Source organism: Sander lucioperca, chromosome 19, assembly GCF_008315115.2.
Source record: "Sander lucioperca isolate FBNREF2018 chromosome 19, SLUC_FBN_1.2, whole genome shotgun sequence".
Taxonomy (NCBI): domain Eukaryota; kingdom Metazoa; phylum Chordata; class Actinopteri; order Perciformes; family Percidae; genus Sander; species Sander lucioperca.
This window is the reverse complement of record NC_050191.1, coordinates 25,554,797-25,614,346: the sequence shown is the minus strand read 5'-3', so window position 1 is coordinate 25,614,346 and position 59,550 is coordinate 25,554,797. Positions and strand designations below refer to the sequence as shown.

Sequence of the window (59,550 nt, the reverse complement as noted above, 5' to 3'; positions counted from 1 at the left end):
AGTAGCAACCCTCAAATAGGTTTATAAGGTAGGTCAGTGACTACGTTTACATGCACATAATATTCCGGTTTTTGCTTAATTTTGATAATCCGACTAAGATGTTTACTTGGCTAATGAAAGTGAATATTCCTCTAATATTCCCGTTTTAAATGCAGCCATGCAAAATATGATTATTTCAAAGTGTTCCAGCGGTGGAGGACTTGTCGGAGCGTGTGAACACAGCCTCCCTCGTTCATTCCTTCAACCAGCTTCTAGAAAAGGTCGGCTCATATCCATAAACCTGTTGATTTCCGAGTCTTTGATAATGTTTAAAAGTAGCTGTGTTTCTCCTTCTTATCGGGTCTGCAGCCCTGCAAACTGTTGGCTGGTTGGTTTGTGTAGAGTAATCATAGCAACACACAGAGCTGACCAAAAGCCTGCAGTAAAAACCATTGAGACACATATCCTGAATGCATTGTATACATGTCCAGAGAATGCCTCTAAAACCTGAATAATACCAGAATATCACACGTCTTAATCGTAAAATGCTAAATTCGGAAAAATGCCTTTGTTGTGAATATCCAAACAGAATATGCTGTTTACATGACCTGTATTAAATTCAGAATATTGTCAAATTCGGAATAATAGTGGAATATTAGTGTGCATGTAAACGTACTCATTGTCATCATTAAGAACTAACCCCCAAAAAGTTAGTTTAAAATACTTTTCACTTATACATCCATGCTGAAAAGGCTGATATTAAAAGATCCATTTCTGGATTTTATTAATCAATACCAGATCACTCAAAGATGTATTTTAATTGGAGAATTGATTAGTTTAACCCAGCCCTAGAATACAGTATTGAGGTGATTTACAGAGTTTTGGACAGATAGCTTTACTTGTTGCTCAAGTAACTGCTAACTACTGCTAACTGTAGTCACAAATGTAAAATGCACTTTATTTTCCGGTACATTAAAAAGACGTAAAAAGCCGTACTTTGTATCAAATTAGACCATTAGTAGAAATGTTGTCTTTATTAGACAGAAAACAAACAGTTATACCCTAATTAAAGGCCAAATGCCTAAATGATCCTGTAATTAGTACATAAATAAGATATAATAAGCCTTACTCTGTATCAAATTAGACCAAAACAAGAAATTATTTGGTGTTTATTAGACAGAAAACGAACAAAGTTAGACGCTAATAAGAGCCCATACACCTAAATTATGCTGTAACTAGAAATGCATATATTGCCTTATTAAACTCAAAATACACTGTATTTAGACAATATAATAATCTGCATGACATCAAAAACTGGATGTCAACCAACCAACTTAAACTGTACAGCAATAAAACAGAGCTCCTGGTTGTGGCCCCCAAGGCGCTGCTCCAGAAGGTTGGAGATCTCATCCTGGATGTTGATGGGTGCACCATCTGCCCATCCTCTGAGGTCCACGACCTTGCTGTAATCCTGGACTCCACCCTCTCTTTCCATACTCACATCAAATCCATCACCAAATCAGCCTTTTTTCATCTCAAAAACATCTCCAGACTCCGGCCATCACTCTCTGACTCTGTGGCAGAAACCCTCATTCATGCTTTCATAACCTCCCGTTTGTCTGGGGTCCCCCGCAAAACCCTAGACAGGCTCCAGTATGTCCTAAACCCTTCCACCAGGGTCCTCACCCACACCAAGACCTGGCAGCACATCACCCCAACCCTCATCCACCTTCACTGGCTCCCAATTAAGTCCTGCATCACATATAAAATCCTCCTTCTCACCTACAAATCCTTCCATGCCCTGGCCCCACTGTACCTCTCCGACCTCCTCCATTCATACACCCCACCCCGAAACCTGCGGTCCTCGGGTGCTGGCCTGCTCTCCATTCACCAGATTCTGTACCTTCGGAGATAGAGCCTTTAGTGTTGTAGCCCCATCCCTCTGGAACACCCTCCCTGCAGATATCCACAATGCTACATCCCTGGACATATTTAAAAAACTCCTGAAACACCACCTGTTCACCACAGCCTACAACCTCCCTTAGCTTAGCCACAGTAATTCTGTAAAGTGTCCTTGGGTTTCTTTATTATTATTATTAATAATAATAATAATAATATACCAAATTACACTCTGTTTAGAAACAAAATACCTTATTAGAAGAAAAGTACTGGAGCTGTCAAACCACATCGTCACATCTGCCACAACTTCATTCCTGTCGTGTTTGTAGGTGTGTGTATGTATATATATATATATGCTATACATACACATGCTTTATCAACGCTCTACTTCCACAGTTAAGACATTAGAACATGTAATGTTACGATCCGACCACATATAGGCTGTACAAGCTGCATAAGCATCGTTATTTCCCAGTCACATCCTTATTAGTGGCTAATTAGCAACAAATAAGAACAGAACTGTACTGTAAAATGAAGTAGGATATCAGTCTTATTTATTATATCTTATTAGGAGATCATTTGTAGACATTGTCACTGTTAGATCATAATTAGAAAGTAATTTGTACACCTTACAACGAAAATGGCGAAATGATGCACATATTTCCCATATTAATGTACAGGATAAATAAACACGTGATATTTCAAAATTGCATTGATTGATTGATTGTGTAGGCTTTGTAGTCCGCTTGTGTTTGATCTTTTAACGTTTCAGCTGCTCGCTGCTTCGGTCCTCGTTTGCCTGTGAAGACAGAAGAGGGAATTGTTACTGGCAGATTGGACGTGTTACAAGGGCCACAACAGTGGTGAATAGTTAGATTTCTGAAATAAAACAGAAACATGAATCAAAATCATTTACGACCGTAAATGGGATCGGCATTCAGCAACAATAAATAGGCTACACAGCAAGATAGCTAACGTTAGGCTATAGCTAGCTGTCATAGACTAAACATTGCAACGTCAACTAATACAAATACGTAAAGGTTTAGCTGTAGTATAACCAGTGACCATGATGAGTATAACTTAACTTACCGTGAGTGTCACCAAGATTCTCTATTACTAGCTATATCCATATCAAAGTCAAAGTATCTTTATTAGTCTCCCCAAGGAGAAATTCGTTTTGGAGAACAGAGAAATTGCTGCAAGAGTTACAACACACAACAAGCACAGGGTTAAAACAGTTAGAAGACGTGTACATTGAACATTTGGGCTACTCAAAGAGCTATGCAAATTGCAAATTACCATTTTCTATATATAGGCTACTTGTGCAAAAAAAGCAATCCTTCCTACATTCTTCTGTTCTACCATACATGCCTTACAAACAATCGTTCCTACTTCTATCATCCATGCATTCAGTCCTAAAAATAAACATTCATTTATCCATTCATAAATATCCATACAATCCATTATAAATATGCATTAATTCCTCCATTCATATCCATACATACATTCAGTCACAGATACATTAATGAATTCATGGTCATACGTTCGTCGCTGCTCATTAATGAGCTTAACTGAGAGAGGAACAAATGAGTGCTTATACCTGTTGTATTTGCACAGAGGAATTTGCACCTGTACCTCTTTCCTGAGTTCAATAGCTCAAACTCTGAAAACAACACATGAGTTATCAGATAGAATGATCTTAGCCTGCCTGATTGTTGCCTGATCAAAAAGCTCCTGCAGGTTGAGGGGTGTTCCCATAATTTTGCCTGCCGTCTTGACCAGATTGAAAGTCAGAGTTTTGGTTTTGACTGTCAAATTCCCAAACCAGCTGGTAATACCATAGCGAAGAATTGACTCTATTGTTGCTCTATAGAAGATTAACATGATATCTTTACAGACCCCAAACACTAGGTCTGCGCAAAGAGTAGAAACGCTGATGAGTTTTGGCACAGATATTTGTTACTAATCGCTCTGTTACGACTTCTTATTCTTCTCTTGATTAGTTGCGGATTGCAAACAACTTTTTTTTTATCAATCTTTATTGACAGACATGGATTTACAGCAGGTAAACGACATCTTCTGTATATCTGAAACTATACAATCACAGACTAAAAAGCCAAGGAGTTACCAAAAAGGTGAACCCCTGGCTTGTTTGTGATTGTATAGACTATACCTGCTGTAAATCCATGTGTGTCAATAAAGATTGATAAAAAAGTTTTTTGCAATCTACCATTAACAAGAAGAAGTCGTAACAGAGCGATTAGCCGTGGATATGGAGTAAGTGAAAATAGTAAATGGATTTCCTGCAGAAAATGCATGTGAATGCTGAAAGCTGAAAAGCTAAACTGGGTTGCTGTCTGAAATGTAAAAGAAGGAGGTGAAGTAGTTAGAATACTTGGAAAAGTGGGTGGGTCAAAGTAGAAAAAAATGCAATCAGCTGTATTAGCTATTTAAAAAAAGTAAAGTTAGAATCAGTAGACAAAACTTAAAAATGCATGAAAAGCAGCTGAAGCAGTATAAACAGTCGGGACGGTGGAAAAGGAATGACGATAAGCAAATAAAGAAGTTCAAATGAGAGTTTTAGAGCAAGGACTTAAATGGCATTACGTGTAGGAGTCAGGGCCCCTGTGGGCCTCATTTTCAGCCCTGGAGTTTCATGTCTTACACCGGCCCACTTTAACTCATGACTATAATAAAATATTTAAAACCTTAGTATACAGTATAACACTGCAATAGCGCACTGTTCTCTACAGCCTTGTTATTCAGTGTATTTTTGCAAAATATCATTTCCAGTAACATTTGGGCATATGAAGTGATTCTATTGCTTGTTCACACACTGTGGTATAACAGCCTGCAGTAGCCTTCCACACTGACAGCAGCTATGAACACTAGTGGCTCTGCTTCTAACACTCAGGGCCCTATCTTGGACCCGGCAGCAGCGCAAAGCTACACGCAAGTGTCTTTGCTAGTTTAAGACCGACGCAGTTGTCAATTTCCCGTCCAGCGCCCACATCGTTTAAATATCAAATGCACCTGTGCCCATCTGTGCGCCCATGGGCGTGCTGGTCTTACAGGGAGGTGTATTCAGGTGCATTCTGGGCGTATTGCTATCTTGAGGCAGCTTACATGTCATTTAGCTGACGCTTTTATCCAAAGTGACTTACAATTGCTATAAATGTCAGAGGCCACACCCCTCTGGAGCAACTATGGGTTAAGTGTCTTGCTCAGGGACACATTGGTTGATGTATCGCAGTGGGAATTGAACCCAGATCTCCTACACAGGGGCAGATCTACAGGGGGGCAAGAGGAGCAACTGACCCCCCACTGTAGGGCGTTGCCCCCCCCCCCTAACTTTGGTGTTCAAAAAACTGTGCTTGTAAAAACAAACTGCCACTATGTCCACAAGCTTCTTAAAACATTGAAACAATTAATATATATATATATATATATATATATATATATATATATATATATATATATATATATATATATATATATATTGGGGGTTTAGGATGCAAATTAGCATTTGTCCCCTGATTTATACATCAACCTATATCTTAACATTTAAACAATAGACTAGCTCAACTTAACCAAATTGCCTCAACAGCAACTAACTAGGATTAATTAAAGAAAACCACAAACAAGGTCCTGGTTTTATACTCACGGCAAACGAGCCCCCAACTTGTTACGACCGGCTCACAGGCCACAACAAAAGAGGGAGATGCACAGCAACGTAACAATAATAAAGTGACATTTATTAAAATCATGATGCAAACAAGAGAATGATGAGGTGTGGTTGTCAGTATCAGTGATGAATGAAGGTGTATGGATGTAATGGAGAATGTGAGCTGCATGTTGTCAGTAGTTAACAAAGGGAAAACTCAGACAGAGAGAAAACATGTTGGTGCGCAGTCGGGAGAATGCAGCCGCCTGGTCTCGGGGCAGGCGGGGTTAAATAGTCTGGGAGGACCGGCCAGGTGATCACAGTCATCTCATTATCTCCTCCGCTACACCTGCAAGTTAACAAGACAAACCACAGTACTCATGTACGACAGGCCCAGGGCCATCACACCAACAAACAGGACATCATTTTTATGCATTTATTTTAAAGATAGATTAGATTAGATTGTTTGTGTAGCTAGTGTTTGAGTGTATGCAGAACTTATTATATAGTTGTGAGGACTAGTTTCAGGTTTCTCACATTGCCACAGGACTTTTTTGGGGGGTGGCGGCAAGAAGCTTGCGCATAGGTGAGGATGAAGGTGAGGGTGTGGGTGCACAGACCTTACTCCCACCATCTTCACTCCTACCAGATGGACCTCCAGTGGCATGAGGGAACCCATGACGACCTTCGTCTGGCAGGAGTTGCAGGGGGCTGCCGGTGGTCCGGTCAGTTGGACTCCGCCTGTGCCTGTCCCCAGGTGCAGGTTTGTCTTCAGGGTTTGCTCCCCCAGCCACTGTACCCTCCCGAGTTAACCCACGTGGCTGTGGGGTTGCCTTCTTCCATCTTCCCAGCCGTTGTGGTGGTTCTCACACCAACATCTTCCACCTGCGCCGCCGTTGGGGTCTTCACTATTTACCCATAGCTGGGGCTATTTACCCATAACTGGGACAGTGGTTGACGGGCATCAGGGCGTTTCCACTCACCGATGGGCCTGCATGCCACGTCTCTGGGGCCCACTGCTGCTCCGAGATCCTGTACAACTTAGCCTGGAACCACAAGGGACCAGTTACCATGTGTGCCACGGGGAGGCGTGTACGAGATCTTGGCAGTGGAGAGGCTATGTACCGGCGGAGGAGGCTTACACACTCAGCTCCTCTTTTCGCCCCTGAAAACAACACACACACACACACACACACACACACACACACACACACAAACACAAACAGACCCACACACACACACACACACAAACAGACCCACACACACACACACACACACACAGACAGACCCACACACACACAGACCCCCCCCCACACACACAGACCCACAAACACACACAGACAGACAGACCCACACAGACAGACAGACAGACAGACAGACACTATACAAGTACAAATGCATTTTCTTTTCCTCAGCCAGGCAGAAGCTTTCTGTAACACTTCTTCTTTGGCTTTTGCATAATCTGGCTCTGAAGATCTACCAGCTGGGACCTCATGGTGCTCTCTGTCCTCTCCCACCCACGCTCTTTTTCCTGGTGAGTCAGCTTCAGGCTTTCTGTGGCCTGAAGGAGGGATGCCTTGTCCTCCTTCCACTGGTTGAGATTACTCTCCAGCTGCTGCTCAGTCTTCTTCAGAGCAGCCAGGAGGCAGTCACTCGCAAAGCTTTGCTCGTCATTCTGATCCACATAGGAGGCTCTTGATTTCTCGCTCTCCTCTAGCAGGGAGGTTTTCTCCTGCTGCCATAGGACACGCTCACTCTCTAGCTGATGTTCACACTTTTTCTCAAGAGCAGCCATGAGGTTCTTGTTGCTTTTGTCCTGCATCTCCAGCTGGGCTCTATGGGAAGCCTGGGATCTTTCCAGTATCTCCTTTGCCTCCTTGTCCTGTTTTTGGAGAGCTTCCTCCATCTTGCTCAATGTATTCTTCAGCTCCTGAGCTTGAGCCCTCTCAATCTCCAGATAGCTCTCCAACGTGACGTTGGTGGTCTTACCTACCGCGAGCATCTGTCTCTCTTTATGAAGCTCGATCTTCTGAGTCTCCACATTGTTTTTAAGGGCCTCCTTCTCTCCCTTCATCTGCTCCAATTCAACTTTCAGGTCTTCAGTAATGAAGTACTGCAGGTCGAGATCTTTTAGGGCTTTTCGCAGTCTGTTGCTGATTTTTCCCAGCTGGGATTTCAGATACTCTGTTTCCCTGGGTGGGGAGTGGACACGTTCAGCCAGAGCCTCATCCAGCTGGGCTCTATGGGAAGCCTGGGATCTTTCCAGTATCTCCTTTGCCTCCTCTGCCTGTTTTCGGAGAGCTTCCTCCATCTTGCTCAATTTATCCTTCAGCTCCTGAGCTTGAGCCCTCTCAATCTCCAGATAGCTCTCCAACGTCACGTTGGTGGTCTTACCTACCGCAAGCATCTGTCTCTCTTTACGAAGCTCGATCTTCTGAGTCTCCACATTATTTTTAAGGGCCTCCTTCTCTCCCTTCATCTGCTCCAATTTGACTTTCAGGTCTTCAGTAATGAAGTACTGCAGGTCGAGATCTTTCTGGGCTTTTCGCAGCCTGTTGCTGATTTTTCCCAGCTGGGATTTCAGATACTCTGTTTCCCTGGGTGGGGAGGGGACACGTTCAGCCAGCTGAACTTTAAAGTCACACATCTCCCTCTGCATCAGCTTTTTGTCATGGCTCAAAGTGCTGCCCTTTCTCTGTTGTTGGAGCTGATCGAGGAGATTGGCCAGCAAGTCCTCTCGGATTATCAGGTGAACTCTTCCCTCAGATTCACATTGGGTGAGCCTCGCCTCGCTGTCCTTCAGTTCACACCGTACTTGTTCTTCAAGTGAACTCAGATAGAAATTCATTTGCGGTTCAATCTCTCTGGAGTGGAATTCCATGTTTTCCAACTTTGTATTCTGCTGACCAGTGTCTTTTCTCTTGTTGCAGTTGTTATTGAATCTATTCCATTCTATCTTTGATTCTATTGTTGCTATCATATACCAGTTTATTTATGTTTGAATATACAGTATGAATGTAATGATTTCTGATGATTCCTAAAATATGCCAAAGAAAGAACACTTTACGAAATATGGAAAGGAAAAAGATGGATGTCTTTGCACAAGAGCAGTACACCCAAGTATGCGCCAGTTGGGACGCCATTTTCTCTAACTCCAATAACCATGTGCGCTCAGCAACTACCTATTATTTAAGATGTGCATTTACCATAATAAAACATTTTTTTTCTTTTACTTTTATTCAAACTGTCCAATACTTTTTATGTTGGATTTGAAAAGCTGTTTAGCCCTTGCTCATGTTTATCTTGTACATGTTAAAAGTTGTTGTTATCCCTATCCCTTGCTGCTTCAACAGTGAGAATTTCCCAATTGTGGGAGTAACCAATTATGATCAATCAAAAGGTCAAACAAATAATAGAATTATGTTATGCAGTTTTACAGTTTTCCTGTATTTGCCACACAAGCCATTTATATATGGGGGTATAAGTCTTCCAATGCCACCCTGCCAAGACCTTTCGCCACCCCTTTGCCACCCCATGTCAAATTTTCTAGATCCACCACTGCTCCCACACCAAAGGCATGTGTCGAATCCATTGCACCATCACTTACGCTGCCGGGTTAAATGCGTTGTAACTTGCGTTACTGAGATTGTAACGGGTATAATATTACCAAAATTGTATTAGTAATGCGTTATATTACTGCGTTACAGCAAAAAGGAATACATTACTGTAATTGCGTAAAATAACGCATTACTAATACAATTTCGGTAATATTATACCCGTTACAATCTCAGTAATGCGAGTTACAACGCATTTAACCCAGCAGCGTAAGTGATCGTGTCATTGACCAACAAAAAGTCAATAGCGCAGCATTTCATTGTTATTTTAACAGCACATTAGTAAAATGCTCCTAGGCTCGTGCACAGCGAGCGCATACTATGCTTGTTACGCACACAGGGACATGCAGCAGCACACAAACGTCCATCCATCTTCTTCCGCTTATCCGGTAACGGGTCGCGGGGGTAGCAGCTCCAGCAGGGGACCCCAAACTTCCCTTTCCCGAGCCACATTAACCAGCTCTGACTGGGGGATCCCAAGGCGTTCCCAGGCCAGGTTGGAGATATAATCCCTCCACCTAGTCCTGGGTCTTCCCCGAGGCCTCCTCCCAGCTGGACGTGCCTGGAACACCTCCCTAGGGAGGCGCCCAGGGGGCATCCTTACCAGATGCCCGAACCACCTCAACTGGCTCCTTTCGACGCGAAGGAGCAGCGGCTCTACTCCGAGCTCCTCACGGATGACTGAGCTTCTCACCCTATCTCTAAGGGAGACGCCAGCCACCCTCCTGAGGAAACCCATTTCGGCCGCTTGTACCCTGGATCTCGTTCTTTCGGTCATGACCCAGCCTTCATGACCATAGGTGAGGGTAGGAACGAAAACTGACCGGTAGACTGAGAGCTTTGCCTTCTGGCTCAGCTCTCTTTTCGTCACAACGGTGCGATAGATTGAGTGTAATACCGCACCCGCTGCGCCGATTCTCCGACCAATCTCCCGCTCCATTGTCCCCTCACTCGCGAACAATACCCCAAGGTACTTGAACTCCTTCACTTGGGGTAAAGCCTCATTCCCTACCTGGAGAAGGCACTCCATCGGTTTCCTGCTGAGAACCATGGCCTCCGATTTAGAGGTGCTGATCCTCATCCCAGCCGCTTCACACTCGGCTGCGAACCGATCCAGTGAGTGCTGAAGGTCACAGGCCGACGATGCCATCAGGACCACATCATCCGCAAAAAGCAGCGATGAGATCCCCAGCTCACCAAACTGCAACCCCTCTCCACCCCGACTACACCTCGATATCCTGTCCATAAATACTACAAACAGGATTGGTGACAAAGCGCAGCCCTGGCGGAGGCCAACTCTCACCTGAAACGAGTCCGACTTACTGCCGAGAACCCGGACACAGCTCTCGCTTTGGTCGTACAGAGATTGGATGGCCCTGAGAAGGGACCACCTCACCCCATACTCCCGCAGCACCTCCCACAGTATCTCCCGGGGGACCCGGTCATACGCCTTCTCCAGATCCACAAAGCACATGTAGACCGGTTGGGCATACTCCCAGGCTCCCTCCAGGATCCTTGCGAGAGTAAAGATCTGGTCCGTTGTTCCACGACCAGGACGGAATCCGCATTGTTCCTCTTCAACCTGAGGTTCGACTATCGACCGAACCCTCCTTTCCAGCACCTTGGAGTAGACTTTACCGGGGAGGCTGAGAAGTGTGATACCCCTGTAATTGGCACACACCCTCTGGTCCCCCTTTTTGAAAAGGGGAACCACCACCCCGGTCTGCCACTCCTTAGGCACCGTCCCCGACTTCCACGCAATGTTGAAGAGGCGTGTCAACCAAGACAACCCCTCCACACCCAGAGCTTTAAGCATTTCTGGACGGATCTCATCAATCCCTGGGGCTTTGCCACTGTGGAGTTGTTTAACTACCTCAGCAACTTCCACCAGGGAAATTGACGACAATCCCCCATCATCCTCCAGCTCTGCCTCTACCATAGAGGGCGTATTAGTCGGATTTAGGAGTTCCTCAAAGTGCTCCTTCCACCGCCCTATTACCTCCTCAGTTGAGGTCAACAGCGTCCCATCCTTACTGTACACAGCTTGGATGGTTCCCCGCTTCCCCCTCCTGAGGTGGCGAACGGTTTTCCAGAAGCACCTTGGTGCCGACCGAAAGTCCTTCTCCATGTCTTCTCCGAACTTCTCCCACACCCGCTGCTTTGCCTCTTTCACGGCAGAGGCTGCAGCCCTTCGGGCCCTTCGGTACCTTGCAACTGCCTCCGGAGTCCTCTGGGATAACATATCCCGGAAAGACTCCTTCTTCAGTCGGACGGCTTCCCTGACCACCGGTGTCCACCACGGTGTTCGTGGGTTACCGCCCCTTGAGGCACCTAAGACCCTAAGACCACAGCTCCCCGCCGCAGCTTCAGCAATGGAAACTTTGAACATTGTCCACTCAGGTTCAATGCCCCCAGCCTCCACAGGGATGCACGAAAAGCTCCGCCGGAGGTGTGAGTTGAAAGTCTGTCGGACAGGGGCCTCCTCCAGACGTTCCCAATTTACCCGCACTACCCGTTTGGGCTTACCAGGTCTGTCCAGAGTCTTCCCACACCCTCTGACCCAACTCACCACCAGATGGTGATCAGTTGACAGTTCTGCCCCTCTCTTCACCCGAGTGTCCAAAACATACGGCCTCAGATCAGATGAAACGATTATAAAATCGATCATTGACCTTTGGCCTAGGGTGCTCTGGTACCAAGTACACTTATGAGCATCCCTATGTTCGAACATGGTGTTCGTTATAGACAATCCATGACTAGCACAGAAGTCCAACAACAAACAACCACTCTGGTTTAGATCAGGGAGGCCGTTACTCCCAATCACGCCTCTCCATGTGTCTCCATCATTTCCCACGTGCGCGTTGAAGTCCCCCAGCAGAACTATGGAGTCCCCCACTGGAGCCCCATACAGGACTCCATTCAAGGTCTCCAAGAAGGCCGAATACTCCGAGCTCTTGTTTGGTGCATACGCACAAACAACAGTCAGAGTTTTCCCCCCCACAACCCGCAGGCGTAGGGAGGCGACCCTCTCGTCCACCGGGGTAAACTCCAACGTAGCGGCGCTCAGCCGGGGGCTTGTGAGTATCCCCACACCCGCCCGGCGCCTCACACCCTGGGCAACTCCGGAGAAGAAAAGAGTCCAACCCCTATCCAGGAGTATGGTTCCAGAAACGAGACTGTGTGTAGAGGTAAGCCCCACCAGATCCAACTGGTAGTGCTCCACCTCCCGCACAAGTTCCGGCTCCTTCCCCCACAGAGAGGTGACGTTCCAAGTCCCCAGAGCCAGCGTCTGCTGCCCGGGTCTGGTCCGTCGAGGCCCCTGACCTTCACTGCCACCCATGTGGCAGCGCACCCGACCCCAGCGGTTCCTCCCACAGGTGGTGGGCCCATGGGTTGGAGAGAGAGGTGCCACGTAGCTTTTTCGGGCTGTGCCCGGCCGGGCTCCGTGGCAAACCCGGCCACCAGGCGCTCGCTGACGGGCCCTCCATCTGGGCCTGGCTCCAGACGGGGGCCCCGGGCTTCCTCCGGGCAGGGTCACTCCATCTCTACCTCGTTTTTTCATAGGGTTTTTGAACCATTCTTTGTCTGGCCCCTCCCCTGAGACCACTTTGCCTTGGGAGACCCTACCAGGAGCACAAAGCTCCAGACAACACAGCCCTCAGGTTCATAGGGACACACAAACCTCTCCACCACGATAAGGAGATGGCTCCAGGAGAGGAGCACACAAACGTGCAGAAGATTAATTACAACCCCTTTGAACCATGCACCTGGCGCACGGACCCTTTTTTCGCCGCTAAACTAGTAAAAGTGGATTTGCACACACCCTAAACGCACCTGCACCAGGCGCTTCACGTTGTGCACTTAGATCGTTAAAAAAGGCTCCTAAATCACATTTTAAAAAGGTCATACTTCTCAGCACAAATCCCCCCCATTTTTTACAAAGCTTTTTGATCAAGTCAAGTAAGTTTCATTAGTGTGAATCGTCTGGCATCATTGATTATCTATGGTCATTTTCTCATATAGAACAGGTCTACACCATACTCTTCATTGATATTAAATAGTTCTTATAATATTTACTCAATGAGCAATCCTACCTGCCCACTCTGGAGTTGTGGGCTCATGGCTGCTTTTACAGTAATGTATTCCTTTATGCTGTAACGCAGTAATATAGCGCATTACTAATACAATTTCGGTAATATTATACCCGTTACAATCTCAGTAACGCGAGTTACAATAGATTTAACCCGACATTTAGTGGCGTTTGTGTTTTTAAGAATTCACCAACACCGCGAAAAAAGTCTACGAGTGTTATTTCCTGTTGCTGTATTCGGTGGTTGAAATGACTGCAGAGACGGATACATTTACGACATGGACATTATCTTCAGGAGTTGTTTTATGTTGCGTTGAAGCGAGCTGTCCCGTCACTGTTCCTGTAGTCAGAGCCAGAACCAGAGACGGTGGGCTAGGGACATCTGTGTCCTGTCAGTGTCGACAGCAATGTTTTATAGCTTTAGTTACTTTGCAGCTTCAGATTAATAATACAAAATAATATGAATACATTATGATGTATTAAAGTAGATAAAGATGAGACTTTATTGATCACGGTGGTGAAATTCACAAGCTACCTGCCAGATCAAACTGCCGCTGTTATTTTGGTGAAAGTAACTCAAAAGTAACGCAAAAGTAGTGCAAAGCATTTCAATTCAGAGACAGTAATATTGTAATATAACTAATTATTCTCAAATTACAGTAACTAGTAATCAATAATGTATTACATTTTGGAAGTACCTTGCCCAACACTGCTTTATAGAGCTTCTCACCTTTTCAGCACCTCCTTTGCGCTTTCTGTTATCCATTTAAATAGCTTCTTTTTGCTTGCATGTTGCATGGGTACCACTGAATAAAGTGTACGAGGTGGATTGGTCATCGGAGGAGTCAAAACACGGCATGTCACCAGACTGCACTCTGTAGTGGGCTGCAAGAATAAATAAATATAAAGAGTAGACTGCGGATAGACCTGCACGATTCAGGGAAAAATATGAATCACGATTTTTTTAGCTTAGAATTGATATCACGATTCTTTGCCACGATTTTTTTCTCACGAAGTGTAATGCTTATTGCACACATGAACCATGACAAAACAAAACAAATTGGCAGTACCAAACATACTGTCGATTTTTTTGGCACCTATAGCGCATCACCACAAACCTGTAAACATAGAGGCTTCAATGAATACAGAAAATAAAGTACATACTGGCCATTTAAGTACAGTAGGCTACCAAAAATAGTGAGATATAACACATTGAACTAAATATATAGTATAAATATCTGACTCCTTGAACATGTCTTTACATAATTAAAACATGTCAATGTCAAATGCTTTCAATAAATTAATTGAAGTTGAAAAAAAAAATCAGAAGTCATAAAAATTTTATCGCAAACAGGTGTGAATCGAGATCGCGATTTTATAACGATTTATCGTGCAGGCCTAACTGCGAGTGCAGGCAGCCTAGTAACAGCATCAATGATATATTTCAACTATATGTTTTAACCCAGGACCATGACTAAATGTCGGCCCTCGCGACCAAAAAACAGACAGATCAGCCAATCCGGGCCTGGTAGGAGATGTTTCCTGCATCGAAGCCACTAGGTTGGTATTTTTGCTGTGTTCCACTGGTCGCTTTCCATTAGCCAGCTGTTGGAAAGTGTCTTTTGACATTACATTGCACTTTGCACCTGTATCAACCTTCATCTCCACTGGCCGGGCATGTACATGCAGTGTAACAAATCCTTCATCTTGACCCTCTGTTTGAGGATTGATAGTGTCCACTTTGACACCATCCACATAGAAAGTGTCGTCACTGCCACTGTTATCGGGCTCTCTTAAATCTAACTGGTGCACCAATTTTCTGCAGTCCCCTTTCTTTATATAGCCTTTGTTTTCATAGCCTTGGCCGTGTGACATGGACTTTTTTGGACGCAGCATTTTTTGTAATGATTGAATTCTTTACAGTTATGGCATTGCTGACCGAAGGCAGGACATTTGTCTTTCTGTGCGGCATGGCTGCCTCCAAAGTTACTGCAGTTTGTAATGGATTTTGCCTTACGTTGGCCTGCTTGAGGTTTATGTTTTGGCCTGTGGTGCCACCCACCAGAGTTTGGCTGAATTGCATCAACAGTGGTGGCTGTTTGGGGCTGGGCTAGAGAGGCTTATTACTCTCCTCAGTCATTTCATATATGCAGCAGATTGTAATGGCTTTAGTTAGGGTTAATTCACTGTCACGTAGCAAAGTCTTTCTTATATTGTCATTTCTGATGCCACACACTATTCTGTCACAAATCAGTTCATCTGTCAGGTCTCCAAAGTGACAACTTTTAGCTTTGATCCTCAAATCACTGATGTAGAATCCAATAGTATCACCTTGCTTTTGATTTCGTGAATGGAACTTGTGTCTCTCCATGATTTTGTTGTGTTGAGGGTTACATACTTCCCTGAATTTTCGTTTCAAGCACTCAGCGTTTTCTCTGGATTCAGCTGGAACAATGACGGCTCCATCTTCAACAGGCGCCCTCACCTCCGCTACGTAAACAAATGAACGCTCCCGTTCGATGGCCTCCGCTCCTGCGAGATTGAGGAGGATATATGCTTTTGTTTTGGCAGGCTTGTCTGAGTGCGCCGCTGCTATGAAGATATCATACTCTTGTTCAAAAATCCGCCAATTCTCGCCGATGTTCCCGTCAAAAACGAGGGGGGTCTGGTCTGCGAAATCCATCCGCCATTATTTCTTTTAGTCGTGACGTTAGCTTAGTTGTCCGCTCCGCTCGAAACAAAATAAAAATCACATGGAACTCACAGGCAATTAATTTATCCCACTTCTGACACCATGCCGTAATAAGTGAGGAGTCCTTACTTTGAATCCAAGCCGGTTATGTTTATTTAATAAACTTCCAGAAACCATATTGAACTTACTCAGTCAGAGTGACAAGCTACACATTACAACTTGGCGGGAAGTGAGCACCTGAACCAGAAACCTACTGCGCATGTGCACTTCCTTAAGTACGGTGTCCCGTAGCAGCCATACAGAGCGCGAACGTAATCATTCACCAGAATGATCTACAGTATTTCTTATAATTCTTATGTAAAACGGACTCTAAGGGCAACATGCAAAAATTCACCTGTACGAACAGCAATAAATATCTATTCTACCTGTGAACACCTCTGTATATTTATACTCGTCATTATGCATAAACATGTACTACTACTCATGTTTACATTCAGCTCATTCAGGGTTCAATGCTAAGGTTGTTTTTTCACTTGTCCAGTTGGGAAAGTAAAAAAAAACAAATTCTACTTGCCCGAAGTCAATTTTGACTGGTCCCTTTAAAACAAATTCTGAGGGAAAAAAGTTAGAAAAAAAACCTGTTCTAAAAAACACACACACACACACACACACACACACACACATCATGTTTGTTAAAAAAAAGAAAAAGAGCAGCTGCTGATGAGGGTTGGTGTAGAGCGTATGAGCTGAGTGGTGTCAGTGTTAGTCGACCTCGGAGCAGAATGGCTGCAGTCACAGAGCTCTCCTTCCTGCTGTTTGCTCTCATCAACAACATCCATGCAGAAGAACGGATCATCATCAAAATGGAAAGATACTTTTACACCTTCAACCTCCCCGAGAACACCGACTCCTGCCTGATCTCCAGATCTGTTGGTGAGGAGAAGCTTGTCCTGTGGAACACCTCTGACCTCTGGTCCAACAACCCCTCAGTACCTGAACACCTGAAACGACTTGTCAGAACGGGGGAAACTTCTTACACCATCCAACACCTGACTCATTCAGACTCCGGCCCGTACCGAGAGGAGTGTTGGACTGAGGGCAACGTGATGCATGAGAACAACTTCACTATTACTGTTTGTACTTCAAAACATGGGGGATATATCATACCGAGACTTGGAGACACAGTGGACCTGCCATGTGAGGGAGCAGCTGATAATCTGGATATCCAGTGGCTCAAACGGGACTTAGGATATGAGCAAGACTCATGGAGCAGAGTTTTTGGGGACAATACGACATCAGTGAAGGACAATGTTAGAGGAAGATACCAAGTGGTGACAAACACATCAGCTCTTCGTGTTTCCAACATCACAGGAACAGACGTTGGAGACTACAACTGTCTGGTGATGAACCAACAGCAGTGTGTTAGCAATCATCCTATACGGTTGTCGCTACAGCCTGAGGGAATCTACCGCTCAGTGGGAGAGTCCGCTGTGTTGCCGTGCAATGTTGCTGATTCCACTGATGACCAGCCCCCACGTTGGAAGATTCGGATCTCCACTGACCTAGATCTTCAAAACCAGACTGTTCCTTCAGTAGACCAACATTACTCTCTGGTGTTTTCATCTCTAATGTTAAATCACACAGGTCGGTACCACTGTGAAGCCTCTACTAGGAGACAGCAACATTATGTGCTGGTGGTGTGCCCCAAATTTGGCCCCCCTGTTGTAGAGCTCTTCTCAGAGGGAGAAGAAGTCACTCTCAGATGCAAAGACTGGGAACAGGGTAAGGACCATGGTTGGTTTATCAAGTCACACCGAACAGAGGGAAGAATCTTTAGTGTAACGTATGAGAGAATGAGCAGAGTGAGCAGGTACTATAATGAAGGTACCCTGGTTATCTCTAATATCTCAGTGGGAGATGCAGGGGAGTACTGGTGTGTAATTACTGACCGATATGGTTATCAGTGTGAGTCAACAGCGAGAACTCGGTTAGTGTACAACGAGCCCTTTGGGATTTAGGAACATGTTGTGTAATATTTGCATTACAAAATAAACTTGAATTGAAAAGAAAAGGTTGTTGAGTTTCTTTGGTAAAGTTTTTTTAAAGTGTAAAACGATTTAAAGGTTTACAGTTTTTTTTTTTTGATTGCTAAACGACACTGGGCACAACCGAAGCCACGTGCAAAACTCAAACCACAGTCTGCACTACCAACAGTCACCTGAGCTAAACAGTTCACATCACCTGCAAAACTCATTCCAAGCGACACAAGTCTTAACACACGACTTAAAACAGTCCTAATTGAGATAACACACACTGTCACTCAGAACACACTGCGAGGAAAAACACTAGCATCAAACACCAATAGAGAAATTACAAACTTTCTCATCTTTACAGTTTGAGTGACTTCACACTACTCATTAGTTTCTTTAAAGAAAAGATATAGATTTTACAATGTACCAATTTTTACGTAAGGTAAACAAGAAGGAATGAAAATCAGCAATTTGCTTCAATATAGTATTTTGTCTCTAGTAATTTATGGAATTATTGGAAAAAAAAACTAAAGGTGCATAACAGTAACAAAGAATAGTGTGACTAATCCTGCCTCTCTCCAGCATCATGAGGCAACTTTTCTTCATCACACTGGATGTCTGCATCATCTCTAAATACAAATTACAGTAATGTGGTGTTCCCATTGCTTTCACCTCCATTACTTTCTGAAAAACAGTAAAGATATAGTGTTTTTCACATTTTTTTTTTATAGCTGTGTATGTAACCTCAGACATCTTTACCTGGACATGTTGGTATCTTTGCTCTTTTACCTGAAAAAAAGGCTTTCTGAGCTTTCTCTGTATAAATACCGTCTATGTTCACTAACTAGTATAAAACAAGACACCTGCTTAGGCTTTCAGCTAAAATTGTAATCAGCAGTGTTTGATAGGCACCAGACTGAAATCTATTCTGTTTTGAATGTGTGGTTAACAGTTTAGACAGCAGTGTGTTAGCATTTCAGCAAAGTGCTGTAAATCCACAGTGTTGTGCAGGTTGTGGTTAAAGTCATGGGATAAGTGTGTAGAGTTTTGAAAACTGTGTTCAAGCAATGAAAAATGAATTTGGTCCACATGAGCTGCTGCTGTGCAGACTGTACTGACTGTGAGCACACATGTAAACAGTCTACACAAGACGCCACAGTAAGAGCAAAATGTTTAAGTGACGTGTGCCAGGAAAAAACCCAAATAGCCAATAGACTAAAGAAGACATACATGAACAGGTGTTTTGAACTTTGGTTCGAGTGAAGTGGTGAACTTTTTGAAGTCAATCGACTCACACAGTTGTGTAGACATCCCAGTATCAATCCACATATTAACCCACGCTTCCTCCCGCTTTGGTGTTCCTGCGTATTTCCTAACCAGCAGCTATCGGGTCTTGGTTGAAAGCCCTCCTGTAGTGTTCTCTGTCCTACGGTTGTCTCCGTCATGCTGCCTGGCCCTGTAACGTTACTGGGGTTAGCTTCTGTTTCGGGGGAGGGGGGCTTTGCGTCAGTGCTCGAATTATCTTTTTGTCTTTAAGGGGGTCTCTCTATCTCATAAAAAAAAAAGTTGGCACACCCTGCACATCTATAGCCTAACAAGGCTATACAATTAAATAGCCTAGGCGCGGAGTGGCGCTTTTGCGCAGTATATACGAACGGTAGGCCTAGGCTATAACTTTACACACACACACACAACAGACAGAGATTTTTTTTACAGAAATGGATTCCTTTCAATTAATTTCAACATATTATTGATTGTAATAGTCCTTATTTCGTTTCAATTTTTGGTCTATTCCACGAAATCTGTGCCTTTCGCGTCCCCTAACAAATAATCAGTTCTGAAGTTGCTTTAACAACAAATAAATGTGTAATTTAAAAAACGTAATGTTACTATAGCTCAAATGCATCAATATAAGCCCAAGTAAAAGCCAATAAAATATAATTTTAAATAATTAAAATCACATATGATATGCTATGGGTAAGGATTTTGGATGATTTTGGCCTGTCCCTCGCTATGGTTGTTCTTTTTCAACAGGACTTTTCATTTGTAAAATATTGCACAACCAAACTATGTTCTAGTCTTATAATGTACACGTAGTGATGACAACACCTGGGTGGTCAGTCGTCTCGTGTGTTGAACCGTGGAAATAAATAGACGAACAATTTTGGAATTTGCACTGAGATGTCGGGTAGCCTATTCACTGAATGTTCCGCCATCAGAGATTGCTGACAGGTGTTTCAAAATATCTAGCTCTGAAAGGCAGAGGATAGCTACAGATCAGTTCACACAATCATTGAAGTAGGCTGCATTATGAATATTGGCTTTGTCAATCAATATAGAAGAGGTGAAGCGCAAGTTCAACAGCAAACAGGAATTTTTCAGCACTTGTCAAAATTGTAGCCCAATGAACGCCTATGTAAATAGACAGAACACTTGTATCGAAAGCAGTTACTGTAATCTAGTTTCTGAGTTTGTAAGCGTTCAAATGTGCAGCACCTGTGCAGGTGCTGCAGCTCCATCATATCGGTCCCGGACCCGGACCCCGTCTCCCCAGGCTCTTCGTCTCCGTCCAATTCCTCCTCGACGTCCTCATCATTGGTAAGTGCCCCAGCAGCAACATCATGATGACTGGTTGTAGTAGCCACAACGTCATCTGCCTCGGTAGAGCTAGTAGGCGCCTGGCTAGAACTAGCTGTTGCTAGGGCCATATTTTCTGATTCTAAATTTGCAACTATTTTTTGTTTTTTGGTGGTAAAACCGAAATTTGTCAGGGCCGAATATGAATTCGGCGCAGATGGCCTTTTTTTCGGTGGCATAACTGACAGTGATATTTATATTTAAGATGTATTGGTGGTATTTACCTCAAAAGCACATTAAGCTACAAGCAAGGTGATTTCTTCGGACTTGCGAATGCTGTCAAATCGATCGTAGCCTATGCGGTTTGCTCACATAGCCTAGTGGTGTGGTGGTGAAGTGCAGTCATGCTGCGTTCATGAGCGTAGGGTAGGCTCAGGTCTACGTTCCGTAGTAGCCACCTTCCACTGCAAGGCGCTTGCTTTTATCTGACACAGTCATAATCAAATAGGACTCTGCCGCATTCTTCCAACTTTCAGTACCGCCATAATGCCAGGCGACGAGGCGAGGGGCACGGACTATGTTGTGTTCAATTTGACATGGAATGTCGGAATTTCTAGGTTCCCAATCGGAAACTATATATGTCTACGGCATAAACTGAAATGTGAACTCTGAAAGATATAACGTTATTTGCTCTATGAAAGACATCGACAAAGACGAAAACTAAGGACGTTTACTCGATCATTTTATTTTATTTTTGTTAGTTTTGCAAACAGACATTACAACAATGTTTTTTCCCACCTAGTTTTTGTTATTTTGTTTGTTTTCATTAACGATTATAACCTTGGTTAGAGTAAGACTGCGTGGGTTTGTGGTTTTAGAGATAAGAGTGTGTGTGTGTGTGTGTGTGTGTGTGTGTGTGTGTGTGTGTGTGTGTGTGTGTGTGTGTCTGTCTGTGTCTGTGTCTGTGTGTGGGCAGCTGCAGCAGATAAACCTTTGGACTTATTTACACTTACTACCAGGCTGACATTACCGAGTGTGTGTGTGTGTGTGTGTGTGTGTGTGTGTGTGTGTCTGTGTCTGTCTGTGTGTGCGTCTGTGTGTCTTTGTGCATCTGTCTGTCTGTCTGTCTGTCTGTGTGTGTGTGTGTGTGTGTGTGTGTGTGTGTGTGTGTTTGTGTGTTTGTGTGTGTGTGTGTGGGCAGCTGCAGCAGATAAACCTTTGGACTGATTTACACTTACTATCAAGCTGACATTACCGAGTGTGTGTGTGTGTGTGTGTGTGTGTGTGTGTGTGTGTGTGTGTGTGTGTGTGTGTGTGTATGTGTTATTGACCCAGATGGTTATCAGTGTGAGTCAACAGTAAGAACTCTGTTAGTGTACAACGAGCCCTTTGGGATTTAGGAACATGTTTTGTATTATTTTCACTACAAAATAAACTTGAATTGATAAGAAAAAAGTTGTTGAGTTTCTTTGGTAGGTTTGGTAAGTTTTTTAAAGTGTAAAACGATTTAAAGGTTTAACTTTAGGAGAAACTATCTACAAGTTTGACTTTTTTAAAGCATGAAACTAAAGCTCTAGTTTTTTTTTTTGTTAGAGTAAGACTGTGTGGGTGGGTTTGTGGTGTTAGAGATAAGAGTGTCTGTCTGTGCGTCTTGTCTGTATGTATGTGTGTGTGTGTGTGTGTGTGTGTGTGTGTGTGTGTGTGTGTGTGTGTGTGTGTGAGAGTGTGTATCTGTGTGTGTATTCTCATATTTCTGTTAAATCCTAAAAACTTTAAGTGACTTTGTGCATTTGTTTTTGAACACACACGGCTGACAACTTCACAACAAGCAAGCACAGCGCTTCCGTGTTGTGGTCAGCTGACCCAACTATGCGGATGTAAAGCCGCTGAAGTTGTAATACCATAGAGTCTCCTAAATAATAATAAAAACACTGATCCATCATAGGTGACACTCATGTGATTATTAGGTAAATGTACCGCATGTTCTGGTAAATTATATATGTTATCAACCAGAAATCATACCTAAATCAGTTAAATGTTTGCCATAATGTTACATATATACATTTGTTTCACAGTGTATGTACAATTTCAACTCTATCTTACAGCTGTTTTGTCTTTTTTATTGTTCTACTTTATATTTTATTTATTTGTCTTTTTATATATTCATATAACTTGATAATTTTGTTGTATTTTTCTATTGTATTTGTCGTAATAAGAGAGGAGTCCGTACTTTGAATCCGAGCCGGTTATGTTTATTTAATAAACTTACAGAAACCATATTGAACTTACTTAGTCAGAGTAACAGGCTACACATTACAACTTGGCGGGAAGTGAGCACCTGAACCAGAAACCTACTGCGCATGTGCACTTCCTCAAGTACGGTGTCCCGTAGCGTCAATACAGAGCGCGAACATGATCATTCACCAGAATGATCTACATCCCCTTTCTTTAGTTCACATGTGTCAAACTCAAGGCCCAGGGGCCAAATCCGGCCCCTTGCAAATTTTGATCCAGCCCGCATATCAATTTAGGTTCACAACTAATTTTGGCCCGCCTAGCTGTGCACAACACCAAAAAAGTCAGTCTCACTGTAATTATGTGACACTTAAAGAAGATTTTTTGCAGATTTGCTGACTTTGAGCCTCAGAAAATCCCCCACAACCAGCGAGTTTACATATTCAGGCTGTGAAACTGGTTGCTGGGAGTCAGCTGTGTGGTAGCCTGCTTTTAAAAATGTCATCTTTGTTTTTCATATTTTCATATTATTTTTCTGGGATTTGGGGTGTTATTTTGTGTCTCTGGTGCTTCCACACACATACAAACTTTGAAAAAAAAAACCCATCCATGCTGTTTTGAGTGAGATACGAGTTTCTGAATGTGTCCTGCCTTCAGTCTCCGGGTGAGCTGTTCAAAATCTGCACGGCTTTCTACGTAACTCGCCGAGACAAGGGGCCTAGGGGGCTAACCGTTAGCATGCTAGCGCTAGCATGCTAGCTCGTTCTCAATGGCAAAACACTGCTACAACACACACAAATTCACCCTAATCTACAAAATAAATCGTATAGAACTACTTACAGAGGTCTCACTCTGTAGCTAAAACCGAAACCTGACACAGGGTGAAAAGAGGATCTGCAGCAATGTGCACAATGTGTACAACAAAAACATGGTGTTTTTTGAAGATTAAACCATGTAAACCTATTCAGGTACAATCTCAAATTACAATTATGAACCTGAAAATTAGCATAATATGGCCACTTTAAATATACTCGAATGGTAATCAACCAAATTATACTCTCATATTGCAAGACATTCCAACATGCATCGGTGAACTCAGTGCCTGAAATGGTGGCCGTAAGCATTCTCAGCAACGAAGGCTATACACTAAGCACTTCAACTAGACAAAGAAAGTCCCATAGAGTCCAGTGCGAATTTCGGGGTTTTTTTTTTGTCCTCAGCTTATAATAACTCAATGTTCATTGTTCATACTTTGGATTTGGCCTGCAAACGCGACCTGAGCGTGTCACATACAGTGAGGTACCTTGTGTTATCTTTGTAGGAGAGTGAGCTGCAGGCCTCTGCTGCTCACTGGTGGATCGCTGAGGTGTTACCATAGACTGTATATATTAGTGGACAGCGCATCCGGTTCAGCAAAATGCGGCAAATGAGGAAGTGCCTTAAACCTGCATTCTATCTGAATTCCAGCAGGGGGCGACACGTGCGGTTGCAAAAAGGAGGTCCATTTCTATAGAAGTCTATGGCGAAATGACCCACTTCTCACTTGATTTATTACCTCAGTAAACATTTCAATTAAGAGTTTATATTCTCAATCGCTATTTTTAAGTCTTCTGCAACACAGAATGATGTTAATTTTTTGAATTATGGTCTCGTTGATTTTAAAATCGGCGATAAAGCAGGGGGTGGTTTAGGGCGTGGCTATGATGTGATTGACAGTTCGCGGCCTGTCAATCATGTAATCACGTAAACTTCACTTTGGGGGTTGACCAGCTTTCGTCTTCGTGACAGTGACACTTGGTCGCCTAATAATGTCTTGTTCAACGTTCGGTTGTACGACAAGACACTCAAAGGAGTCGGCAGTTCAGTTTTTCCGGTAAGTAACGTTACATTTTGTTTTAATACCGTTTTTCGTTAGCCAACGTTAGCATCCCAATGAATATCAGTTAGCTAGCTAGATTGCACCTTGCTAACCAAGCTAGCGGGCTAACTAATAACGTTATGCAGACCAGACCGTATATAAACGGATTAAAATTAATATATTTAACGTTACAGTCGTATACAGAAGGTATGCACAACGGTCTCGCCGGTAATCTGTTTTTAACCATATGTGATGTTATTGCTAATCGATGCGCATGTAATGGTAATGTTAGCTTAAAGTCAAAGCCTGATATAGCTAACGTTATAGTGCAAATTCATATAAATCCTATTCGCACGGGATTAGAATCATTTTGGGACCGCGTGTGATTTAGGAAGTACCCCCTCACATCTGAGTTTTGTGTGGGGCATTCGCACGGGACAAGCGGAGATGCTTTTACTTGAATATACTGAAATATATGTACCCCGCCCGAGAGTTGGGCAACGTTACCCGGAGGCGCCCGAAGGACAGGCACAGACACCCACACAGCATCACCGTCACCCTCACCTCGGACAAAGCCGCGCTGGAGCGCGTCGACGGATGGGGCAGTAGGCCAGAATATCCGTTTTTGCAATAAAATGTCACACATGAAAAAATATATATATTATTGTAAAGTTACATAAGTGTTCTATCTTGAAAAATCTTCAGTTCTGCAGCCAAATGTATTGTATAAAGCACCAGGTTCAATATTCTTTTCTCAAAATTCTATATCTCTATCTATATCTATTATTTCAGACTGTTAATGTACCTAACAAGCATGCTGTTGGAGGAGTTATTAACCACTGTTGTTGATGCTGTTACACTGATGTCTTTCTTCCACTTACTGTAGTTGTGTCTGCTAATCTATTTGAAGACCTTCTGTCAGCACATTAGTCTGTTTTAAGATGAGTCACATACATGTTACAATCTATATTTACAAATTCTGTTTATTACTAAAATGTACATATCACTAAAAAAGTGTTGCGTACAATACACATTGTCTAAGATAAATTTGACATGTAGGAGTAGGTTTACTTAATACTGCATGTCCTCAACTGAAGCATGCCTTCATGTACAAGCTCATATATTAATATAATTCGTTGTGATCTACTATGCCTTAACTACATGTTTGTCTTTACAAAGGTATCCACACTGAAAACTGAATGACCAGAGCCAGAGGGAAGACCTGGTGTATAGAGCAGCGTATTTGGTGCCATTCATCTTGTTGTGGAAAACAGATTGCATTGACCACATCCAAAGTTCTCAAATGTGTTCTGATTATAACGATGCCAGAAAATAATTTTCGGTTCAGCTTCTTCTGCTGAAAGGACAGACCAACTTTTAGCACTTTAGCAGTCATTGGTATTTAGAGGTTTAAAATGTGAGTCCTGTAATAGATGTGTCCTCTTGTGTTACTGTTAGGCCTGCTGCTCCTAGGTAGCTTCTCTGTCTCTCCTCCCTCCCTCTCTCTGTCTGTCTCTCCTCTCTCTGTCTCTCCTCCCTCCCTCTCTCTGTCTGTCTCTCCTCTCTCTGTCTGTCTCTTATTGCAGGAGTGGAGTCTAGAGGGTGGGGGTCTGGGTTCCAGCTGCCTCTCATCTACCACAATCAACCAACAATTTGTGATAATACTTTTGTTATAATGAATTTGCAATAACCTTACACAGATTAAACAGCACCTAGTGCATTTTCAATCACCTACTAAACACTTGACTATGTATGTCAAAATTGAATATATGCCTATAAATTAATCTAAAAGGATTTTGGTGAAGTGTTTTCATGGTGATTAAAATTGACAAGTACATAAAGACACACAAGAAAAGCACAAACTACATTTCCCTGATCCTTCTTTGTCAACATTCAAGTATGGTAACATTTGAGAAATCATATTTTTGTTGATTAAAGCCAAAATAGACACTTTTAATCAATTACAAATTCTATCAAATTACCAATGTCTTCTTGTATGACTACAATACTGTGTCTGTTCCTATAGATGCTTCAGAAAAACAAATGTAGCTTTAGAAAGACCTTTATTTCACATTGAAATGGGCATTAACTACAAAAACTACATAAACCACAAGCAACACTGGCAATATTTTTAAGATTATGTTAGGGTTAGGGGTTAAATTGATGAATTAAATAATGTAGTTCACCTTTTACAATCCAGTGTACATTCCACACATAAAACACTGCTGTGGGTCAAGGTAAGACATGTCTGCATATGAAAAAAAGAGGTAGTTGAATCACTGGTGCCACATTGTTAATTACAGTAGAAATGGTTGACATTACAAACCACAATATAAAAATATAGCTTAACATATAAAGCTTAAAACACTTGTGCAGCACTCTGTTCAGTCAAGTCCAAATGGCTGGGTAAAGAAATAAAAGCTGCCTTTACAATTAAAGTGAGCATAGTGTGACAGTCTGTTGGTTGTCTGTAATGCACAGTGGAAAAAGAAAAAAAACCCTGCGAGCCTTGTCGATCTTCCCCGTATTAACAGCCCTCCACCTGCATCTCTGGGTGATGCCAGAGAAGATGGACTTACTTCTGAGGTATTGGGTGGGTGCACATGCCATCGTGGCTCTCCACACTCCTATTTCTGAAAGAAAGAGTCACCAATTTCCATTTGAGCCCCTCATAGTTAAATATATATGCACACTAGCATGTAACTGTACTTCATTAATTATCGGGGGAGAATACAGATGAATCAACAACAGTCTGTTGTTCTTTAGTGTAACTTTAATTTAGTTAAATGAGCTTATTTCTGATAACGTTAGCTCTTAAAAGCATGTAAAGGCTAATTGTGCCAACCATAGACTGATGGAGCAAACAGTAGCAAGACATTATTGGTGCATTATGGTTGTTACAGTTAACCAAACGTTCTAAGAAACTTGGTTATACATCCGCTAATACTTAGTGTTAGATAATGATAAGCATTAACAATCCCCGTTTTGCATTTCGCTGACACTACGTTTAAATTAGGACAACGTAAACTTCAATTTGCAGAAAATTAACGTTAGCATGTTTTACCAGTGGTTAGCTAACGTTACAGACAATTTACATGGTAACTTCAGATACATTTACTTTACAATGTGACTCCTCTTATATGTAATATAACTATTGGACAAAGATATATTTAAAACCTAGCGAAGATATATCTTACCTCGAATTATGTATGCTAGCTTTCAGCAGCAGTTGCATCCAGATTGCCAGTGATGAACGTGTGTAAGGTAACGTAGAGTGGAAGCAGCGTTGCCAACTCCAAAAAAAAAAAAACAGTCAGACACCGCCCAATAGTCTATGGCTCCTCCCTCACTCCGCCCTCTCGTCTAAAAACGTCACATCCGCAACCAGGATGGCTGCGCCCATAAACGCAAACTCGACGACGGATAACTGATCTCCACAAACCAATGGGTGACGTCACACATGCTCTGTCCATTAATATATACAGTCTATGGGTGTTACCGGAGTCGGTTGAGGTATCTGCGGCATGGGAGGGAGACTGTCTGGCAGGGGTGCCACGGGGGAAAAGTTAGGACAATTCCAAGGGCCCATGACTGACAGGGGCCCCAAAAAATAGGTAAAAACTAATATAAAATTATTAAACCATCATCATTCAGTATATATATTTCAAATATAATAATACAATTAATGATCTCTTTGTTTTTACTTGTTTTAGGCAGTAAAAGTTAAATATCCCCATTGACCAAAAAGTAAACAACCATATTGACCGACCACCTGTATCTGCATGAAATGGTTTGGTCCTGCTGTAGCGCACTCTGACGGTGTTTAGTTGCAGTCAGTAGATGCGTCAGAACTACAGTGACCACAATGTTACCAAGTAACGTTAAATCAAAATCTGGTTTTCAAAAAAGGAAAGAGAGAAACGAGAGAGAGGAAAGACAAAGGAAAGGATGTCAAACTGTAACTCAGTTTTTCACCAAGAAAGGTGGGTAGCTATAGTCTGTGAGTGGTATTAACCTGTTGGCTTAATGTCCATAGTGAAATAAGCTAGCTAGCTACGAGCACTGAAAGGGTCCTTGTTTAAAACGTTACGTTTTTAACATTCACTAGAAGCGAATCCAGAATTATTAAATTTGGCATGATGAACGCACATAGTGGACGCGAGCAGAGCCGCGGGACTGCGCCTGCCCGCTCACATGACTGTTCTCCCTAGCTCATGTAGCTAGCTGTAATAATGGATATAGCTAATGGTTGTAATTCACCATGTGTTCTATTAATACGTCCATGGTATTATCTTATGAAGTCATGATACATCCCAGGGATGTATGTAGCTGCTGTAAAGCCTGTTAGCTACGTGGATGTAACGTCATTAGCGTTTCCCAAACTGGCGGGCTACCGGCTAGCTAGCTAGTTGCTAACATCAGGGGTAGCTAGCATGGCTGTATTAAGATCTATACATAGCTAGCTATATGCCTACATAACGTTACTACAGACATAGTGATTACATCGCCTTGGTTCTCTCTTATGATACATCCGAGGGCTGTATGCTGTAAAGCTTGTAACGTGGATGAGAGCTGAAGCCATGAATGAGCTCTGTTCATGAAACTGCAGGCTAACAGCTAGCTAGCGCTAGTTAGTAGGTAGCTAGCTAGTAGCACAACATAATTATTAAATCTCCTTGGTTGTCTAGCTAAATACATCTATCGTTTATTTAGCTAAGCATGTAAACGATAAGGAACAACGAAGACAGTGTTTAACGTTAGTGAATATTTTAGACAATGAAAACGGTGAGTTCATGAGTTCGCCACTTGTAAGAGACACGACAGAGAAGCTCATGAACGCGCATGTTGCTACCGGTTGCTACGACAACGCAAACAAATTGTTGCTAGTGCGCATGCCCATCGTGAGCCAACCAGCGTTATGGGCCAACAATGCGGAAGAGCCGAGCTCCATGTTTGCTTGATGCGCTTTTGAGCACTCTCATTGGAACGTACGGGGCTTCCCGCCGAACACTGTATCCAGTTCTCTTAATACATCCATGATCAGTGCAGGGAAATGTTTAGCAAGATATTCATATTAAATCATTGTCCCTGCCCCTTTTAGCTGACTTAACAACAGATGAGTCAGCAGCAGCCCAGTCTCCCCCTAACTGTGCCCCTCCCAGTCCCAGTGAAGAAGGTGAGCAACATTGTGTTCAATGACATGCCAGTTAGCATCATTGCAGGGAGTCTGTGGGGATTTCTCTGTCTCTCTTGCTCTTTTTACCATTACAAAAAAGAAAATGAAATATTTATTAATGACAGAAATTCAGACACATTAATAACAATTATTTTCTCACATAATGATCATTATGAAATAAAATTAAAAAAAACAACAACCTACTGTCTGTACTGGATGCTGGACAGTTGGAAACAGTGAGTAGCTTACCTGAGCCTGCATGTAAGATACAGACAATGTTAACTGTATTCAACTACAAGAAGCAAGACAGTTGCAAGCCTTTAATTAGAGTTATGTAAAGCTTTTGATGGGACAGTTATTAAGTCACGACTCAAACAGGTTTACTAATGTCACACTTTGAACAAGATGGCGTCTAGCAGAAATGTGTGTTAGAAGAGTCCCTTTGTTGTGTTGAGAAAGAGGTAAAATGAGTAAAGTCCAGATGCTGAGAGCGTTGGTGAAGCAGCGACTAACTGCGGCTGCAGAAGAGATATTTGGGGTGTATGAAATTACGATAGTAGAGTACGAGGAGGAACTTTGTCGTTCAAAAGACGAGAACAAGCGACAACGGGAATTACTGGACTCTGTTTTCAACCCTCAGCTTCGGTTACACAGAGCAGGTTTGGTCCCTTTACTTCTTCCTCTCTCTCTGTTCTCTCTCTCTGTTTAAACTGACAGGATGTTGGTTCGTTAAACATTCAGCCTGTCGACGCTTAAAGCCTCGATCGCTCCTCTGCGGCAGTACAGCAGTTACTCGATTCAACCCAAGGCCCTTATCTGCATGCCATCCCCCTTTCTCCCCCATTCCCTGTGGCTGCTCTTGAAATCGCTGACGATTGCATACTGCAGTATGCAGTAGTAGTACCTACTGCATATGTTCATCAGTAGTATGCAGTATGAAACAGTTAAATCGCTTTATTCTGCAGTATGCTAGGCCAGGCTGACCCTTTGAACAAGCTCTTTAAAATTTAAAAAACTGAAACTTAATTTCTTACAAACATTAATTATAAACTTAAATATTACATGTTATGTTATAATTCATTTACAAGGCTGTCGAAGAGAGACGGGTATCTCTCTGCCCTGTCAGACGCTGCTCTCCCTCGCCTCTGCGTGCTCTGTGTGTGTGTCTGTGTGTGTCTCAGCCCGGGTGGCCAGGGAGCTTGTTATGTTACGGCCGCAACCTCTTGTGAAGCTTTATAACTCTGAAAAGGCATACAACCACAGGTTCCAGTTAATCTTATAATGATGATGGTTATGTGTGTTGTGTTATTTAAACAAACGATCGGGGAAATAAACGCCTCTTGTCCGCCAGTCTCCTGAGAGAGCTCCAGCTAGCTCACAGCGGGGCTGTGAAGGTGGACAGGCCAGGCGGCCAGCCAACGAACCCGGCAGGCACCCGCAGGCTGTCACATCAGACTGTGGAGCTTCTGAACTCTGACACCGTCAGAGCAAATTTGCAATTAGCCATCTGAAATGAAGGGATGTGACATCCCTCCAATCTATTCTCAGCCAAAGTATTCAACTTCATAATCTGCCAAGTTAGCAGGTGGATGATGTTCTCTGTGGGGATGTTCCCTGTTCTCTGCTTGTATGTCTGCAGCTGCTCTGTCCATATTGTCTAAGGGTGTGCACGCAATCCGACTCGAAGGAACATGAATAAAAAAATAGTCCGCTGCCTCTCTAGACAGATATCAAAGCGCACGTGCCAAGCACTCAACCAACATCAGACTGCAGTGTCGCCATCCACCTGTGGGGGAAGTGGACAGGCTTTCTAACACCATGTTTTTTTTAAAGGTTATTTTTTGGGCATTTTGGGCCTTTTTTATATAGGACAGCTGAAGACTTGAAAGGGGAACGAGAGGGGGAATGACATGCAGCAAAGGGCCACAGGTCAGAATCATACCCGTGCCCACTTCGTTGAGGGGTAAACCTCTATATATGGGCGCCTGCTCTACCAGGTGAGCTACCCAGGCGTCCGGCTTGACTTTCTCAACAGCCTGTGAGGTGCTTATTGGGATTACGGTGAAATCTATCCAGAGTGGGTCAAACCCGTCTCCAGTGTGCCAGCAGAGAGAGGCTTCTGACAGAACCGCATCTAAACAGCGCAGCGGCGTCAAGCAAAGGCTGATTATATGCATCGTGAGTTGCAGAAAGACACTTTACAATTATTGTGATTCAAGTCAGCACTTGATCATTTTATGAGCCAGTTTGTTTGTACTGTAGTTTGTATCGTTTTCTTTCCTCTGCCTTGTAAATATAAAATGGGCCTACTGTATTTTAATTCAGATGGGCACAATGTTATGTGCATTGATTTAATTCTTTTGCTCTGTCTGCCTGCAGCAATTAGCCTACATTTCAATAAAATTACTATAAATCTACATCCAACATATTGATGATATTATTTGTTATATAGCCTGCCTATCAATTGTATTTAAGCGCAACAAACATGGAAAATATTTGACCTAAACTTTTCCCATTTTGACCGGTAAAATGAAAACCTTACAGGTCACATGACCGGCACCAATTTGTTCTAGTGGAAACTCTGCTAGCGGGATTACTCCCTAGTTAGCTAAAAGTACTGACTAAACAGTTGAAATAGTTAGCTAAAAGTAATGTTTAAATGGTTAAAATAGTTAGCTACAAGTATTGATGAAACAGTTGACTGTATTTGATTGTGTTTCCTGCAGATGTGCAGCAGCTGTCAGTGGTTAAAGAAGAGGTTCCCCCTGAGCAGCAGGAGTGTAGCTCCAGTGTGGACCAACAGGAGCCAGAGCCCCCCCCACACATTAAAGAGGAACAGGAGCAACTGTGGAGCAGTCAGGAGAGAGAGCAGCTTCAAGGGCTGGAGGAGGCTGATATCACCAAGTTCCCATTCACTGCTGTCCCTGTGAGGAGTGAAGATGATGAAGAGAAAGCTCAGTCCTCACAGCTTCATCAGAGACAAACTCAACACATGAAAACAGAAGCTGATGGAGAGGACTGTGGAGGACCAGAACCAGCCAGGAACTCACATCCACTTTTACAACCAGAGACTGAAGACCAGACTGGAGACTCTTCTGAACATGAGACTGATGACAGTGCTGATTGGAAGGAGACCAGTGTTGGGTACACGTAGGGGTACAGATCAGATTATTGGCATATTATCAAAGATGTTTATCAATATTAATAAAGTTATGAATATGGTTATTAATAACTTTATCAAATCAACAAACAATCAAAACGGGGCACCACCCTGAAACTTCAGGGGCCAATATTGAACTGTGGAATAGTCTCATTTGTCAGTGGAAGGGTGAAATCCGAGCTCGACCTGTGTTTAACCAGCAATTAATACAATAATACACAAATAATCACAAACAACTGCTAATTAAAGTATAGTAGAATTTATTAACTTCAAAATTATCAATGGCCAATCAATAATCCTTTGATTAATTAAAACCAATATACGTTTCTTTTAAGTACAACAAAACAAAGCAAAAACAAAACAGCATGTGGGGAGACCCTCTGTGTGTGTGTGTGTGTGTGTGTGTGTGTGTGTGTGTGTGTGTGTGTGTGTGTGTGTGTGTGTGTGTGTGTGTGTGTGTGTGTGGGTGTGAAAGATTAGGGGGGGGTTGACGAGGTGTAGTCTAGCCAAAGACTACAAAAATGGCTACTCCTGTGAGCTGAACAAAACTGTTTCACCCCAAGAGGGCGGTATTGATAGGCTAGGCTAAGATTAGCCGTTAGCTCATTCAGGATAAGCTATGTGCTACCAACAATAGGCTAGCTGCTAAGCTAACGTGTCTGCACACGTGTGGTTGACAAGAGGGAGACACCGGAGCGCAGAACTGTGGAGCGGTGCGCGCTCTGCAGTTTATGTGACTCGCTGTTTGGCCAGCTGTTCACCTTAGCGCGTGTGTGTAACTAGCTATGTGTTCATATATGTGTGTGTAAGAGAAAGGTTAGAGAAGTAGGAAAGAAAGATATATATATACTTGGATCTAACAGTACCTAAAACTCCTCAGCAGTGGGAGAAGCAGAAAGTAGCATTTACAGCCTGAACAAGCTAGCTACATATTCAACACAACATATCAACAATGCACCGTGATCAGAGTACATTCACAGAATAGATTTGACTCAGTCACAATCCTAGATTAATACATTACACGCGCAGCAGTAGCGCTGTATTAATCAAATCACATTAATGGTAACACAAAGTAGCAGCAATAGCAAATTACTCATTAATAAAACACACTATGTATCTCTGCCCAGACGTAAGCCTTCTTACTGTGTGTTCAGTCCGTTTGTCCGTAGGTTTCCACGAAAGAAACGGGGGTCCGTGTCTGCTCGTCAGCAGATCAGAGGAAGCTCTCCTTCCAAAAAGAGCAGAAGGAAGAGAGCTAGAGTCGACTTGAGAAGAAAAACGTTGTTTCCTTCTCCTGCAGATATGAAAACACTGGCGAGTGGTTTCAGAGGATCCACGGTGCTCCCAGCACCGAAATTAAATCCACTTAGTTTCAAAAATGGAAGTTTTAGCACAAACTTGTAGTGCTGACCTGTCGTCAACTGGAGTTGAGGTGGAAAGCATTTGTTTCTGTGTGTCATGCTGTAGTGACCAAAGTCACAGGGCAAAAGACGAGAAGTGGGGGGTGACATGGAGTTTTATAGCTCAGGCCACCAGACCTGGCTCCATGCTGGTTTTATGGTACCTCTGAACCAATGGGAGAGTCAAAGTGACGCTGAAAGTGTCGAACCTTATCTGCAGGCCCCTCCCTGACGCCATTTTGCGTCTTTCTTAGCTCCTTTCCTTCATTTAGGAGTTTGGAGCAAGGGATGTGGACTTTACCGTAGGCCAAGATCCTTTGTCTGAAAGACCACATGGTCTCTGGGTCTTTTGTCTTTGAGTCACATGTTGACTGGAAACCCTTTGCTTGAAAAAGATAATGTTTAACCTCCTCGACGGTCCCAACACCAGAGAACCTCAGTCAGCTTTAAACTCTCTGAAACATGATTCAAGACGTAAGAAAACCTTTCAGCTGCTCACGTTGTGATCAAAGATTTGACCGCAAGTTGAATCTTAAAAAACACATTAGAACTCACACAGGAGAAAAACCTTTCAGCTGCTCAGTCTGTAAAAAATCTTTTTCAGAGAATGGAAGTTTACAGACACACATGAGAATCCACACAGGAGAAAAGCCTTTTAGCTGCTCAGTTTGTAATAAATCTTTTTTCACAGAGTGGAACTTTACAGACACACATGATAACTCACACAGGAGAAAAAACTTTTAGCTGCTCAGTTTGTAATAAATCTTTTACACAGAGAGGACATGTACGTTCACACATGAGAATCCACACAGGGGAGAAACCTTTCAGCTGCTCTGAGTGTGGGAAAAGATTAAGCTTCAAGTCAGATCTGAAGAGACACATAAGACCTCACACAGGAGAAAACCTTTCAGCTGCTCAGTCTGAAAGAAATATTTCCAAAAACACATGAGAATCCACACAGGAGAAAAACATAAATGTGCTGGTCATATAAACACAGAAGCTGATGTAGAAGACTGTGGAGGACCAGAACCAGACAGGAACTCACATCCACATCCACTTTTACAACCAGAGACTGAAGACCAGACTGGAGACTCTTCTGAACCTGAGACTAATGACAGTGCTGATTGGAAGGAGACCAGAGAACCTCAGTCAGCTTTAAACTCTCTGAAACATGATTCAAGACGTAAGAAAACATTCAGCTGCTAAAAGTACTGTCTAAACATTTGATATGGTTAGCTAACAGTACTGTCTAAACCGTTGGAATAGTAGTTAAAAGTAATGTCTAAACAGTTGAAATACTAGCTAAAAGTAATGTCTAAACAGATGAAATAGTATCTAAAAGTACGGTCTAAACAGTTGAAATAGTAGCTAAAAGTACTGTCTAAACAGTTGACATAGTTAGCTAAAAGTACTGTCTAAACAGTGGAAATAGTATCTAAAACTACCGACTAAACAGTTGAAATATAAGCTAAAAGTACTGACAAAACAGTTGAAATAGTAGCTAGAAGTACTGACTAAACAGTTGAAATAGTAGCTAAAAGTACTGACTAAACAGTTGTAATAGTAGATAACAGTACTGACTAAACAGTTGAAATAATAAGCTAAAAGTACTGACTAAACAGTTGAAATAATAAGCTAAAAGTACTGACTAAACAGTTGAAATAGTAGCTAAAAGTACTGACTAAACAGTTGTAATAGTAGCTAAAAGTACTGACTAAACAGTTGAAATAGCTAAAAGTACTGACTAAACAGTTGAAATATTAAGCTAAAAGTACTGACTAAACAGTTGAAATAATAAGCTAAAAGTACTGACTAAACAGTTGAAATATTAGCTAAAAGTACTGACTAAACAGTTGAAATATTAGCTAAAAGTACTGACTAAACAGTTGAAATATTAGCTAAAAGTACTGACTAAACAGTTGAAATATTTAGCTAAAAGTACTGACTAAACAGTTGAAATAGCTAAAAGTACTGACTAAACAGTTTAAATATTAAGCTAAAAGTACTGACTAAACAGTTGAAATAATAAGCTAAAAGTACTGACTAAACAGTTGAAATATTAGCTAAAAGTACTGACTAAACAGTTGAAATATTTAGCTAAAAGTACTGACTAAACAGTTGAAATATTAGCTAAAAGTACAGACTAAACAGTTGAAATAGTTTGCTAAAAGTACTGACTAAACAGTTGAAATAGTAGCTAAAAGTACTGACTAAACAGTTGAAATATTAGCTAAAAGTACTGTCTAAACAGTTGAAATAATAGCTAAAAGTACTGACTAAACAGTTGAAATATTAGCTAAAAGTACTGTCTAAACAGTTGAAATAGTTAGCTAAAAATGTGTTTGTCATATCAAAGCTCCATCAAAGTCAAACTACTGGTGAGAATTCTTCTGGGTTTAAAAGATGGCGGTGTTTATTAGACTAAACCTCAGTCAACTCTGAAATGTAACAGTCCCTGTGAGCGGTAAGAAACGTAAAACTGGAAACCGTTCAGCTGCACAGTTTGTGGTAAAAGTTTTTCTCAGATGGGGAAGTTAGTTCATCACATGCCATGTCACACCGGAGAGAAAGAATACAGCTGTACAGTTTGTGAGAGACGTTTTAAATTCAAAGGAGATATCGGGAGACACATGACAATCCACATGTTAGAATAATTACATTATCAAAGGATAGACAGAACCACTGAAGTTATATCAAAGTTCATTTTTACTTGTGAACAGAACAAGGAGATAGTTACAGTACTCACAGCATAAGTACAGTCTAGTCAAGTGTCTAACGTAAGCCTCAAATAGTAGCTTATTTATGTGTGAAATACATTCATAATACAGAGTTGATGTCGTCAGTTGTTATCTTGTCAGAGTCGATGACGTCACAATTATCTGGTCAGGGAGAGAGAAAAAGTATGTAAATCAAAATTTTCCTAACACCACACAAAAGCGATGATTCAAAAGAGAGCAAGAACCGCAGTCCGGTTTAACATCTCAGAAAAATACAGAAGTCCCGGATTAATGGATTAGTTGTCAACTATTAATAATAAAATATAAAATAATTGATCAATAAATAATGTGAAAACAGTAAAACGTGTGTGATTCCAGCTTGTTAAATGTGAATATTTTCTAGTTTCTCTCCTCTGTGACAGTAAACTGAATATCTTTGAGTTGTGGACAAAACAAGACATTTGAGGACGTCATCTTGGGCTTTTTGGGAAACACTGATCAACATTTTAGAGACCAAACAACTAAGATTGTTTACTCGGGAAGAATCTAATCTAATTTATTTAGCTGTCGGGTTCTTCGGGACTCTTATTTAAGTTTCACTTTGGAGTTTTTCTTCCTTCAACAGACTGAAATGAAATGATGAAATGAAGAGAACTATTGGATGTTGGATACGTGTAATTATTATTGATTTGACGATTGTTTCAGCAACATCAGACCTGCAGCAAGAATCATTTTTATTGTTCAATATATTCTTCTATTGTTCTGTTTCTTATTAAATTATATTTGTATGAGAAAGTGCTGAAAACATGTCACCAACCCGGGCTGGAAACTCTGACGTGTGGGCTTCAAGTAGGGCTGAACAATGAATCAGAATATAATCAAAATCACAACATGGCCGACTGGCAGGAGGCACGATATTTGTTTAGAGGCTAAATGTGTCAAAATACCATTTTAAATACAATATTTCGGTGCTGCAGAGAAGTTTGGTACAAATCTCTGCAAAAATCACACTATGGCCTTTTAAATGTTTTCCAATGAAAATAAAAACAATGGTGTAAAAATACTCGTTCTCTCTAAAGCGTGATTTATACTTCTGTGTTAAATCTACACCGTGGCTACGTACGTAGGTACGTGGACATACCGACCCTACGCCGTAGCCTGACACCACCTCTCGAAAATGTAACTACACGTCGCGGCAGTGCGTTTGCCCCTGTCGGCCACCGTGATGAAGGCCTGATTCATGCAATCTCCTCTGAACAGTTGATGTTGAGATGTGTCTGCTACTTGATCTCTGTGAACAACCCGGTCTCACGCCAGTTCGTAAATAGTCACGTTATTTTGATTTATTGATTCGTGTACAGGTCACGATTTTCTTGTTTATTTCGTGTACAGGTCATGATTTTCGGATGTTACCATTTCACGAACTGCCATGACACTGGGCTGCTCTGGGGGACGCAACAACAGGGAAATGAAACGCCACAATGGGGAAATTAAACGCCACACGCCGGCGACAACAACGGGACCGCGATCCCCGGGCGCAGGGACACGATCTGCGGTCTCTGTGGTACGCGACAACGGGGATATGAAACGCCACAACAATGGGACGGTTGAGGTTAGGAAAATAAGAACTGGGAAAGGTACCGTCACACGCAGGACACGCCGACAACAACGGGACGGTTGTGGTTAGGAAGAGAATAACGCGGAAAGGAACTGCAACACGCCGACGCGATCCCCGGTCTCTGGGGTGAAAGTCCTGTATTGTTTGACCCAACCACCACTCCGATCAACCTCCCTACGCGGATTTTCTGCTTTTCATACTACTCCCTACCGTTGTTGTGCTGTGATTACGAAACATGGATTCCCATTTCAATACATTAAATTAAAATTCGTAATCACCACACGAAAAAAACAACATAACCGTGTCCTGTTCACGAATCAATAGATTCAATAACGTAACTATTTCACAAACTGCCATGAGACTGGGCTACTGTGAAGCATTTATGTGGGCTCTAATCTGAGGTGCTGTTAATTTGTGGTTTCTGAGGCTTGTAACTCTAATGAACTTATCCTCTGCAGCACAGGGAACTCTTGGTCTTCCTTTCCTGGGGCGGTCCTCATGAGAGCCAGTTTCATCATAGTGTTTGATGGTTTTCACGACTGCACTTGAGGATACATTCAAAGTTCTTGAAATTTTCCGGAGTGACTGATCTTCATGTGTTAAAGTAATGATGGATTGTCGTTTCTCTTTACTTAGTTGAGTATTTCTTGCCATAATATGAATTAAAACAGTAGTTGAATAGGGCTTTTTTTTACTGTTTAACTGTGTACCAACCCTACCTCTGCACAACACAACTGATGGTCTCAAACACATTAAAATAGAAATTCCACAAATTACCTCTGACAATGCACACCTGTTAATTGAAAACCATTGTGGTGACTACCTCATGAAGCTTATTGAGAGAATAACAAGAGTGTGCAAAGCTTTCATTAAAGCAAAAGGTGGCTACTTTGAAGAATCTAAAATATAAAACATTCTGGTTTGTGGTTGACTTTTTCCTTTACTACATAATTCCATTGGTGTTTTTTCATAGTTTGTATTACGTATTAATCCACAATGTAGAAAATAATACAAAATTAAAAACACATTTCCTGTTAATGTAATCTGTACAAGTAGTTCAAACTAATATCATTTATAGAATGTGTAATGCAATCATGTCTGACATATATTGTAAAGCTTCATTGTTAAACACTTCACTTAAATTATGTATATGAATTTCTTTGAATTTTTATTGAATTGCAATTCTGCTTCCTTTAATTCAAATTCGAAGTGTAATTCTAGATCCTGTTTTTGACATTAATTCAAATTCAATTCAAATTCAAGAATTGAATTGGAATTTCGGAGTCATTCTCAATTCAATTCTGAATTGTGCACAAGCCTGTCATATACACACATAACTATACTTTGGTAGATGTGCCAACAGTTAAGTGATACATAAAGTAATTCCTGAGGATTTTAACGGGTATGTTGTCGTATAGTTGTATTAGGGACTTTTTGGAGTTCATTTCTTTTTATTTCATTTATGAAACTGACTGAGATTCTGTTTTGTGTTCTGCAAGACATTAAATAAGGGAAGTTTGCGCTGCCTCAACCACCACTTCCTGTTACTTGTCTTTTCTACATATTCTACACATTCCTGCTGAACTTCACCAAACAACCTGCCACAAGAAAAGAGAAGAATAACTCTTATTTTGAAGCGTGTCCCCGGAAGTAGTAGTTGATATTTCCGCCGGTTTGACAGTGAGTTGTGTTAGCAGAGTGAACCGTTAGTTGGAACGGAATAACGGCAGAAAAACAAACCGTCAGAGTTTAGTTCAGTAAGCGGAGAAAGGCGGCCCGAACCCGGATACTGCTGCTGTTCTGTGGAGGGGTTAGAACAGGAAATGAACCCGAGAACAACAACAGGTGTGTTTACTTTCTGCTGCTGGTAATGTTGCTAAGCTAACAGCTGGTTTCAGATCGTCTGCTGAACTTTAAACGCTGTTTATTTATTAGATTTTTGAAGCTTCACAGCTGCAGCCCGGAGCACGAAGCTGACGTTAGCTTAGCACGTTAGGGGCTATATGTTCTTGGGGCTGCACTCAGGGTTTCTGCTGGCACGAAGCTAACGCTATGTTAGCACGTCAGATCACGTTTTAACCCTGGCGTGTATCACCATGGTTACCTGCGCCGTAGCTGTTAAAACTGTGATTCAGATGAATATTGGTTAAGAATTGATGAGTCATCTGAAAGACGAATCAGCTATTTAGATAATTAAATAATTATTTCAGAAATAATTCTGTTCAAGCTTCTCAGATATGGCAGAGCAAAAAATCAAACAAATAAATAAATAAAAATTGTGTGTGCCTGTGTGTGTGTGTGTGTGTGTGTGTGTGTGTGTGTGTGTGTGCGCGTGCAGGTCTGTGTGTGTGCGTGTGTGTCTGTGTGTGCATGTCTGTATGTATGTGTGTGTGTGTGTGTGTGTGTGTGTGCCTGTGTGTGGGTGTGTGCGGGTGTGTGTGCATGTCTGTGTGTGTGCGTGCGTGTGCATGTCTGTGTGTGGGTGTGTGCATGTCTGTGTGTGTGTGTGCGCGCGTGCGTGCGTGTGCATGTGTGTGTGCATGTCTGTGTGTGTGTGTGTGTGTGTGTGTGTGTGTGTGTGTGTGCATTAGGGGTGGAACGGTACACAGAAGTCACGGTTCGGTTCATACCTTGGTTCAGACATCACGGTTCGGTACGAGTTCGGTACAATGGAGGGAAAAGCAAAACAAAAATGCAGAAGGCAACTTTTTTTTATTGTGCATGTCTCAGGCTGTACCACCTAGTGTCATCCAGTCTCTCCCCTGAGCTAGCTACATCAGCCTGAAGTGTGTAAAGTAAGATGTAAACCGTAAACAGTAAGTACCCCACATCATCTCCAGACTCCAGCTGTAACTTGTAAACAAAATAACACAATCAGCTATAAAACTGAAAATACAGCATTTCTGTTCTCTGCAAAGACAAACTAAATTACTTGATTAATGCAACGTTATCAACGCAGAAAGCTGCTCCCTGCCTGGCTAAAGCTAATATAGTTAGCCTGAAGAAACAAGGCGTCTGTCCCAACTAATGTTACGGTTCGGAGCTGCGACGCTGGAAACGTAACACTAATCTTCAACAGCAGTCTTATCCACCACTCTCTCGCCTGTACTACTGGCTACTACTGTTTTCCCAAACTTGCAATCTTAAAGAGGCTGGCGGGTCCTCTAACTCTTGTGGGTCGCCACCACTTGCCATACCTGTCCTTAGTGCTGCTATCTCTGACTCACTAAAACTGCATACATAGGCGGAGCTCGGCTACATAGGCGGCGTGCCAATCAGAGCTTCAGAGCTAAGGCGGGGCTACAGGTTAGGTGTCCCTAAAGAACCTGTGTATCTAACAGTAGTTCCGCATTACATTAGTTCCGCATTACATTAATTAATTTGCACGCAAGTTTTATTTATTTTTATAATGTGTATTCTCCGTGTAAATGTATTCACCGAACCGTGACGCCCGTACCATTTCGGTTCAATACGAATACATGTACCGTTCAACCCCTAGTGTGCATGTCTGTGTGTGTCCGTGTGCGTGTGTTTGGACTAAAAAAGGTGGTACATGATCTTGGTAAGCAATTTGACAAAATTCCAGTAAATATTTTAAGGGACATGAGATGCACCGTGAGTGTGTTTCCTGTGTCCTGCAGATGTTGAGCAGCTGTTGGTGGTTAAAGAAGAGGTTCCCCCTGAGCAGCAGGAGTGTAGCTCCAGTGTGGACCAGCAGGAGCCAGAGCCCCCCCCACACATTAAAGAGGAACAGGAGGAACTGTGGAGCAGTGAGGAAGGAGAGCAACTTCAAGGGCTGGAGGAGGCTGATATCACCAAGTTCCCATTCACTCCTGTCCCTGTGAAGAGTGAAGATGATGAAGAGAAAGGTAGGACGTGGACGCCGTTATTTAGCAGCTAAACAGTCTGACGTGTGACAGTTAGGGCTGCTTGATTATTTTAGAAAGATGTTGCAATTATTGGATTTATAAAAAAACACTGAAACAAATCAACAGTAAAAACACCTTTTTTTCTCTGTCAGAACAATAAGACTTTACCTGCAAAACGTAACATGCTAAATAATATTTGTTTATGAGTTTTTGTGATCCGAGCCGAAATCACACATAACATATGCAGACCGTTCAGAGCCGATGTGCCGCTGAATGTATCTGTAACCGTCTCCACCTGCAGCGCCACACAGTGTATGATTGTGACGCAAGAAATACGCCGCACGCCGAAGCGCTGCAAATCGGAGCTATTTTCATTTCGGCACCCATGTTATTCAATCTGTCCTGCCACATTGGCTGCGGTCAGGCACAGAGCGGTCACGTCGGCCCACGCGCTGCAGTGATCTTTTCGCCGTCTCCTCTATTTCTTCCACGAGACACGAGCGCATGTGTCAAGCCAGACAGGTAATCACATACAAGAAGTACACCAGTCCACCCAGATACTTTACAAAAATAAAACACATTTCAAAATAAAACCCAGGTTTATGATGATTTTGGCTGTCTTGACTTACACAGCAAGACACGCACAGACACACACACACACACACACACACACACACACACACACACACACACACACACACACACACACACACTATGGTGCTGAAACAGTCTCATGTATTTGCATCTTGTAAAACACAATTCAGAAATGAATGCAGAGCAATTTGTATCCGCAAATGCGTATCTGTGTCCGTGCGTCTAATTTGTAACTCGTATTTCATCATTTGTAAATGAACTTAGTATTTTTCAATGTAAATATATTTGTAAATCTCCTTGGGTACTTTTGAGACTGTTTTTTCCGCGCCGTTGTTGTCACAAACAACTAACATGTGCTTTGCCTGGTCTTTGTATGGAATTTGGCAGTCTGAAATGTTATTAAGCGCTGCTTAAACTGTTAGTTGGCCCAGCTGTAAAGCTAGTGAATATATTAAAGCCCATGTTGCAGGTTAACCACCACTGTTGATTAATGGGTACATAAAGCACTCAACATATGTATATCATTGTTAAAAATGTCACCAAATAGTGTTAAAGGCCAGTTTTTACAGTTTTAGTCCTTAAGTGGTTTTTTTAACGCAATTCGGTGATGACGTCACGTTGGGGAGACGTGCCTCAGTCAAGTACTAGAACTATGGTGACTGACTGGGATGAGGAAGAGGTGGAAGAGGTGTTTTTACTGTCAGTGAATAGCACCGAGTGAAAGTCAATGTTTTCTTTATATCTAGTGACAGTGATCATGTCGTTAGTTCAGATAAGTACTGGTAATCTAGCTAGATCTAGAAATAGAAGGCATCATGCTAGCTATGGGCTAACTTGCCAGTCAGTCCCACCTGTGTAATCCCCCGACGTTGTAAACACATTTTCGATTAGATATCTCACGTTTTGATGGACCCTACTAGCTCCAGTAACATATTTGCCTAGTGTTTATTTATTACTTGGATGGGGATGCTGTTCGGCTTTTCACAAGTTTAGACAGCTAGCTAAAGCTACGCCGACATTTTGCTAACGTTAGCGCAACAGCGTTAGCCTAGACGGCTAGGTAAATATTACGACTGCCTTCGTCGTTTCCTCTATCTGCGTCCACGTTGTCAACATAAGACGTGGCGTTAGTGCTCCTTTTGTACCATAATTGTATTGAATGAAATGTTAAGCTTCGCTCCTACGAGATGGGTGGGTTTTTGTTAGCTACGTTACACACAAAGTTAACTGGCTATAGTTAGCCTGTGCTAGCGGAATTAGCTAATGTTGCGTAGCCAGCCAGCAGCTTTGGCAGTAGTTCCGGCGAGCTAACCACGACAGCTAACACATCCACAAGCGTCTCTATTTCAAACATCATTGCAGATTGACTGCTTTTAGCAGCAGAGGTTGATTGTGGGCGACAATACTGTCGTGGTTAGCCTACCGAAACTACTGCTGATTGCCGAAGTTGCTGGCTGGTTATGCAACGTTAGCTAATTCCGCTAGCATACAGGCTAACTATAGCCAGTTAGCTTTGTATGTAGCTAACAAAAACCGACCCATCTCGTAGGAGCAAAGCTTAACATTTCATTCAATAAAATGATGGTACAAAAGGAGCACTAACGCAACATGTTGACAACGTGGACGCAGATATAGGAAACTCTGAAGGCAGTCGTAATATTTACCTAGTTAGCAGTCTAGGCTAACGCTGTTGCGCTAACGTTAGCAAACGTCGGCGTAGCTAGCTGTCTAAACTTGTGAAAAGCCGAACAGCATCCCCGTCCAAGCTGTGTTTCACTTTCCCTCCAATATTATTATACACATAATAAAGACACATGGACTCGGTCGAGACCAAAAGCCATAGTTTGCAACACCAGTGGCAGAGACGAGACCATAGACAGTGAACAGAGACGGGGCTTTCGTCTGTCGTCTCCCCAACGTGACGTAATGCAATGCATTGTGGGGGAAAAGAGAATCATTGCAAACCGCTGTAAAATAGTACTACTTTTTCGTATTTTATTCCGTTTTGTGATATCCATTGTATTTGATGTTGTTGGGTAACAGTTTAAATGTTTATTACCAACAAGCAAATTGCACAAATTCATTAGAAAATAAACCCTGCAACATGGGCTTTAACATTTGCTCGACATATTGCAACTATGTTTATTAGTACAGTAATTGCCACGCACCGGGTCAGCAGTTAGCATCCATAAGTGTTGCATTACCGCCTTCTACTGGAGAGCGCTGGGATCGTTACTTGAGACCCAAGTTGTTTGTGACAACAACGGCGCAGAAAAACAAAAGTACCCACACAAATAGAAGGAGATTTACAAATATATTCACACACACACACACACACACACACACACACAGACACACACCTGGTGTGTGAGTCACAGCGAGATGCTGAGCTTTCACTTTGGGGTCGTTGTTGTTTCGCGGCACAGCGCTGTGAAACATCAATCCACTGTCAGCTGTTATCAGGGGAAACAAGAAATGAAAACAGAAACCCTCCAAACCAAACTGCCAACACGCTCACAGATTGTTATTCAGTCGTTTGCTGTTCATCGGTTGTTTAATTGACCTTTTGGCGGAGCAGATGCGCAGCAGAATGTATCTTTCAACTGTCTACAGTTGAAAGATACATGTATCACAGTATCTTTTAAGATTCTGGCTGTTTCACGGGATTTTCTTTCTTTTGCTTGACTAAAGGTTTATAATGGCTTATTCTACTGTCAGAACATAGAATATAAAAAAAAACATTTCAATGTCATCATGTTTCCTAAAAGGGTTTGCTTGGCTCCACAACATTAATAATGAGAATAATTCTGTTCAAGCTTCTCAGACTCACAGTGTGTGTGTGTGTGTGTGTGTGTGTGTGTGTGTGTGTGTGTGTGTGTGTGTGTGTGTGTGTGTGTATATTCTTGTTTAATTATATTCGTGGGGTCCAAAAACCGGGAATACAGTATACTTGTGGGGTCCGGACAGCTTTGTGGGGCCAAAATGCAGGACCCCACAACTTTAAAGGGCTGTTTGAGGGTTAAGACTTGGTTTTAGGATTAGGGTTAGAATTAGGTTATGGTTAGGGTGAGGGTAAGGGTTAAGGTTAGGCATTTAGTGGTGATGGTTAAGGTTAGGGTAAGGGGCTAGGGAATGCATTATGTCAAAGACGGGTCCCCACAAAGATAGTGTGTGTGCGCGTGCGTGCGTGTACGCGCGTGTACGCGCGCACGCATTAAACAGTAACAGAATCCAAACCGCAAAGTAGTAAAATTAACTTAAATCAAATAAATACACATACCAACAACTTTAACATTACTTCCTTTTCAAAATATATTAGTTGTAAGATAGTATGAACACTAACGTTACCTTGGCCACAGATAACGGTATGATGTTGTAGAAAAGTGAGCGTAGCTCCGCTGTCAGCTTGCTTCGCTGTTGTTTGAATAACGTTAGTAGTTTTGGGGGAAGTATTTGGGCGAGGCAAGACATCTTAAATCCAGTATTTGATTCATTGCTGTGAACCCGTCTGTAGCAGGACCGTAGGTGGATTGTTGCTCCGCTGCATGCTAGAGCTGACAGGTCTTTTTTATTTTTGGACAGGTCTTTTTTAATTTTTGGGCATTTCTGCCTTTATTGGACAGGAAAGCTGAGACATGAAAGGGGAGAGAGAGGGGGGAAGACATGTAGGAAAACTGTCACAGGTCGGATTCGAACCCTGGACCTTCTGCTTTGAGGAACAAGCCTCCGTACATGTGCGCCCGCTCTACCAACTGAGCTAAATGGCCACGAGCTGCCAGGTCTTTAACGTTAGCATGGCTGAGTAACGTTATGAAGGAGAAGGGTACACAGCTGTTTACCTCTGCAGCAGCGCTTTCTGCACCAATGTGCCGGTAATACCTTATATGAAAAATTCATTTCATGGGGGAAATTAATAGCAATATACGGTTTAAACCGTTATGGCGCCCAGCACTAGGACGCATCTTGATATCGAATCGATTTGAATCCTGAGACCAGTGAAGATTCCTGCCCTTACGTGCCACTTCTTTGACGTTTGTCACTTTTTTAAATGTTTTTGACATTTTGTTCCAAAGTTTTAGTCCCTTTTTTAAAGGATTTTGTTTTGTTTTATAGACCAAACAACTAATCCATTCATCCAGAAAAAATATCCACATTTAAATCCACATGTTGCAGTTTGACCCAAAGAGATCATACTGAAATCATACTGTCTCTTCATCTGCAGATGTTCAGCAGCTGTTGGTGGTTAAAGAAGAAGTCGAGGTACCGGAGGAAACAGAAACCGTCTGCGACTCGAACACCGCTCCACACTTCCACCCTGAACCCGACAACTCTTCAGACGAAGACCGTGCAGAGTCTCCGTCGCTATTAAACTCGCTGCAGATTCTCAGAGTCCCCGCCGGCGATCTGAGACATAAAACCGGCAGAAAGAAGACGACGTATCGCTGCTCCGAGTGTGGGAAAGTTTTCGGCCGCAGCCCGCATCTGAAGATCCACATGAGGACTCACACAGGAGAGAAACCCTTCAGCTGCCCCGTCTGCGCCAAGAGCTTCACGCAGAAGGTGAATCTGACGTACCACATGTCGGTGCACACGGGGGAGAAACGCTTCAGCTGCCGCATCTGCGGAGAGAGATTCACGTGGTACACGCAGCTCAAGAGTCATCGCTGCGTCTGCGAGCGTCAGAGTCGGGGAGACGAGACCAGAGAGGCAGAGAGCGGCGGGAACAGAGAGGCAGAAGGCAGCGGCGAGAAGCCGTTTGTCTGCGGCCGGTGCGGGAAAACATTCAGCCGCAAAGACAACCTGAACATCCACACGAGGATCCACACGGGAGAGAGACCGTTCAGCTGCTCCGTCTGCGCCAAGAGCTTCAAACACGGAGGACATCTGACGCAGCACATGTCCGTCCACAGGAAGGAGAACCGCTTCGGCTGCCGCGCCTGCCGCCGGATGTTCACCTGGCGCTACCAGCTGCAGAGACACACCTGTGGCGGAGAATCCTCTCCGCGTGAAGACAAAGAAGAGAAAGCTCAGTCCTCACAGCTTCACCAGAGACAAACTCAACACATGGAACAGATCTGTAGTACTCACCGTTACAGTAGGTCAAGTATGTGCAGTATCTGGTAGGGTATTGGTGCAGTATTATTAATGTGATGTACTACAGATCACAGCAAGCTGTAACGGGGAAATCTGTGCAATCTGGGTAGAATGTCTGTGCAATATGATGGGGAGGATGTGCAGTAGGTTGTCTTTCTTCTGTGTGTGTGTGTGTGTGTGTGTGTGTGTGTGTGTGGGGTGTTGTGTGAGGTTTATTGTCTGTCCAATCTGAGTTTTCTGTTGCACGACTAAAACAACTTTTGAACGTACACATGCTCCACCAAAACAAGTTCCTTCCCGAGACTATTTAGCATAGGCACCGTGGCTCCGTCTGGCACTTAGCACCGCCCAAGTTGATTGTGATTGGTTTAAAGAAATGCCAATAAACCAGAGCATATTTTTCTCCCATCCAGGAATGTTGTGTGGACTAGCCAGACCCAGGGACGGACTGACAATCTGTGCGTTCAGGAAAAGTCTAGAATGTCCAACCGACGGCCGTCGGCACAAAAAAAGTCGAATAAAGCGAAATTAACAGCCAACAGCAGGGGGCGCTAATACGATCACTTATTTTGTATGCTACGTGTAAAAAAAAAAACTTGAGGAAGAAGAGTAGGCCTACTAGTCTGGCTATCACCAGACCATGGCTAGTAGAAAACGTAAGGAGAAAGGTGGATGGGAAAAATTCAAAGAAAAGAGAGCCAAGTCTCTCAAGACTGATGTAGCAAAATGCAAAAAGCTCACACTGTGATGGCCGGATGATGGGCCTATTTAGAAGAAAGTCCAGGGCTGTTTTTTTAACCCCAGTCCGTCCCTGGCCAGACCATCCTCCGCAGCGCTGTGGAGGAAGGTCTGACAAAGCAAGACTAATTGAATGTTAACTGTAGTTGATGGCATTTGTATAAGATACATGTAAGTTTTTTGGTGTTCTTTTTTTTCTTTTTTTTCTTTTATTTTAATGTGAGACAATACAAGAAACCACAAGTGATACAAGACAAACAGACAGTCACATAAAGAAAAATAAATAAGAGTAAGGTAAAATAAAACTAGCAGTTGCAGGGCAAAATTAAATATTTCATGTGCTTATTCAGTCACTTTTCAAACTCAAATTCCTACCCCTATACATATTACTCTAGACCATATCTTTTAGGTATAATTATAATGGGGACCATTCCCTTACAAAAACATCAAGCATATTTCTTAGTACATGTGATAGTCTCTCCAATGGCAAGATGGACATACATTTTTCGTACCACATTGTAATGTTAGGAGGATCTTCGTCTAACCATTTATGTAGTATTGTGAGGCGTGCAGCATACAAAGCAACTCTAAGAATGTACCTGTACCTACGATCACAATTAGCATCCAGTCCCAGTACAAAATGGTATGGATTTAGTGGAATATCAAACCTAAAAATGTTCTTAATCTCGTTTTGGACCAATAGCCAGAAACTTGAGATTTTTGGACATGACCACATTAGATGTCCATAAGTGCCACAGCTATTTTTACATTTCACACATAATGATGAGCACAAAGGGTCATATTTACATCGAATAGCAGGGGTAACATGCAGTCTGTGGATAATTTTATATTGAGTCTCATAGGATTTATTAGAACATGTAATTTTCTTTGCATTCAACAAGATCCTTTTCCACATCCCCTCATCCAGTTGGGATCCAAAATCTTCACCCCAGGAAGTTTTACTATTAATTATAGGGGTGTTGACAAATATTTGAGAGTAAATATAACTTCAAACTTTCTTCTTTAAGGAAGAAGCCTTTAATAGTATCTTTTCAAGCAGATTTGTACTCAAGCCACTCATATATATTGATATAGAATGGATATAGCTCCTAAGCTGTAAATAACGGAAAAACTGTGTTTGAGGGAGGTCAAATTCAGTTCTGAGTTGAGAGAAAGATTTTAGAATCCCATCTGAGAGATCTTGTATTTGAAAGATACCAGCATCGTTCAATGTTTTAAAGCCCACATCTAAACAAGACAATTCAAAATCAGGATTGCAAACAATAGGCACCAGAGCAGAGAGTTGATTTTTAATCCCAAAGTGTCTACGTACTTGATTCCATGTTTTAAGGGTATTTCTAACAATAAAATTATCTTTCATTCCCTGTAGTGAGATTGCATTATTTATAAAGGGCATATCTGACAAAACCGGTTCACATCCAATATTTTCCAAATCCAGAAATGTGGAATTAGCATCATTATTTAACCATTCAGTAATATATCTTATTTGTGAGGCCCAGTGATAATACATTATATTTGGCAGTGCTAACCCCCCTTTGTCCCTTGGTAACTGCAGTTTGTCCAATTTTTAAATCTTGGGCGCTTGCCCTTCCATATAATTTTACTTATCAAACTATGTAGTGATTTAAAAAAAACTTAACTGGAACATAATTGGGTAGCATCTGCAATGGATATAATAGCCTGGGTAAGACATTCATCTTAATGATGGCAACTCTGCCAAGTAATGATATTAACAAAGGGCACCATCTTTGAAGATTTTTTCGAATTTCATTCACCACTGGGTTTAAATTCATTTTTACCATATCATCGAAATTACAACAGATATTAAATCCCAAGTATCTAAACCCATTAGGAGACACCTGAAAAGGAATATAACCCAAAAGTTTATTGTGTGTTAATGTTATCTTATCTTGAACAGAAGCTGATGGAGAGGACTGTGGAGGACCAGAACCAGCCAGGAACTCACATCCACCATTACAATCAGAGACTGAAGACCAGACTGGAGACTCTTCAGAGTTGAACATTAAGGTGGAACTCAGCGACGAGGACGAGACGGAGAGCAGAGGACCAAACTCAGGTTTGATCTGAACAAATTAAAACCCAGAGAGAGAGAGAGAAAGAGAGAGAGTTTGTGCCGGGGGGGGGGGACACATAGTTAATATTCAAAACAAGTTTTGTGCAAGTATGTTTGAAATAAATATCTGTATGACTAGGACTTAAAGGAACACGCCGACTTATTGGGTCTTTAGCTTATTCACAGTAACCCCCAGAGTTAGATAAGTCCATACATACCCTTCTCATCTCCGTGCGTGTCGGAACTCTGTCTGACGCACCCACCGCTAGCCTAGCTTAGCACAGATCCTGGAGGTAACCGGCTCCATCTAGCCTACTGCTCCCAATTAGTTACATGTTGTGATTTGTAGAGTCACAGCGTGTACAAATAACAAGGTCACATGAGACACAGCTATCTTCTAACCGTATACAAACTGGGAACTATATTCTCAGAAGGCAAAGCACTGCTACTTCTGCTACTTGGGCGGAGTGATTTGCTCGCAGCACCTGAGAAGCCCCGTGGTGAGGAGCAGAGAGTAACAACGCTGCTTTTCAGGTGTTGCACTAATCACTCCGCCCAAGTAGCAGTGCTTCGCCTTCTGAGAAGATAGTTCCCAGTATGTATACGGTTAGAAGATGGCTGTGTCTCATGTGACCTTGTTATTTATACACGCTGTGACTATACAAATCACAACATGTAAATAGGAACATGTTGGCGTTATTTTGTAACTTATTGGGAGCAGTAGGCTAGATTAAGCTGGTTACCTCCAGGATCTGTGCTAAGCTAGGCTAGCGGTGGGGGCGTCAGACAGAGTTACAACACGCACGGAGATGAGAAGGGTATGTATGGACTTATCTAACTCTGGGGGATACGGGGAATAAGACAAAGTCCCAATAAGTCGACATGTTCCTTTAAAGACTTAAGAGTGTGAAAACTGTGACATTTTTGAAACAATCAATTTAAAACTGTAACACAAAATAAGTGCTAACTAAAACTTTATTTGGTAAAAATAAATAAATAACATGAATAAACATTAAGACCTAAAGTTACAAAAGAAGGCAGGGAACTTAAATGCAGTGCCATCGCTGAGCGTTAGAGATGTTACGGTTCGTTTCAGGATGTTTTTAACAGAATGAGCTTCAGACAAATCAGTGAATAATCTTTATTTTTTATAAACTGTGTAAAACAACATGTCCTTATATCAAAAGTGACACTGAAACTGGATTTTATCCTATAGAACAAAAGTTAGATTTTCTTAAATTATTAGGACTTTTTTAACGACTTTTCTCCTGAAATATTACGACTTCCTAGATCTTTATAGATTTCGCCCTAGGACATTTAAAAAAAAATCTCAACCAGTTCCAATAAATTAATTGAAGGAAAAAAAATAAAAATAAAATCGAAGTCATTTAAAAATGTAATCGTGAACAGGGGTAAATCGAGATTGCGATTTTATAACGATTTATCGTGCAGGCCTAGTGTGTGTGTGTGTGTGTGTCTGTGTGTTTGTGTGTGTGTGGGTGTGAGTGTGTGTGTCTGTGTGTGTGTGGGTGTGAGTGTGTGTGTGTGTGTGTGTTACATCCCTACTGAGCCCAGTTTTTCTTCTTCAGGTTCCAACTACGACGCAGGAAGTACCGGCGGCAGGAAGTCGTTCCGCTGCTCCGACTGCGGGAAGACGTTCGGCCGAAAGGAACATCTGCAAACCCACGCTCGGATCCACACGGGCGAGCGGCCGTTTGGCTGCTCCGTCTGCGGCAAAACCTTCGGCTGCAAGCGCTCGCTGCTGGGTCACATGACCAGCCACACGGGGGACAAGCCCTTCGGCTGCTCGCAGTGCGGGAAACGCTTCGGCCGCTTGGTGAACCTGAAGACGCACGAGAGGCTGCACACGGGCGAGCGGCCGTTTAGCTGCCCGTTCTGCGGGAAAGGCTTCACGCAAAAGGTTCACATGACTCAGCACACGGCCGTGCACACGGGCCAGAAACAGTTCTGCTGCAGCGTCTGCGGCAAACAGTTCACCTGGCTTTCCGGGTTCAGGCGACACAAGTGCGGCGGCGAGGCGGAGAGCCAGACGGAGGCGAACTCGGAGGAGAACTCGGAGGCGGAGCCAGGCGAGAAACGGTTCCGCTGCCGGCAGTGCGGCGGCAAATTTAACCACAAACACAACTTGAAGGCGCACATGAGAATCCACACGGGAGAGAAGCCGTTTGGCTGCTCCGTCTGTGCCAAAGGCTTCGCAGCGAGCGGCGCTCTGAAGAAACACCTGCGGACGCATTCGGGAGAGAAGCCGTTCGGCTGCGCGGTGTGCGGCGCACGCTTCACGCAGGGCGGGAACCTGAAGCGGCACATGGCCCAGCATGCCGGGGACACGCGGCCGAAACCGTTCGGCTGCACCGTCTGCGGTAAAAAATTCACACAAGTGTCGAACATGAAGCGACACACGGTGCTGCACGCCGCTGCGCAAACAGGAAGTGAAGCGATGAGCAGTTCAGATCTTACCCAGGAAGAAACGAGCTGTAATGTAACCCTACGGGACAAATGTTCAGCATCAGTCAGTGTCCACTAAAAGTTCTGTTTTTGGCGCTGAGAGACTCAGATTATTATTCTAAGTGTCTGACAACATTATGAAAGGATCCCTACAGAGATAGACCTTTTAGTTAAAGAGTAAGATCATTTTAGTTTAACGAAACAGCCCCGAAATCACCATCACCAAACTACACCAGACTCCATGTAAATAATCACTACTTTTATTATCGTAAAACACACTTCATTCAAAGTGGACAGAAACTAAATCAAACTATCAAAAGCCGTCTTGGTTCATCTTTCCACTGTTCCAACAATCACCACTCTGGGTTGGTTGAAATAAACCCTTAATTCACCCATTTACATGTGGAAATATGCTGATATATACATGCTAAAAGTAATGATTATTTACATGGAGTCTGGTGGGGTTGGTGACGGTGATTTCGGGGCTGTTTCATCTATCAATAAATTGTAGGAACATCTGTCTGTCTGTCTGTCTGTCTGTCTGTGTGTTATGCGCATATCTCTCGAACCGTTAGTCCGATGGATTTCAAACTTGACAGGTGTCTTGCTACAGGCACGAGTAGGTGCAGTGCCAAGTTTGACGTTGTTTGGATTAGAAATGCAAAATATATCGTTAAATATATATTGGTTAAAGAAGCACACATTGGCTTTTGCCGCTCTAGCCACTGGCCACTCCCCCCACCCTGAGGACCAGAGACAGAGAGCAGCGGAGCTTTGGCAGCTAAAATGTGACATACACCTCAGACCCACAAAAATGTGCAAAGTAGCACTACTTTGGACTGTCTTCGACTTTGAATAAACAAAAGACAATTCCCGAATTTAAGGACGTTTCAGAATCCCACACATGCAATGCACAGCCAGCTGAAGACAAGTGGCAGCGAGACGTATCTGTATATATGTGTGTCCGTGTTTGGGGGCGTGTTTTGGGGGAAGGTAACCTGCACATCACACGCAGACGCCACATGCAGAACGCATTACAACAGCGTGGGCGGGGGGACTCTTTTGTTGCTATTGTATTAAGTTGCTGTGAGCTGGCAGAACATAATGTAATCTCTGAGGTTATTCCTTCAGAGCGCGGTGCAATGCGAGAAAATCTCAGAGTTGAACCGGGCAGACACATCAATTTTCATCAGACTCACTCCGGGTTTGGGTTAATTAAATCTACTGCTAACTTACAACACTAATAACATTACCGTCGCCAAAATACCCCCGCGAATCAAATCCATACTTCACCGTTAACAGTCAAGCCACTAAACCTGTATGGAAATGAGCCCCTCTGCTGAAGTGTTAAATTTGTTAATGATCATCATACGACACGAGACAACGTCTCTCTCTCTCTCTCTCTCTCTCTCTCTCTCTCTCTCTCTCTCTCTCTCTCTCTGCGCGCACACACACACGGTCCGGTTCTGGTGGTTGATGAACACAGATATGTGCTGATAAGCTCTCATAACAGGCCGGATGGGTAGCACACTGCCATGAGTCCATGACACTAATGTCTGATTACTCCACATTGTCATTGTGATATTTTGTGATTACATTCTGAATCTGCCCCATTCTCTGTCAGGTAAATACAGTAGTACAATGTCTTCCTCTGATGTAGACGTAGCCTACACTGTAAGTCAGTAGTAGGCTATGCTATGCAGTGGAGTTGCGTATTAAGTGGTTTGGGATCCTTCTGTAAGTAATTTTGGGGTACAATTTGGTTTTGAAGAATTCTACAAGCAGCAATACCACAGGCCAAGCAATCGGCCCTTCCAAACAGGCACATTTTCAACGGACACTGCACTAGTGTTAAACAAAAAGACGGTTCCTACCTGAACATCGTGGTTTCTCAGTTAGTTGGAACATTAAAATGTTTTCTCTTTCACAGTTTCTTCTCTGATTACAGTTATCGTTTGCTTGTAATTAATGAAATACAATACAATCTGAATAATTCGACTTTTTTAACTGACAGAAAAATATGACAGGCATTTAAAATGTTTAATTTCGATTGTTTGGTTGTGATTATTAATGGAACATGTTGATCCAAAGTTTCTGAATGAAGAAACATTTGTTTAAAGAACCAGTTTGATTCATTGAAACAAGTTATTATATATTATATATATTATCTGTACTATACTCTGAGAATGGTTCATTTATCTTCATGTGTTTCATGTTTGAATGTTTTTACACATTATGTGTGAACCAATCGACTTAATATTGAAAGAAATAATGATCCTTGATATAATTAATGTCTTGTTTGTTTATTTTCTGTGATTTCTCAGTTCGGGAACCTTACAGCGCAGAACAGAAACCGTCGTAACACGTAGACGCTTTCTTTAACAGATATTTGAGACGGATGCACGGTCGATCGTAGCTCTCTGGAGGGATTCCCTTCTCTACAGTGATACATGTTGGGTAAAAAGGAATCAGTTTCAAATTTCCCTTGTTCCAAGTGCAATAAAAACGTTTAATTTGCACTGAAGCAGTCGAACGGTTTGATACGTTTAACCAACGGATGCATACGGACATCTGGTTGTTTTCTTTAACTGTTGTGCTAAATGTCTCTCGTACGTTGTGCATTTTTGTCCTTCAACTGCAAATCAAATCTGCCCTCGAAGGGAAATAAAGATCTGAAATGTTTATCTGTTCATCTGATCAGACTCACAGTTTATATACTCTCTCTCTGTGTGTGTGTGTGTGTGTGTGTGTGTGTGTGTGTGTGTGCTTGTTTAACTATATTCGTGGGGTCCAAAAACCAGGAGTCCAGTGTGGGGTCCCGACAGCTTTGTGTGGCCAAAATGCTGGACACCATAAGTTTAAAGGGCTGTTTGAGGGTTAAGACTTGGTTTTAGGATTAGGGTTAGAATTAGGTTATGGTTAGGGTGAGGGTAAGGATTAAGGTTAGGCATTTAGTTGTGATGGTTAAGGTTAGGTTAAGGGGCTAGGGAATGCATTATGTCAATGACGGGTCCCCACAAAGATAGTGCCACAAACCTTTGTGTCTGTGTCTGTCCTCTTTCTGTTTGCACAGTAAGTTTATTTATCTTTACCTCTCCATTAAATCCCTGAAGTCTTGATGTTTCCTCTTACTTACCTGCTAATGTGAAGGGCGTAAAGGAAAGACACAGCGGGTAACATGTCTGTTTGCATCTTTTGAAAATAAGACAGAAAATGTTACCTTCTTGTTAAGTTTGTTTGTTCCATTATCTTCATTAAAAGTATCTAACAGGGGTTCTGACAGAAGCAGCTGTTGCAGTTGAGCCGTTTGTCCAGCAGAGAGCGGCGCAGGATGTTTATATTTGTAACATTATATTTTGTAACTGTGATGAAATTTATTTTGAAAAACTTACACAACTTCAACTTTGAAGGAATATTTGTGTTAAACACATAATAAATATATATATACACACACACACACATATACTGGCATATCCACCTACCTCAGTACCCGTTATATTAATAATTCTTTATTTATCCCAGCAACGCAGTCATTTCCCAGTTTGGGATCAATAAAGGCTGTCTGTCTGTCTGTCTCTCTTTCTCTCTGTCTGTCTGTCTCTCTGTCAATTCAATTTTGCTTTATTGGCATGAACAAAGAAAACATGTTGCCAAAACAGTTTACAGAAAATGCATATATAGTACATATCACATATTAAGTACATACAGTAGGTGTCACATAGATACTATACAGATACATATTTAGCTGCCAGTGGAGCTGCTGTCCCTTCTCCTAGGAGAACTACCAGCTTCTTTTCTGATGTTAACATTAACATTGTGAAATTTGCTATATTTTGGCTATTTTTCCAAAGTGTAAATCTCTTAGTAAAGAGAATTTTTCACAGTGGAGGAGGAAGTGTATCTCTGTTTCTACCTCCCTCTCTGGGAAGCCATGTCTGCCTGAGTCTTCCTGTCTCTACGGCCAGTTGGTGGTCACTGAGCCTGTCTCTCTCTCTCTCTGACCTGTCTGTCTTGAGTCTTCCTGTCTCTATGGCCAGTTGGTGGTCACTGAGCCTGTTTCTCTCTCTCCAACCTGTCTGTCTGAGTCTTCCTGTCTCTACGGCCAGTTGGTGGTCACTGAGCCTGTTTCTCTCTCTCCAACCTGTCTGTCTGAGTCTTCCTGTCTCTACAGCCAGTTGGTGGTCACTGAGCCTGTCTCTCTCTCTCTGACCTGTCTGTCTTGAGTCTTCCTGTCTCTATGGCCAGTTGGTGGTCACTGAACCTGTTTCTCTCTCTCCAACCTGTCTGTCTGAGTCTTCCTGTCTCTACAGCCAGTTGGTGTTCACTGAGCCTGTATTTAGTCAGGATCCGTCTCTGCTTTAGATCTCTGACAGTGTGCCGATACTCAGCCAATTATATTCTCTGTTTAGAGTCAAATAACAATTAAGTCTACTTTGTGTTTTTGTTTGACTTTTCCAATGCTGTAAATATTGATCTTTTGAATTATTCATAATCTGTTTTGTTCTGTTGTGTTGTTTTGAACCAGTGCTGATGGGAGCCTGGTTAGTTAGCTTCACCATCAGCTGACTGAGGGGACTGTTTTCAGGATTCAGCTCTTGTCTTTTTGGCTTAAATTAAGATGTGTCCAAAATGTAATAGCTTGTTTCTGTATATTTAGCAGTAATGGGAAACGTCCCAGTTCTGCTCGGCAGGCGTTATTTGGGGTTTTCCTTTGAATGTTTAGAATTCTTCTACAGAATTCTGTGTGTAGGGTCTCTATCGGGTGTTTGCCCGAGTCATGCTCCAATCTACTGAGTGGGCCCCACATTTCACTTCCATATAGTGCTATCAGTTAGCCTGGATGCCAGCTGAACTTAGCCCTGCCCACAACATTCGAGGTCAGGAAGTTCGGTCTGGACTTGATCCGTTGTGGAGCAATTATGCTTGAACAAGATCCGTTTGGACCAATCAAATTGTGAGGGCGGGCTTTATACGATGATGGACAGATGATCAACAGTAACGGAATTAACTACGTTACCAAAGAGCGCTTGGGTTAAATTAACAAAGATGGATGCCGCTGGAGAATTGAGATGTGTAGATTCCACCATCGCGTCTGTTATAGAAGATATCGACAGCGAATTCATTTAAAAAGAGGATCAGAGAACCACGATCAAGGCATTAATCGATCGGAAAGATGTTTTTGGCGTCCTTCCTACGGGATTCGGCAAAAGTTTAATTTATCAGCTGGCCCCGATGGTCGCTAAGAAGATGGGGCGCAGTGAAAACCCTGTGGTCATTGTGGTTTCTCCTTTGGTCGCACTCATGGAGGACCAAGTGAAAGAAGCAACAGAAATGGGCATCACGGCGATGCAACTCGGCGTGCACGACGATGTGGACATAACCAGCGGTCGGTGCCAGCTCCTTTTCGGAAGCCCAGAATCATGGCTGCTTAACAAGAAGTGCAGGGACATCCTAGGCTCCGATGTTTTTCAAGCCAACGTATTGGGTATCGTCGTGGATGAAGTTCATCTCATTTACAAATGGTAAGAGATAGTCTGACTTAGTACATAACTCACAATGTCGTGATATGAATAAAATGTTGTAAACATATCTTGTACCTAGGTGTCGATGTGCGTTTGCTAACTCTTAACTTAGACTTAGTACAATCATAACGTTAGTGTCATTGTAGCAGAATAACAAACAGTTCAAACATTATAATGTACTCGGTTATTTCTATCAGGGGTCAGGCTGCAAAACGGCAGACGCCATTTCGCGAGAGCTTCGCCAAGTTGGGAGAACTTAGATCCCTAGCTGGTAAGTATGTACAAACAAATAACCTTCCTGCATGTACAGTCTTCGATGTTTTCTACACTTAGTCTAATTCACCACTTTAATTGAATCATTTGCATACATCTACTGTGTGAATTGATACATTTAAGTTTAATAGGAAGTAAATATACATTAAATATGGGCATTATAAGGGAATAAAGTAGACAGTTTGTGTCT

At 42.5% G+C, this 59,550-nt stretch overlaps 1 protein-coding gene and 1 long non-coding RNA gene across 2 annotated transcripts; one reads left to right on the top strand and one right to left on the bottom strand.

Moving 5' to 3' along the window:
- Positions 1 to 29,941: 29,941 nt before the first annotated feature.
- LOC116040308 lies at positions 29,942 to 42,205 on the bottom strand. The gene is made up of 3 exons (XR_004102636.2): positions 42,195 to 42,205; positions 41,802 to 41,807; positions 29,942 to 30,332 (listed from the first exon to the last, which is right to left on the bottom strand). It is a non-coding gene; the product is annotated as an uncharacterized LOC116040308 (long non-coding RNA).
- A 330-nt stretch (positions 42,206 to 42,535) lies between these two features.
- On the top strand, positions 42,536 to 53,695 carry LOC116040295 (zinc finger protein 260-like). Its single transcript, XM_031285606.2, has 4 exons — positions 42,536 to 42,578; positions 47,395 to 48,267; positions 50,944 to 51,102; positions 52,689 to 53,695. The coding sequence occupies exons 2-4, from the start codon at positions 47,667 to 47,669 to the stop codon at positions 53,642 to 53,644; spliced, it is 1,716 nt and encodes a 571-aa protein (XP_031141466.2). The 5' UTR covers positions 42,536 to 42,578; positions 47,395 to 47,666; the 3' UTR covers positions 53,645 to 53,695.
- Positions 53,696 to 59,550: the final 5,855 nt, after the last annotated feature.

Bases quoted from the DNA above. Each gene is read 5' to 3' on its own strand.
- LOC116040295 (XM_031285606.2), top strand. From the start codon at position 47,667: ATGAGGACTCACACAGGAGAGAAACCCTTCAGCTGCCCCGTCTGCGCC. The intron at 48,268-50,943 runs GTAGGTCAAGTA...TATCTTGAACAG, and splicing joins CTGTAGTACTCACCGTTACA to AAGCTGATGGAGAGGACTGT. The intron at 51,103-52,688 runs GTTTGATCTGAA...TTTCTTCTTCAG, and splicing joins GAGCAGAGGACCAAACTCAG to GTTCCAACTACGACGCAGGA.